The following is a 72,089-nucleotide window of genomic DNA, read 5'->3' as shown; positions in this document are numbered from 1 at the left end:
TAGGTGACAAAAATCCTCGGAACCCTGCATATTGAGAAGACCCTGCTCTTCCTACAAAAGCAGTAGGAAAGAGCCAACATTTGGCACCACTGTTGGGGAGACTAGCGTCTCAAGTAATGAGTAAACATACACAGGTATGTGTAAAAAAACAAAATACTTTGAACTTTCATGAACATAACACTCAAGGGCAAGGAGAGTAAATCTTTTTTCCATTTCTAGCCAAACTTTTCTACCCCAAGCATCAACCTTGGGTTACTACCTTAAGAAATTTTCTTTATTTCTTAAATAGAAGCCACTTGATAAACAATTAGGCTAGGTAGTGGACATGAATGCGTAGAGCTTGCAATTTTGACCATTTCACCTTTTTGTAGGAGAGCAAACCGAGCTATCCATAACAAGTTACGGCTCAGGAAGGGTTAGGGTTTAACCCTAAACCTAAACTCATTTCCTATAAAAACCCACTCCACCCCCTCATTCTTCATCTTTCACATTTTGCCTCCATCCTCTTCTTCATTCTGAGCCCTACGCAAGACACTCCTCCCTCTCCATCAACCACCACCTTACTCCCATCCTCACATTGTAAGTGACTTCAAGCCCATCTCGCAATGATACCCTTGCCATCCACCCCACCATCCATTGTTCCTCAACAATCCCGTTACATCGAGAAAGACTTGGAGAGTGTTCAGGTGACCACCTCTTCCTCCTTTGGATTTTCGTCTATCAAGTTTTTTTTTTCTTCTCTCTTTTTTTTCCCCCTCCCATTTCCACCACCCCCCCCCTTCCCCCTCCCCCTTCCATCTCCACCACCACCCCCCCTTCCCCCCTTCATCTCCACCACCCCGTCCCCCCTCCATCTCCATCTCCACCACCCCCTCCCCCCTCCGCCTTTTCCCCCCTCCATCTCCACCACCCCCTCCCCCTCCATCTCCACCACCCCCTCCCCCCTTCCCCCTCCATCTTCACCACCCCCCTTCCCCTCCCCCCCTCTTGCCTCCCCCCTCCATCTTCACCACCACCTCCCCCCTACCCCCCTCCATCTTCACCACCCCCTCCCCCCCTCTCCCCCTCCCCCCTCCATCTCCACCACCCCTTCCCCCGCTCCATCTCCACCACCCCCTTCCCCTCCCCCCCCTCCCCCTCCCCCCCTCCATCTCCACCACCCCCTCCCCTCTCCCCCCCTCCATCTCTACCTTCCCCCTCCCCCTTTCCCCCCCTATCTCCACCACTCCCTCCCCCCTTCCCCCCTCCATTTCCACCACCCCCTCCCCCCTCCCCCTTTCCCCCCTCCATCTCCCCCTCCCCCCTCCCCCCTCCATCTCCACCACCCCCTCCCCCCTCCATCTCCACCACTCCCTCCTCCTTTCCCCTTTCCCTCCTCCATTTCCCCCTCCCCCCTCCCCCCTCCATCTCCACCACCCCCTCCCCCCTACCCCTTTCCCCCCTCCATCTCCCCCTCCCCCCTCCATCTCCACCACCCCCTCCCCCTCTCCCCCTCTCCCCCCTCCATCTCCACCACCCCCTCCCCCCCTCCATCTTCACCACCCCCTTCCCCTTTCCCCCTCCACCACCACCCCCTCCCCCTTTCCCTATTTCTCTTTCTTTCTCTCTCTCTTTCCCTCCCCCTCTCTCTTTCTCTCTCTATCCCTCCCCCTCTCTCTTTCTTTCTCTCTCTCTTTCGCTCCCCCCCTCTCTCTCTTTCTCTCTCTTTCACTCCCCCTCTCTCTTTCTTTCTCTCTCTCTTTCCCTCCCTCTCTCTTTCTCTGTCTATCCCTCCCCCTCTCTCTTTCTTTCTCTCTCTCTTTCCCTCCCCCCCTCTCTCTCTCTCTTCCCTCTCTCTCTCTATCTCTCTCTATCTCTCCTTATCTCTCTCTATCTCTCTTTATCTTTCTCTCTCTATCCCTTCCCCTCTCTCTTTCTTTCTATCTCTTTCTCTCTCTCTATCCCTCCCCCTATCTCTCTCTCTCTCTCTCTCTCTCTCTCTCTCTCGCTCTCTCTCTCTCTCTCTCTCTCTCTCTCCCTATCTCTCTCTTTCCCTCCCCCTCTCTCTCTCCCTCTCTCTCTCTTTCCCTCCCCCTTTCTCTCTCTTTCTCTCTCTTTCCCTCCCCCTCTCTCTCTCTCTTTCTCTCTTTTTCCCTCCCCCTCTCTCTCTCTTTCTCTCTCTCTCTCTCTCTCTCTCTATCTATCTATCTCTCTCTATCTCTCTCTATCTCTCTCTCTCTCTTTATCTCTCTCTATCTCCCTCTCTTACTCTCTCTCTCTTTCTCTCTTCCTTTCTCTCTCTTTCTCTCTCTCTCTCTCTCTCTCTCACTCATTCTCTTCCCCCCTGAACTCTCTCTCTCTCTCTCTCTCTACCCCCCCCTTGTCGGCCACTCCCTACACTACTAACAAACAACTAACCTAAGCAAGGGCCTTAAGGCCCTTGCTGCTACGAGCCGAGGGCGCGTGTAGCGATGCCCACGGTGGTGCACCACCGCCCACCCTCCCCGACTGTGCCTCCCGTGCCCCACCCTGTGCCACCCCACCCATCGTGCCACCTCCTCCGTGCGCCCCCGCCACTGCACTCCCTTGCCTCCTCCTCCGCAATGCCACCTCTCTTCCTCCACAGCGCCGCCCTCCTCCCCCTCACCGCTCGTTTCACTCGCCCCTCCACACTCTCCTCCCCTCCACCTCCCTCACCTGCCACTGCACCCTCCCCTCCCCTCCACCTCCCTCCCCTCCCCTCCACCTCCCTCCCCTCCCCTCTATGCGAAACCCCCCCTATGCTGCCACTGCCGTGCGGTATTTTCCCCCCTTAACACAATTTTAAAAATAAAAAAAAAATTAATTTAAAAAAAAATTAGAAACTAACGACTAAACTAACCCTAGGCTAGATTAACCTAGGTTAGGTTAATCACACCTAAGTTAGGTTAGTATTAACTTAGGTTAGGTTAGTTTTAACTTTAGTTAGGTTAACTATGAGTTAGTTAGTACACTAACTAGACCATTAGGTTAGTTCATTGTACTAGGTTAGTCGAACTAACTATGGTCAGTCTAACCATAACGCTAATTTCAACATACGCCTTGCCAATGATTCACGAGCTAAACCCTTGGGAATAGTGAATGGCATGTCTACAAAGATCACAGGAGTCCACTTTTCCCTTCAATTCACAATCTTGGATCTCCCCAAAAAATCCTATCAAATCTTACTGGGACGTCCTTGGTTATGGGAAGCATCAGTCCTCCATGACTGGGGAACTAATAGATTGACAATCCAGAATCATGACACCGCAGTGAGGGTCAATGTGGGGAGAGGAGCTATTAAACCAATTGTGCCTAGAGCGTTGGATGACAAATCTTCAACAACAATCTCAAGCAAATCAGCTCCCTTGCAACAGCATGCCATAGCAGGTGACTCAAAGACCGTATTAGATAATTCAGGAAAAACCCAATTCCCAGAATGGCAGTTTTGGAAGAAATTGTAGCTCCCCTCAATGAAAGAACAGGAGAAATATGTGAAAATAGACTAGATAGCCATTCATGAAGTGTGAAATATCAACTACATTCTCAAATAATAAATAGAATATCAGTGTCTAAACTACGTTATCATCAACAAAATAATAAACTTTGAAACCCATTTGAGTTAGATTCATCTCGTGAGCCATAGTGATGTTCAAAAACACCTTCATAATAGTGAGTCTCTCTGGAATTTCCATTGATATTGAGACTCGCTTTTGTTGTGAGAATTCTCATTTGAAAATCTCCAAAACACCGTTTAAAAAATGTAGAGTGTAATTAATAACCATGAGTATTGCAATGAAAATGCACAGGCTCTTTAACTTAGTAAGATATGTAGTTGATGGAAAATCAAGATATGTAGTTGAGGAGAATGAATGCAAGATATGTAGTTGATGGAAAATCAATGGGCAATGACAAGCATTTGATGTAATTTAGGTGGCAATGACAATCATTTATTGTGCACTTTCAATGTTTAGACTGACTAGCATTATTGTAAAACGATAACTTTACATGTCATGTTGATTACTCATTGCAAAGTAAAAAAGTACACTTTAGGATGAAAACATCACAACTTGTTGATACACCATTGAAATCCCTGAAATAAATCATGATTCCAAAGAAACTCTCAATTTCTAGCCCCAAAGAAAATGGCACCGGAAAGAATGGCACGAGAGACACTCCTTCAAAATACATTATGAATGTAGTTATGAACATGTTTGCATATTATTCACACACAACAATTATGCACCAATTTACATAGTTGGCAAGAAAGTAGTAATTCCCATAAGTAATGATTGTATAAAGAAATACAATGTTATTATTCAAAACTCATAGTCTGCAAATAGCTCCTCTCCTGCATGTATATCATCTATGGATTCAATACAAATGTGACCATATTCTGCAATATCTATGTTCATCATGGGGTCATACCAAGGTGGAACATCAGGGGAAAATACATAACAAACATTTGGCTTTACATTGGTATTTCTATTGCTGTTAATAAATCCTGCCACATTGCCATATTGAACATCACCAACAATATGCACGATATCCTTCATAGGGACAGTAGGGTCCTCTTGGATAGAGTACTTCTTTAGCCTTGGATGAACTCTACATAATTCGTTCCAGTCTCTATAGGAGTACTTGTCACCTCCATGATGGAGAATAGTAGTCCCTCTCTTGATGGAGCCATGCACAAACAAGCCCAAGCCAGCACCTGTAATGGCTGACTCATGCACCTCGAAAGCCACATTTTTTATCCAGAACACTTGGTTGATAGGGACAGGTAGCTTTGGTGGTCCAAATGGATCTCGTTCTGGTATGTACCTACTCAAGCTTGATTTGAATGTATATCTATCTACATCACAAAAGACAAATTCAATTAGCTACAACAACAGTTATATAGATTGAGATAAAATCAAAAAACACTTTGACATATGTACCTTCATGAAAAATACGCATTCTGTAGTCGGTTCATGTAGCCCTTAGCAATGTATTTCTTGATATAGCGACCTTTGTACCCTAGGTCTATAGCCAATTGAGAAACTTGCATAGCATTCATGCTAGAGAGTTGCGGAGCATTCCTTAAAAGTCTTATTTGGGATGCATTGAGTTTAGGCACCTGGCCATCACCACCATGGGTTGCCCTACCACCTATATCCCTCTCTCTTAGTTGATCTGCAAGAGGAAGATTTCTTGTTTTATATTCCATTCTTGACCATGCATGATTTTCCTCCCTCCATTCATTAATTACTTTCTGGACAAGGTTGAAATCCTTATGCCCCTCCATCATAGGTAATTGTCCATACTGATTTGTCTCAATCATGCTGCGCACATCTTTAGTCTCATCGAGTTGTAGTAAGTATGGCATCAACTCTCTCAGTAGAATATTATCATCCTTGTCTTGTACATCAAACGTTGAAGGAAATATGCAATTTGATGGAGGGCTAATGCAAGCCTTGTATGGGGAGTCATCAACAAGGATTGTCCTTCTAGCATCACATCCAAATGCCTTTGAGATTTTTGCTAAGGGTTTGAACATTGCCTCAACACCAACCTTGTCAGGCCTATCTATCCTCGTCTTACTGTAAGTGTAGCATCCTTGCTGAGACCATATAACAAAGAAAGGGAGGCTCTCATTTGCATAATTTTGCAGCTTTCCTACCATATCAAGTATGTTATACTCCATCGCAGTTGACCAGATACCTACATTAAATCTTTGTAGCAAGATTTTAAGAAATTCTATGCACCCAGGACGAACAACCATATAACTATTTTTGCCATGCATAATAGACGGATGTATTGGAGACTTGAATAGGCAGCGACTTAATAACAGGCCATTCAAGTCTAATATGATTGTTAATCGTGGCATATCCAAAGAAATTGTATGTGGATATAGATCCAAATTCTCCTTGAAGTTGCGGGCTTCTGACTCATCCAAATTGTCAGGTGCTATGATTTCATACATGTTTGCAACAACAATAAGATTATCTAGTTTTGTCCCTAATGTTGAGACAGTATGTTCATCCATGTTCTCTTCTAAAAGTATAGGATTCGTGATATTCCTTGCAATTTTCACCATTTTTGGGGTTATGTTTTCTTCTATACCTCCTGTATCCATCGCGTAATTGATAGTCCCCATTTTGGGTGGTATGTTGTCCTCTACATTTGATGTCTCCATATCCTTCCGTGCATCATTGGTCCCTGTGGAAGTTGAGGAATATAGAAATATTTTGATTCTTTAGAGTGTAATCAACAATGTCGAAGCACAAAAGCATATGAAACTAATAAATAACAATAAAGTATGAAGATTATCCATCGTCGTTCACTGATTCCATTGTCTTTTTGGGGAATGGCAAAAGTGCCAATCTCTCTAAAGGTCAATTGAGAATGCAAATAGTGCAACCTTTCTCTCTGAACTCATAGAGAGAATGGCAATAGTGCCATTCTTCTCTTGGGGTGGTGCTAGTGCCATTTTACATATAAGGTTATGGAGAATGCCGCTAGTGCCTTTCTCTATACCCTCATTGGGAGGAGAGAATACTACTAGTGCCTCCCCCCATGTCCCAAAGGAAATGTACAATGCATGATCTGAAAGCATAGATACTATATTACTTTGGTCCAATAGATTTGTAGAAAGCACCCAAATCAAAACTTTGGTAGCATAGTTAATACTATACAATTTTTAATCTCTGTAATGCTTTCAACTAACATAGATTCAAGAAAGGAACATAACAGTATTACCATTTCTACATAACCACAAAGAGAGAATGGCACTAGTGCCATTCTCCATATGAGGTCACATAAAATGTTAATAGTACCTCTTACATATAACCCGACATAGGGAGAATGACACTAGTACCATTCCCCATGTCATTATGTCACACAATTTTATCATACCTAATGTTTAATCTCTTTAATATAATGAGAGTATGTGCAATCGAGAAAATCCATAAAAGTCATATTATTTTGAAACTGAATACACAAGGCATAAATGAGTAGCTAAAGACCTTGCTCCAAATCTTCCAGTGTAATCTTTGGGATAGCTTCAAGATCTGCTTCAGTTAAAGGTCGCAAGTCTTCAATGTGATGCTCACCCTCTTTAATTCCTTCATCGATAGGTAAATCAGCTCTATGTGTCTCAAGAGGCCTCTCAATGCTAGACCAAATCTTAATATGGGGATTATTTGATGCATGTGCCACACACATAGCCTCGACCTCTGTCACCTATTGGGATGTCTTCACCAGTGAGATCACTTTTCTTTTGCTTGACAATGCTTGTAATGCCACACATCCATTAGTAAAGACGTCAACAACAACTTCATGTTCCCTACTACAATAGCACCTGATGCACTCCTTGATGATGCCATGCTTCACAACCGCCTCTTTTTCATACTCATCGCCCTCATCAGAATAAAGAATATTGTCCTCAATTATTGTGTATGGCCTTTGTTTTCTAACATGTGCTCAAATCCATCAAACCCATCATGTGAGCTGACAAATGACAAAAAACAGAAGGTCTCAAAAAACCCTTTTGTGCACTATTCGATTCATGGATAACACCCACAAACCTTCTATGCCAAAATCGAGCCTCTATCATTGCTTCCTTGAGATTTACCATCTCTATCATTGTCATAAATGATAGCGATACATATTGTGACGGAGTGGCAACGGTCTCCATCAAGCCACAGAGCAACTTCTTGAACGCATCCTTATCCCAACACATGCCTTTGGCAGATCCCTCTGAGGTGTCAAGCACACACAAGCTGATTGGAAGTTGTCCCTTGGAGTGATGTGTTAGAAAGCTCTCCCCCTCCATCTCCATGTTCACTTGAATAATTGTCCAAGGAAAACAAGACTGCGATGTAGACTTGTTACCCTCTATTGAACTAATCACCCAATCAACATAGATTGACACGGCTTTTGGGAAATCAGGTGTGGACTTGCCAACTTGCAGCTTCTCTTTGACCCATGACTCACATGAACCCTTGAAGCTCTGATAAACAATTGAATCAATTTTGAAGTAAGTTGCAAGGGCATCCCATGTTTGATGTTGGGGCGAAGGGTGACGTGAGTTGAACTCCTTGATGAGTGCTTATTTCAGGGCTCTATCATGCTTAATCTCCATTGCCCGTTGAGACATTTCAATGGAGTCCTTGTCTTTGCTTGACTTGACCAAGACTATTTCTTTAGACTCAATCTTTGCTTGAAGTGCACGTACATCTTCGTCTTCCAATCCTAGCAGACACCTCATATATGTTATTGTGGGATTTCGACCCTCAAGATCACCCTGCTTCACCAATGTCAAAATCCTAATCCAATGTTCGTAGATGTCATCATCGTATGTGACCATGTGTGTGTCGTTGGTAGCAAAGTTTGCGCCCATCGATACGCTTGCAACTCCTACAAAATTCTATAAAAAAAAATCAAAATCTTCTTTGACATTCTTCTAATCCAAATCATGTAATAGAGATAATAATGACACTAGTGCGATTCTCCCATTACCATGTCAAAAGCATGACTTGGTAACTAGAAGAATGGCACTAGTGCCATTCTCACACCAGGGAATTGACACTACTATCATTTCTTTTATAAAGCCATAAACATTCTTGAAATAAAAAATGCATACAAAACAAAGTTTATTACTCACATCCCAACTTTGTCGATCTTTATGCCCTTTGACAAGGCCTTGGGCTGGTTTCTTTGGTCGTCCGAATGCAATCCACTGTGCCCTTAGGTGTTGTAAGATATCGATATATGGTTGATTTTTCAAAACAATCTGTGCCTCCATGTTGGCCATTGATGATATCTTACAACTTGCTTCAACTGGTGCATTGACAACAATTCTCGCCTTCCTCCGTGTATAGAAACCTTTTCGTTGATTCAAGGCTTCTCCATGTGCTTTAGTTATAAACATCCTTGCAACATAAATCGAATGCTGCCCTGCGAGAATCCAATAATTATACTCCTTTAAATTTTCCACCTTTATCTCTTCCTTGCACATCGGAGTATTTGTGCCTGTGTGGTAAGGCATAAGATATGCACATGTTGCAGGAGGTCGTGCATTCATTGCAAAACTCTTGACCAAGTCACTGACATAGCTGAGGGTCAATGTCCTGTACACATATTGGCTTGGTGCTCTAAAGCAATTCATCACTGCGATCAACACCTCAAACTCCAAACCAAATGGGAAGTACTCTATGTACTCCATCAAGCCTATCATACTTGTGTCCTTCCTTTCCAATTTCTTTTGTAGTGCCTTAAAGTCAACATCTGGCTGGATTTTCTTATATAGGATGATAGTTGCTTCAAATGATTTCTCACCATGTCCTATTATATGTGTCTCACCACTCCCCATTGCATCACCTCCACTTCCAGTTCCATCAGTGACTATTCCCATACCTCCCTGTTTTCCTCCTAAAGTTGTCTCTTTGTCTTTAGCCTCTAGTTTATCCCCAATGCTTGTTTTTCCATCTAACCTTATTTCCTTCTCACCTATTGTTTCCTCCTCACTGGTCTCTCTAGCCTTCTCTTTCAATGTGTTCTGAGACACTTGAGAGCTTGATCCCTCACCATCACTTTTCTTGGTTCTTTTCGAAATTTTTCTACTCTTTTTTATATCTTGCTCTATCCCTTTTGTTACCAAATCAAAGCTTTCTAATATCTGTTGATTAGTATAATTTTCTGGCTCATTAATCCAACCCCTAGATATCATCGTGTCCTCCCCAGTAGCATTCATCCTCGCATGATCAAAACAAGCAGGATCCAATTGATACACAATGCCTCCCAATGTATGAATTTTGAGACAAGAAACATTGTGTTTCTCGGTATCCTACATCTCTTTAACTTATCCAACATCTTCAAAAGTTGTTCCTTGGATGTTCACAAAACAATGCACTTTATGGAGTTTTTGGAGTTCGTTATTGTATGTATCCAAAAACCATCCTCTTCCAGAACTAACTCCATCATAAACTGACACCTCTCAAACCTTTCTCTTTCCCTTGCTAGCCATTCTTGCAATGTTCTGTTAACAAAAGAACCAAGGACACGATGAAATGTATAATAGAAAATCATAACTGTAGTAGGAAATATTACAACCACAAAATCATAACTGTAGTAGGAAATATTACAACCACAATGCAACTTCTATTAACAAAATAACCAAGGCGAAGCAACTTATATATGCATTATGAAAAACTACACCAACACAGTAAGCAAATATACACAATATCAAAGTTAAGATAATTATAATAAAGAATGGTATTCGTGCCATTCTCCAACATAATATGATGTTAGAAGAGTGTCACAAATGCCATTGAACACATGGATTGTGAGTTTGTTCAGAATGGCACAAGTGCCATCCTCCGTGAGAGTTTAAGGATAATGCCACTGGTGCCATCCTCCATGATGTTAAGGAGAATGGCAGAAGTTCGATTCATCACGTGGCACCACTACCATTCTCCACTAGTGGCATTCTACACAGAGATTGACACAATTCCATATGATCTCTACACAGCAAAGACAGTGATCACTACATAGAAGAATGCTCATTTGAGTTTAGGATTCCTTATGCATGTTTTCAGGTCATGGTATGAGATTGGCACCACTGCCATTCTCCACTGGTGGCATTCTCCACATAGATTGACACAATTCCATATGATCTCTACACAGCGGATCAGACAGTGAACACTACATAGAAGAATGCACATGTGAGTTTAGCATTCCTTGTGCATGTTTTCAGGTCATGGTATGAGATTGGCACCACTGCCATTCTCCACTGGTGGCATTCTCCACAGAGATTGACGCAATTCCATATGATCTCTGCACATGTGAGTTTAGGCTTCTCAATGCCATTTCTTAGGGCCTAATAAGAGATTGGCACCACTACCATTCTCCACTTGTATTGATGTTTACCCTACTATTCTAGGAGGGGTATTCCAGTGATCATAGGACAGTGGTGTCCTATTCCATTCCACATGTGAGTTTGATGATCTCAGTGTCATTATGTAGTTGCAAGCATGAGATTGGCACCACTGCCATTCTCTGCTAGTGGTAGTCTAGACAAACTAAACCTATAGATTGACATTCCACTAATTTTATTGGCTGCAGTAGGATAATGGCAAAAGTGCCAATGCACATGTGACTTTAGGATTCCTTGTGCATGTTTTCAAGTCATGGTATGAGATTGGCACCACTGCCATTCTCCACTGGTGGCATTCTCCACAGAGATTGACACAATTCCATATGATCTCTACACAGCGGAGATAGTGATCACTACATAGAAGAATGCACATGTCAGTTTAGGCTTCTCAATGCCATTTCTTAGGGCCTAATAAGAGATTGGCACCATTGCCATTCTCCACTTGTACAAATGTTTACCCTACTATTCTAGGAGGGGTATTCCAGTGATGATAGGAGAAAGGTGTCCGATTCCAATCCACATGTGAGTCTCATGATCTCAGTGACATTATGTAGGTGCCACCATGAGTTTGGCATCACTGCCATTCTCCACTAGTGGTAGTCTAGACAAACTAAACCTATAGATTGACATTCCAAGAAATAATAAGGCATTGACACAATTCCATATGATCTCTACATAGCGGAGACAGTGATCACTACATAGAAGAATGCACATGTGAGTTTAGGCTTCTAAATGCCATTTCTCAGGGCCTAATAAGAGATTGGCACCACTGCCATTCTCCACTTGTACAAATGTTTATCCTACTATTCTAGGAGGGGTACTCCAGTGATCATAGGAGAGTGGTGTCCGATTCCAATCCACATGTGAGTTTGATGATCTCAGTGTCATGATGTAGGTGCCACCATGAGTTTGGCATCACTGCCATTCTCCACTAGTGGTAGTCTAGACAAACTAAACCTATAGATTGACATTCCAATGCCTAATAAGGCATTTAAACAATTCCATATGATCTCTACACACCGGAGACAGTGATCACTACATAGAAGAATGCACATGTGAGTTTAGGATTCTCAATGCCATTTCTTAGGGCCATGTGAGTTTAGGATTCTCAATGCCATTCTCCACTGGTGGCATTCTCCACAGAGATTGACACAATTCCATATGATATCTACACAGCGGAGATAGTGATCACTACATAGAAGAATGCACATGTGAGTTTGATGGTCTCAGTGTCATTATGTATTTGCCAGCATGAGATTGGCATCACTGCCATTCTCCACTAGTGGTAATATAGACAAACTAAACCTGTAGATTGACATTCCACTATATTTATTGGCTGTAGTAGGATAATGGCAAAAGTTTCAATGCACATGTGAGTTTGATGATCTCATTGTCATTATGTAGTTGCCAGCATGAGATTGGCATCACTGCCATTCTCCACTAGTGGTAGTGCCAATGCACATGTGAGTTTAGGGTTCCTTGTGCATGTTTTGTGGTCATGGTATGAGATGGGCACCACTGCCATTCTCCACTGATGGCATTCTCCACAGAGATTGACACAAATCCATATGATCTCTACACAGCGGAGATAGTGATCACTACATAGAAGAATGCACATGTGAGTTTAGGCTTCTCAATGCCATTTATTAGGGCCTAATAAGAGATTGGCACCACTGCCATTCTCCACTTGTACAAATGTTTACCCTACTATTCTAGGAGGGGTATTCCAGTGATCATAGGAGAGTGGTGTCCTATTCAATTCCACATGTGAGTTTGATGATCTCAGAGATTGACACAATTCCATATGATCTCTACACAGCGGAGACAGATCACTACATAGAAGAATGCACATGTGAGTTTAAGATTCCTTTATATGTTTCTAGGTCATGGTATGAGATTGGCAGCACTTCCATTCTCCACTGGTGGCATTCTCCATAGAGATTGACACAATTCCAGATGATCTCTGCACATGTGAGTTTAGGCTTCTCAATGCCATTTCTTAGGGCCTAATAAAAGATTGGCACCACTGCCATTCTCCACTTGTACAAATGTTTACCCTACTATTCTAGGGGGTATTCTAGTGATCATAGGAGAGTGGTGTCCTATTCCATTCCACAGGTGAGTTTGATGATCTCAGTATCATAGTGTAGTTGCAAGCATGAGTTTGGCATCACTGCCATTCTCCGCTAGTGGTAATCTAGACAAACTAAACCTATAGATTGACATTCCACTACATAGAAGAATGCACATTACCACTAGCAGAGAATGGCAGTAGGATAATGGCAAAAGCTCCAATGCACATGTGAGTTTAGGATTCCTTGTGCATGTTTTTAGGTCATGGTATAAGTTTGGCACCACTGCCATTCTCCACTGGTGGCATTCTCCACAGAGATTGACACAAATCCATATGATCTCTACACAGCGGAGAGAGTGATCACTACATAGAAGAATGCACATTACCACTAGCGGAGAATGGCAGTAGGATAATGGCAAAAGTGCCAATGCACATGTGAGTTTAAGAATCCTTGTGCATGTTTTCAGGTCATGGTATGAGATTGGCACCACTACCATTCTCCACTGGTGGCATTCTCCACAGAGATTGGCACAATTCCATATGATCTCTGCACATGTGAGTTTAGGCTTCTCAATGCCATTTCTTAGGGCCTAATAAGAGATTGGCACCACTGCCATTTTTCACTTGTACAAATGTTTACCCTACTATTCTAGGAGGGGTATTCCAGTGATCATAGGAGAGTGGTGTCCGATTCCAATCCACATGTGAGTTTGATGATCTCAGAGATTGACACAATTCCATATGATCTCTACACAGCGGAGACAGTGATCACTGCATAAAAGAATGCACATGTGAGTTTAGGATTCCTTGTGCACCATTGCCATTCTCCACTAGTGGCATTCTATAATGGCAAAACTGCCAATCCACATGTGAGTTTATGATTCCTTGTGCATGTTTTCAGGTCATGGTATGAGATTGGCACCACTACCATTCTCCACTGTTGGCATTCTCCACAGAGATTGACACAATTCCATATGATCTCTACACAGCGGAGACAGTGACCACTACATAGAAGAATGGACATGTGAGTTTAGGCTTCTCAATGCCATTTCTTAGGGCCTAATAAGAGATTGGCACCACTACCATTCTCTTGTACAAATGTTTACCCTACTATTCTAGGAGGGGTATTCTAGTGATCATAGGAGAGTGGTGTCTGATTCCAATCCACATGTGAGTCTCATGATCTCAGTATCATTATGTAGGTTCCACCATGAGTTTGGCATCACTGCCATTCTCCACTAGTGGTTGTCTAGACAAACTAAACCTATAGATTGACATTCCAAGGCCTAATAAGAGATTGACACAATTCCATATGATCTCTACATAGCGGAGATAGTGATCACTACATAGAAGAATGAGCATGTGAGTTTAGGCTTCTCAATGCCATTTCTTAGGGCCTAATAAGAGATTGGCACCATTGCCATTCTCCACTTGTACAAATGTTCACCCTACTATTCTAGGAGGGGTATTCCAATGATCATAGGAGAGTGGTGCCCGATTCCAATCCACATGTGAGTTTGATGAACTCAGAGATTGTGACACAATTCCATATGATCTCTACACAGCGGAGACAGTGATCTCTACATAGAAGAATGCACATGTGAGTTTAGGATTCTTTGTGCATGTTTGCAGGTCATGTTATGAGATTGGTACCACTACCATTCTCCACTGGTGGCATTCTCCACAGAGATTGACACAATTCCATATGATCTCTACATAGCGGAGACAGTGATCACTACATAGAAGAATGCACATTACAACTAGCAGACAATGGTAGTAGGATAATGGCAAAAGTGCCCAAGCACATGTGAGTTTAGGATTCCTTGTGCATTTTTTCAGGTCATGGTATGAGATTGGCACCACTGCCATTCTCCACTGGTGGCATTCTCGACAGAGATTGACACAATTCCATATGATCTCTACACAGCGGAGACAGTGATCACTACATAGAAGAATACACATGTGAGTTGACGCTTCTCAATGCCATTTCTTAGGGCCTAATAAGAGATTGGCACCACTTCCATTCTCCAATTGTACAAATGTTCACCCAACTATTCTAGGAAGGGTATTCCAGTCATCATAAGAGAGTGGTGTCGGATTCTAATCCACATGTGAGTTTGATGATCTCAGAGATTGACACAATTCCCCTTCTTCTACATGTGAGTTTAGGATTCCATATGATCTCTACACAGTAGAGACAGTGATCACTACATAGAAGGATGCACATGTGAGTTTAGGATTCCTTGTCCATGTTTTCAGGTCATGGTATGAGATTGGCACCACTGCCATTCTCCACTGGTGGAATTCTCCATAGAGATTGACACAATTCCATATGATCTCTGCCCATGTGAGTTTAGGCTTCTCAATGCCATTTCTTAGGGCCTAATAAGAGATTGGCACCACTTGTACAAATGTTTACTCCATTGGTGGCATTCTCCACAGAGATTGACACAATTCCATATGATCTCTGCACAGCGGAGACAGTAATCACTACATAGAAGAATGCACATGTGAGTTTAGGCTTCTCAATGCCATTTCTTAGGGCCTAATAAGAGATTGGCACCACTGCCATTCTCCACTTGCACAAATGTTCACCCTACTATTCTCGAAGGGGTATTCCGGTGATCATAGGAGAGTGGTGTCCGATTCCAATCCACATGTGAGTTTGATGAACTCAGAGATTGACACAATGCCATATGATCTCTACACAGCGGAGACAGTGATCTCTACATAGAAGAATGCACATGTGAGTTTAGGATTCCTTGAGCATGTTTGCAGGTCATGGTATGAGATTGGCACCACTACCATTCTCCATTGGTGGCATTCTCCACAGAGATTGACACAATTCCATATGATCTTTGCACAGTGGAAACAGTGATCACTACATAGAAGAATGCACATGTGAGTTTAGGCTTCTCAATGACAAATGTTTACCCTACTATTCTAGGAGGGGTATTCCTGTGATCATAGGAGAGTGGGGTCCGATTCCATTCCACATGTGAGTTTGATGATCTCAGTGTCATTATGTAGGTCCTAGCATGAGTTTGGCATCATTGCCATTCTCCACTAGTGGTAGTCTAGCCAAACTAAACCTATAGATTGACATTCCAGGGCCTAATAAGATATTGACACAATTCCATATGATCTCTACACTGCGGAGACAGTGATCACTACATAGAAGAATGCACATGTGAGTTTAGGCTTCTCAATGCCATTTCTTAGGGCCTAATAAGAGATTGGCACCACTGCCATTCTCCACTAGTGGTAATCTAGACAAACTAAACCTATAGATTGACATTCCACTAATTTTATTGGCTGTAGTAGGATAATGGCAAAAGTGCCAATGCACATGTGAGTTTAGGATTCCTTGTGCATGTTATCTGGTCAAGGTATGAGATTGGCACCACTGCCATTCTCCACTGGTGGCATTCTCCACAGAGATTGACACAATTCCATATGATCTCTGCATAGCGGAGACAGTGATCACTACATATAAGAATGCACATGTGAGTTTAGGCTTCTCAATGCCATTTCTTAGGCCCTAATAAGAGATTGGCACCACTGCCATTCTCCACTTATAAGAGATTCACATTCCACTAATTTTATCGGCATCACTGCCATTATCCACTAGTGATAGTCTAGACAAACTAAACCTATAGATTGACATTCCAGGGCCTAATAAGAGATTGACACAATTCCATATGATCTCCACACAGCGGATACAGTGGTCACGACATAGAAGAATGCACATGTGAGTTTAGGCTTCTCAATGCCATTTCCTAGGGCCTAATAAGAGATTGGCACCACTGCCATTCTCCGCTAGTGGTAATCTAGACAAACTAAACCTATAGATTGACATTCCACTAATTTTATTTGCTGCAATAGGATAATGGCAAAAGTGCCAATGCAAATGTGAGTTTAGGATTCCTTGTGCATGTTTCCAGGTCATGGTATGAGATTGGCACCACTGCCATTCTCCACTGGTGGCATTCTCCACAGAGATTGACACAAATCCATATGATCTCTACACAGCGGAGACAATGATCACTACATAGAAGAATGCGTGAGTTTAGGCTTCTAAATGCCATTTATTAGGGCCTAATAAGAGATTGGCACCACTGCCATTCTCCACTTGTACAAATGTTTACCCTACTATTCTACGAGGGGTATTCCAGTGATCATAGGAGAGTGGTGTCCGATTCCAATCCAAATGTGAGTTTCGATTCCATATGATCTCTACACAGTGGAGACAGTGATCACTACATAGAAGAATGCACATGTGAGTTTAGGATTCCTTGTGCATCTTTTCAGGTCATGGTATGAGATTGGCACCACTGCCATTCTCCACAGATATTGACACAACTCCGTATGATCTCCGCACATGTGAGTTTAGGCTTCTCAATGCCATTTCTTAGGGCCTAATAAGAGATTGGCACCACTGCCATTCTCCACTTGTACAGATGTTTACCCTACTATTCTAGGAGGGTATTCCAGTGATCATAGGAGAGTGGTGTCCTATTCCATTCCACATGTGAGTTTGATGATCTCAGTGTCTTTATGTAGTTGCCATCATGAGATTGGCATCACTGCCATTCTCCGCTAGTGGTAATCTAGACAAACTGAACCTATAGATTGACATTCCACTAATTTTATTGACTGCAGTAGGATAAAGGCAAAAGTGTCAATGCACATGTGAGTTTAGGATTCCTTGTGCATGTTTTCAAGTCATGGTATGAGATTGGCACCACTGCCATTCTCCACTTGTACAAATGTTTACCCTGCTATTCTAGGAGGGGTATTCCAGTGATCATAGGAGAGTGGTGAACATTTGTACACAGCGGAGACAGTGATCACTACATAGAAGAATGCACATGTGAGTTTAGGCTTCTCCACTAGTGGTAATCTAGACAAACTAAACCTATAGATTGACATTCCACTAATTTTATTGGATGCACATGTGAGTTTAGGCTTCAGAGTGCCATTTCCTAGGGCCTAACAAGAGATTGGCACCACTGCCATTCTCCCTTGGTACAAATGTTTACCCTAATATTCTAGGAGGGGTATTCCAAGGATCATAGGAGAATGGTGCCCAATTCCAATCCACATGTGAGTCTGAGGATGTCAGTGTCATTATGTAGTTGCCTGCATGTGATTGGCATCAGTTCAATTCTCCACTGGTGGCAGTCTAGATAAACTAAACTTTTAGATTGACATTCACAAATTTTATTTGGTGCAGTAGTATAATGGCGAAAGTGCCAATGGACATGTGAGTTTAGGATTCCTTGTGCCATTTTTAAGGTCTTGGTATGAGATTGGCACCACTTCCATTCTCCACTGGTGGCATTCTCCACAAAGATTAACACAAATCCATTCTCCAGTGGTGCCAATCTCATACCATTTTCTCAATGCCATTTTCTAGGGCCTAATAATAGATTGGCACCCTGCCATTCTCCACTTGTACAAATGTTTACCCTACTATTCCAAGTGGGGTATTCCAGTGATCATAGGAGAATGGTGTCCGATTCCAATCCACATGTGAGTTTGTTGATCTTAGTGTCCTTATGTAGGTGCCTGCATGAGATTGGCATCACTGCCATTCTCCACTAGTGGTAATCTAGACAAACTAAACCTATAGATTGACATTCCACTAATTTTATTGGCTGCAGTAGGATAATGGCAAAAGTGTTAATGCACATGTGAGTTTAGGATTCCTTGTGCATGTTTAAGAGAATGGCACCACTGCCATTCTCCACCGGTGGAACATAGAAGAATGGCATGTGAGTTTAGGCTTCTCAGTGCACATAAATTTCAAACAACAAGAAAATGAGTTCCTAGGGGGCTCCTACAATCAAGCTCTAGAGCTCTCAAATATAAATGGGAACTATACTACTCAAAGAAATGGTGAAGATGGGCAATGTTGTAGAGGGAGGGCTTTGGAGCGTAACAAAACCAAGGGCTTATAAGAGAGAGACACTATAGGGGGGAGAAGAACACCATGGTCTGATATAAAGATAGGGGTGAGAGAGAGGGGACAAGATGACTAATTGTACACTACATTAGAAAATGAAGATGAGGGTAAATATACATCTTAGTGGATAACGACTATTCCTTATAATCCACATGTTGAGGATACAAGTGCAATTTAACACTTTTTAAACAATTTATGGCTAGGTTGCAATGAAAGGTTAGCTGTGTCAAGAGGGCAAATCTATTTGAAGGGCACTTATCGAGATTGTCAATGGCTTGACCATAAAATTTAAGCCGTTGCATTAGGACAATCTAGTTGGTTATGCACAAAGCCTTTCTATAAGCCTTGCGATGTTATGACTCATGTGCTACTATATTTCCAAATTCTTATTGAGGTGAACTTCCTCCTTTGACAAGACTACTATACACAACCTAACTAGTTTGCCACTTGATACAACTCCCATAAAGATACATGTTATGAAAACTTTATAATTATTTCTACTAAATGAAATGCAAGCATGACCACTTGTGAAGTTCACTAGTTACTTTGGCATAGTAGAGAGAGAATGAGAAGTGCTTGAGAAGGTGAACATAGAAGTCATCCACGGAATACAACAATGGCTTGAGGATGATTTCCTTAAAGAGTGCTTCTTAAGAAATTGATGGGCTAGGGGTTAAGGATGATAATTCTAAAACATTAAGCGTCTAGATCAAGTAGATTAAAGACATAATTCAAGTGCACCTTTATTCAAAAGGAGTTACTCTCACACATCATGGATGGGCAAGATTGCCCGCCCCATCCAACCCATGGCACAGATGCATTCAATGCACCATAGAGGGACTTAGGCAGCTCTAGTGTGAAAACAGCATAAGCATTCAAGCTACCAAGTTAAGGGCACTTCAGCCTACAGAGGGGCACGTCTGAGCTGAGGTCAAAGCCACAGAGAGAGAGAGAGAGAGCGCAACGAAATGTACCGGAGAATATTGTATTGGGCGGTAAGTTTACCTCTTGAGTCAAGGCAGCAAGGACAACGAGATATACGAAAAGAAAAATTTTACATTACTTGGACCTTGATCAAGAAAAACATACTCTAACATAAAAATTTGTAACTTAACCAACCTAGCATAACCAAACTAACGTGAATAAACTCACATAATGAGCTAGGTTTCATAAAGTAATATCGATCAACTTCACCACATATATGAATTAATGGAAGTAAAATAGTGTATGGTTTCAAATGAATACCACGTTCACACACACACAACACACACACAGCCATCCTCCAATCTCCCGATTTTACAAAGCTAAATTTTTTTTAATTTGCTCCACTTCCATTCTCCCATTGCAAAGGGGGAATGGCACCAGTGCCATTCTCCCATTGTGATTTCCTAATTCAAATCTTGGCTGTGCAAAGGGGAAGTGGCACTAGTGCCATTCTCCTAGATTCAAAGTTTTGGCTTCATAGAGTCAAAATGGCACATGTGAGTTTGATGATCTCAGTGTCATTATGTAGGTGCCAGCATGAGATTGGCATCACTGCCATTTTCCCCTAGTGGTAATCTAGACAAACTAAACCTATAGATTGACATTCCACTAATTTTATTGGCTACAGTAGGATAATGGCAAAAGTGCAAATGCACATGTGAGTTTAGGATTCCTTGTGCATGTTTTCAGTTCATGGTATGAGATTGGCACCACTGCCATTCTCCACAGAGATTGACACAAATCCATATGAACTCTACAGAGCAGAGACTATGATCATAGGAGAGTGGTCTCCGATTCCATTCCACATGTGAGTTTGATGATCTTAGTGTCATTATGTAGTTGCTAGCATGAGATTGGCATCACTGCCATTCTCCGCTAGTGGTAATCTAGACAAACTAAACCTATAGATTGACATTCCACTAATTCCAATAGGAGATGAAAAAGTGAAGGGAATGGAATAGCGAAGGCTTAAGTTTGTAGCCCGGTGGCAAGGAATTGTCAAGGTGAGAAGTAGCGGCAAAGCTCTGCTTGTACTTGCATAAGGCTAGGAATAATCTCTTAGGAATCCTCAACATGCAAGTTCTACTTGTGAATCCTACATGCAAGTCCTACATGCAATTCCTACATGCATGTTCTACATGTGAGTTCTACATGCAACTTCTATATGCAACTCCGACATGTAGAGAGAGAATGTCTTACAATTCTTACATGCAGAGAGAGAAGCTCTCCAACTTGTATAAATACCCAATAATGGAATGAATCCCACACTCTTTGGGGCATTGTGTTGGGAGTTTACTTTGGTATTCCAATCAATGTCTCAAGTCCATGCTTCCTTGCACTCGACATCCAAAGCATGTCCTAACTTGCAATTCTCTCCTCTCCTCCTTCCTCCTCCGCCTCTCCCTTCCTCCTCCTCCCTCTCTTCTCACTCCCTCCCCCTACTCTTCCCACTCCACTCCACCTCCCCTCTCTCTTTCTTTCTCTCTCTCTTTCCCTCCCCCCCTCTCTCTCTCTCTTCCCTCTCTCTCTCTATCTCTCTCTATCTCTCCTTATCTCTCTCTATCTCTCTTTATCTTTCTCTCTCTATCCCTTCCCCTCTCTCTTTCTTTCTATCTCTTTCTCTCTCTCTATCCCTCCCCCTATCTCTCTCTCTCTCTCTCTCTCTCTCTCTCTCTCGCTCTCTCTCTCTCTCTCTCTCTCTCTCCCTATCTCTCTCTTTCCCTCCCCCTCTCTCTCTCCCTCTCTCTCTCTTTCCCTCCCCCTTTCTCTCTCTTTCTCTCTCTTTCCCTCCCCCTCTCTCTCTCTCTTTCTCTCTTTTTCCCTCCCCCTCTCTCTCTCTTTCTCTCTCTCTCTCTCTCTCTCTCTATCTATCTATCTCTCTCTATCTCTCTCTATCTCTCTCTCTCTCTTTATCTCTCTCTATCTCCCTCTCTTACTCTCTCTCTCTTTCTCTCTTCCTTTCTCTCTCTTTCTCTCTCTCTCTCTCTCTCTCTCACTCATTCTCTTCCCCCCTGAACTCTCTCTCTCTCTCTCTCTCTCTACCCCCCCCTTGTCGGCCACTCCCTACACTACTAACAAACAACTAACCTAAGCAAGGGCCTTAAGGCCCTTGCTGCTACGAGCCGAGGGCGCGTGTAGCGATGCCCACGGTGGTGCACCACCGCCCACCCTCCCCGACTGTGCCTCCCGTGCCCCACCCTGTGCCACCCCACCCATCGTGCCACCTCCTCCGTGCGCCCCCGCCACTGCACTCCCTTGCCTCCTCCTCCGCAATGCCACCTCTCTTCCTCCACAGCGCCGCCCTCCTCCCCCTCACCGCTCGTTTCACTCGCCCCTCCACACTCTCCTCCCCTCCACCTCCCTCACCTGCCACTGCACCCTCCCCTCCCCTCCACCTCCCTCCCCTCCCCTCCACCTCCCTCCCCTCCCCTCTATGCGAAACCCCCCCTATGCTGCCACTGCCGTGCGGTATTTTCCCCCCTTAACACAATTTTAAAAATAAAAAAAAAATTAATTTAAAAAAAAATTAGAAACTAACGACTAAACTAACCCTAGGCTAGATTAACCTAGGTTAGGTTAATCACACCTAAGTTAGGTTAGTATTAACTTAGGTTAGGTTAGTTTTAACTTTAGTTAGGTTAACTATGAGTTAGTTAGTACACTAACTAGACCATTAGGTTAGTTCATTGTACTAGGTTAGTCGAACTAACTATGGTCAGTCTAACCATAACGCTAATTTCAACATACGCCTTGCCAATGATTCACGAGCTAAACCCTTGGGAATAGTGAATGGCATGTCTACAAAGATCACAGGAGTCCACTTTTCCCTTCAATTCACAATCTTGGATCTCCCCAAAAAATCCTATCAAATCTTACTGGGACGTCCTTGGTTATGGGAAGCATCAGTCCTCCATGACTGGGGAACTAATAGATTGACAATCCAGAATCATGACACCGCAGTGAGGGTCAATGTGGGGAGAGGAGCTATTAAACCAATTGTGCCTAGAGCGTTGGATGACAAATCTTCAACAACAATCTCAAGCAAATCAGCTCCCTTGCAACAGCATGCCATAGCAGGTGACTCAAAGACCGTATTAGATAATTCAGGAAAAACCCAATTCCCAGAATGGCAGTTTTGGAAGAAATTGTAGCTCCCCTCAATGAAAGAACAGGAGAAATATGTGAAAATAGACTAGATAGCCATTCATGAAGTGTGAAATATCAACTACATTCTCAAATAATAAATAGAATATCAGTGTCTAAACTACGTTATCATCAACAAAATAATAAACTTTGAAACCCATTTGAGTTAGATTCATCTCGTGAGCCATAGTGATGTTCAAAAACACCTTCATAATAGTGAGTCTCTGACTTTGAAACCCATTTGAGTTAGATTCATCTCGTGAGCCATAGTGATGTTCAAAAACACCTTCATAATAGTGAGTCTCTGGAATTTCCATTGATATTGAGACTCGCTTTTGTTGTGAGAATTCTCATTTGAAAATCTCCAAAACACCGTTTAAAAAATGTAGAGTGTAATTAATAACCATGAGTATTGCAATGAAAATGCACAGGCTCTTTAACTTAGTAAGATATGTAGTTGATGGAAAATCAAGATATGTAGTTGAGGAGAATGAATGCAAGATATGTAGTTGATGGAAAATCAATGGGCAATGACAAGCATTTGATGTAATTTAGGTGGCAATGACAATCATTTATTGTGCACTTTCAATGTTTAGACTGACTAGCATTATTGTAAAACGATAACTTTACATGTCATGTTGATTACTCATTGCAAAGTAAAAAAGTACACTTTAGGATGAAAACATCACAACTTGTTGATACACCATTGAAATCCCTGAAATAAATCATGATTCCAAAGAAACTCTCAATTTCTAGCCCCAAAGAAAATGGCACCGGAAAGAATGGCACGAGAGACACTCCTTCAAAATACATTATGAATGTAGTTATGAACATGTTTGCATATTATTCACACACAACAATTATGCACCAATTTACATAGTTGGCAAGAAAGTAGTAATTCCCATAAGTAATGATTGTATAAAGAAATACAATGTTATTATTCAAAACTCATAGTCTGCAAATAGCTCCTCTCCTGCATGTATATCATCTATGGATTCAATACAAATGTGACCATATTCTGCAATATCTATGTTCATCATGGGGTCATACCAAGGTGGAACATCAGGGGAAAATACATAACAAACATTTGGCTTTACATTGGTATTTCTATTGCTGTTAATAAATCCTGCCACATTGCCATATTGAACATCACCAACAATATGCACGATATCCTTCATAGGGACAGTAGGGTCCTCTTGGATAGAGTACTTCTTTAGCCTTGGATGAACTCTACATAATTCGTTCCAGTCTCTATAGGAGTACTTGTCACCTCCATAATGGAGAATAGTAGTCCCTCTCTTGATGGAGCCATGCACAAACAAGCCCAAGCCAGCACCTGTAATGGCTGACTCATGCACCTCGAAAGCCACATTTTTTATCCAGAACACTTGGTTGATAGGGACAGGTAGCTTTGGTGGTCCAAATGGATCTCGTTCTGGTATGTACCTACTCAAGCTTGATTTGAATGTATATCTATCTACATCACAAAAGACAAATTCAATTAGCTACAACAACAGTTATATAGATTGAGATAAAATCAAAAAACACTTTGACATATGTACCTTCATGAAAAATACGCATTCTGTAGTCGGTTCATGTAGCCCTTAGCAATGTATTTCTTGATATAGCGACCTTTGTACCCTAGGTCTATAGCCAATTGAGAAACTTGCATAGCATTCATGCTAGAGAGTTGCGGAGCATTCCTTAAAAGTCTTATTTGGGATGCATTGAGTTTAGGCACCTGGCCATCACCACCATGGGTTGCCCTACCACCTATATCCCTCTCTCTTAGTTGATCTGCAAGAGGAAGATTTCTTGTTTTATATTCCATTCTTGACCATGCATGATTTTCCTCCCTCCATTCATTAATTACTTTCTGGACAAGGTTGAAATCCTTATGCCCCTCCATCATAGGTAATTGTCCATACTGATTTGTCTCAATCATGCTGCGCACATCTTTAGTCTCATCGAGTTGTAGTAAGTATGGCATCAACTCTCTCAGTAGAATATTATCATCCTTGTCTTGTACATCAAACGTTGAAGGAAATATGCAATTTGATGGAGGGCTAATGCAAGCCTTGTATGGGGAGTCATCAACAAGGATTGTCCTTCTAGCATCACATCCAAATGCCTTTGAGATTTTTGCTAAGGGTTTGAACATTGCCTCAACACCAACCTTGTCAGGCCTATCTATCCTCGTCTTACTGTAAGTGTAGCATCCTTGCTGAGACCATATAACAAAGAAAGGGAGGCTCTCATTTGCATAATTTTGCAGCTTTCCTACCATATCAAGTATGTTATACTCCATCGCAGTTGACCAGATACCTACATTAAATCTTTGTAGCAAGATTTTAAGAAATTCTATGCACCCAGGACGAACAACCATATAACTATTTTTGCCATGCATAATAGACGGATGTATTGGAGACTTGAATAGGCAGCGACTTAATAACAGGCCATTCAAGTCTAATATGATTGTTAATCGTGGCATATCCAAAGAAATTGTATGTGGATATAGATCCAAATTCTCCTTGAAGTTGCGGGCTTCTGACTCATCCAAATTGTCAGGTGCTATGATTTCATACATGTTTGCAACAACAATAAGATTATCTAGTTTTGTCCCTAATGTTGAGACAGTATGTTCATCCATGTTCTCTTCTAAAAGTATAGGATTCGTGATATTCCTTGCAATTTTCACCATTTTTGGGGTTATGTTTTCTTCTATACCTCCTGTATCCATCGCGTAATTGATAGTCCCCATTTTGGGTGGTATGTTGTCCTCTACATTTGATGTCTCCATATCCTTCCGTGCATCATTGGTCCCTGTGGAAGTTGAGGAATATAGAAATATTTTGATTCTTTAGAGTGTAATCAACAATGTCGAAGCACAAAAGCATATGAAACTAATAAATAACAATAAAGTATGAAGATTATCCATCGTCGTTCACTGATTCCATTGTCTTTTTGGGGAATGGCAAAAGTGCCAATCTCTCTAAAGGTCAATTGAGAATGCAAATAGTGCAACCTTTCTCTCTGAACTCATAGAGAGAATGGCAATAGTGCCATTCTTCTCTTGGGGTGGTGCTAGTGCCATTTTACATATAAGGTTATGGAGAATGCCGCTAGTGCCTTTCTCTATACCCTCATTGGGAGGAGAGAATACTACTAGTGCCTCCCCCCATGTCCCAAAGGAAATGTACAATGCATGATCTGAAAGCATAGATACTATATTACTTTGGTCCAATAGATTTGTAGAAAGCACCCAAATCAAAACTTTGGTAGCATAGTTAATACTATACAATTTTTAATCTCTGTAATGCTTTCAACTAACATAGATTCAAGAAAGGAACATAACAGTATTACCATTTCTACATAACCACAAAGAGAGAATGGCACTAGTGCCATTCTCCATATGAGGTCACATAAAATGTTAATAGTACCTCTTACATATAACCCGACATAGGGAGAATGACACTAGTACCATTCCCCATGTCATTATGTCACACAATTTTATCATACCTAATGTTTAATCTCTTTAATATAATGAGAGTATGTGCAATCGAGAAAATCCATAAAAGTCATATTATTTTGAAACTGAATACACAAGGCATAAATGAGTAGCTAAAGACCTTGCTCCAAATCTTCCAGTGTAATCTTTGGGATAGCTTCAAGATCTGCTTCAGTTAAAGGTCGCAAGTCTTCAATGTGATGCTCACCCTCTTTAATTCCTTCATCGATAGGTAAATCAGCTCTATGTGTCTCAAGAGGCCTCTCAATGCTAGACCAAATCTTAATATGGGGATTATTTGATGCATGTGCCACACACATAGCCTCGACCTCTGTCACCTATTGGGATGTCTTCACCAGTGAGATCACTTTTCTTTTGCTTGACAATGCTTGTAATGCCACACATCCATTAGTAAAGACGTCAACAACAACTTCATGTTCCCTACTACAATAGCACCTGATGCACTCCTTGATGATGCCATGCTTCACAACCGCCTCTTTTTCATACTCATCGCCCTCATCAGAATAAAGAATATTGTCCTCAATTATTGTGTATGGCCTTTGTTTTCTAACATGTGCTCAAATCCATCAAACCCATCATGTGAGCTGACAAATGACAAAAAACAGAAGGTCTCAAAAAACCCTTTTGTGCACTATTCGATTCATGGATAACACCCACAAACCTTCTATGCCAAAATCGAGCCTCTATCATTGCTTCCTTGAGATTTACCATCTCTATCATTGTCATAAATGATAGCGATACATATTGTGACGGAGTGGCAACGGTCTCCATCAAGCCACAGAGCAACTTCTTGAACGCATCCTTATCCCAACACATGCCTTTGGCAGATCCCTCTGAGGTGTCAAGCACACACAAGCTGATTGGAAGTTGTCCCTTGGAGTGATGTGTTAGAAAGCTCTCCCCCTCCATCTCCATGTTCACTTGAATAATTGTCCAAGGAAAACAAGACTGCGATGTAGACTTGTTACCCTCTATTGAACTAATCACCCAATCAACATAGATTGACACGGCTTTTGGGAAATCAGGTGTGGACTTGCCAACTTGCAGCTTCTCTTTGACCCATGACTCACATGAACCCTTGAAGCTCTGATAAACAATTGAATCAATTTTGAAGTAAGTTGCAAGGGCATCCCATGTTTGATGTTGGGGCGAAGGGTGACGTGAGTTGAACTCCTTGATGAGTGCTTATTTCAGGGCTCTATCATGCTTAATCTCCATTGCCCGTTGAGACATTTCAATGGAGTCCTTGTCTTTGCTTGACTTGACCAAGACTATTTCTTTAGACTCAATCTTTGCTTGAAGTGCACGTACATCTTCGTCTTCCAATCCTAGCAGACACCTCATATATGTTATTGTGGGATTTCGACCCTCAAGATCACCCTGCTTCACCAATGTCAAAATCCTAATCCAATGTTCGTAGATGTCATCATCGTATGTGACCATGTGTGTGTCGTTGGTAGCAAAGTTTGCGCCCATCGATACGCTTGCAACTCCTACAAAATTCTATAAAAAAAAATCAAAATCTTCTTTGACATTCTTCTAATCCAAATCATGTAATAGAGATAATAATGACACTAGTGCGATTCTCCCATTACCATGTCAAAAGCATGACTTGGTAACTAGAAGAATGGCACTAGTGCCATTCTCACACCAGGGAATTGACACTACTATCATTTCTTTTATAAAGCCATAAACATTCTTGAAATAAAAAATGCATACAAAACAAAGTTTATTACTCACATCCCAACTTTGTCGATCTTTATGCCCTTTGACAAGGCCTTGGGCTGGTTTCTTTGGTCGTCCGAATGCAATCCACTGTGCCCTTAGGTGTTGTAAGATATCGATATATGGTTGATTTTTCAAAACAATCTGTGCCTCCATGTTGGCCATTGATGATATCTTACAACTTGCTTCAACTGGTGCATTGACAACAATTCTCGCCTTCCTCCGTGTATAGAAACCTTTTCGTTGATTCAAGGCTTCTCCATGTGCTTTAGTTATAAACATCCTTGCAACATAAATCGAATGCTGCCCTGCGAGAATCCAATAATTATACTCCTTTAAATTTTCCACCTTTATCTCTTCCTTGCACATCGGAGTATTTGTGCCTGTGTGGTAAGGCATAAGATATGCACATGTTGCAGGAGGTCGTGCATTCATTGCAAAACTCTTGACCAAGTCACTGACATAGCTGAGGGTCAATGTCCTGTACACATATTGGCTTGGTGCTCTAAAGCAATTCATCACTGCGATCAACACCTCAAACTCCAAACCAAATGGGAAGTACTCTATGTACTCCATCAAGCCTATCATACTTGTGTCCTTCCTTTCCAATTTCTTTTGTAGTGCCTTAAAGTCAACATCTGGCTGGATTTTCTTATATAGGATGATAGTTGCTTCAAATGATTTCTCACCATGTCCTATTATATGTGTCTCACCACTCCCCATTGCATCACCTCCACTTCCAGTTCCATCAGTGACTATTCCCATACCTCCCTGTTTTCCTCCTAAAGTTGTCTCTTTGTCTTTAGCCTCTAGTTTATCCCCAATGCTTGTTTTTCCATCTAACCTTATTTCCTTCTCACCTATTGTTTCCTCCTCACTGGTCTCTCTAGCCTTCTCTTTCAATGTGTTCTGAGACACTTGAGAGCTTGATCCCTCACCATCACTTTTCTTGGTTCTTTTCGAAATTTTTCTACTCTTTTTTATATCTTGCTCTATCCCTTTTGTTACCAAATCAAAGCTTTCTAATATCTGTTGATTAGTATAATTTTCTGGCTCATTAATCCAACCCCTAGATATCATCGTGTCCTCCCCAGTAGCATTCATCCTCGCATGATCAAAACAAGCAGGATCCAATTGATACACAATGCCTCCCAATGTATGAATTTTGAGACAAGAAACATTGTGTTTCTCGGTATCCTACATCTCTTTAACTTATCCAACATCTTCAAAAGTTGTTCCTTGGATGTTCACAAAACAATGCACTTTATGGAGTTTTTGGAGTTCGTTATTGTATGTATCCAAAAACCATCCTCTTCCAGAACTAACTCCATCATAAACTGACACCTCTCAAACCTTTCTCTTTCCCTTGCTAGCCATTCTTGCAATGTTCTGTTAACAAAAGAACCAAGGACACGATGAAATGTATAATAGAAAATCATAACTGTAGTAGGAAATATTACAACCACAAAATCATAACTGTAGTAGGAAATATTACAACCACAATGCAACTTCTATTAACAAAATAACCAAGGCGAAGCAACTTATATATGCATTATGAAAAACTACACCAACACAGTAAGCAAATATACACAATATCAAAGTTAAGATAATTATAATAAAGAATGGTATTCGTGCCATTCTCCAACATAATATGATGTTAGAAGAGTGTCACAAATGCCATTGAACACATGGATTGTGAGTTTGTTCAGAATGGCACAAGTGCCATCCTCCGTGAGAGTTTAAGGATAATGCCACTGGTGCCATCCTCCATGATGTTAAGGAGAATGGCAGAAGTTCGATTCATCACGTGGCACCACTACCATTCTCCACTAGTGGCATTCTACACAGAGATTGACACAATTCCATATGATCTCTACACAGCAAAGACAGTGATCACTACATAGAAGAATGCTCATTTGAGTTTAGGATTCCTTATGCATGTTTTCAGGTCATGGTATGAGATTGGCACCACTGCCATTCTCCACTGGTGGCATTCTCCACATAGATTGACACAATTCCATATGATCTCTACACAGCGGATCAGACAGTGAACACTACATAGAAGAATGCACATGTGAGTTTAGCATTCCTTGTGCATGTTTTCAGGTCATGGTATGAGATTGGCACCACTGCCATTCTCCACTGGTGGCATTCTCCACAGAGATTGACGCAATTCCATATGATCTCTGCACATGTGAGTTTAGGCTTCTCAATGCCATTTCTTAGGGCCTAATAAGAGATTGGCACCACTACCATTCTCCACTTGTATTGATGTTTACCCTACTATTCTAGGAGGGGTATTCCAGTGATCATAGGACAGTGGTGTCCTATTCCATTCCACATGTGAGTTTGATGATCTCAGTGTCATTATGTAGTTGCAAGCATGAGATTGGCACCACTGCCATTCTCTGCTAGTGGTAGTCTAGACAAACTAAACCTATAGATTGACATTCCACTAATTTTATTGGCTGCAGTAGGATAATGGCAAAAGTGCCAATGCACATGTGACTTTAGGATTCCTTGTGCATGTTTTCAAGTCATGGTATGAGATTGGCACCACTGCCATTCTCCACTGGTGGCATTCTCCACAGAGATTGACACAATTCCATATGATCTCTACACAGCGGAGATAGTGATCACTACATAGAAGAATGCACATGTCAGTTTAGGCTTCTCAATGCCATTTCTTAGGGCCTAATAAGAGATTGGCACCATTGCCATTCTCCACTTGTACAAATGTTTACCCTACTATTCTAGGAGGGGTATTCCAGTGATGATAGGAGAAAGGTGTCCGATTCCAATCCACATGTGAGTCTCATGATCTCAGTGACATTATGTAGGTGCCACCATGAGTTTGGCATCACTGCCATTCTCCACTAGTGGTAGTCTAGACAAACTAAACCTATAGATTGACATTCCAAGAAATAATAAGGCATTGACACAATTCCATATGATCTCTACATAGCGGAGACAGTGATCACTACATAGAAGAATGCACATGTGAGTTTAGGCTTCTAAATGCCATTTCTCAGGGCCTAATAAGAGATTGGCACCACTGCCATTCTCCACTTGTACAAATGTTTATCCTACTATTCTAGGAGGGGTACTCCAGTGATCATAGGAGAGTGGTGTCCGATTCCAATCCACATGTGAGTTTGATGATCTCAGTGTCATGATGTAGGTGCCACCATGAGTTTGGCATCACTGCCATTCTCCACTAGTGGTAGTCTAGACAAACTAAACCTATAGATTGACATTCCAATGCCTAATAAGGCATTTAAACAATTCCATATGATCTCTACACACCGGAGACAGTGATCACTACATAGAAGAATGCACATGTGAGTTTAGGATTCTCAATGCCATTTCTTAGGGCCATGTGAGTTTAGGATTCTCAATGCCATTCTCCACTGGTGGCATTCTCCACAGAGATTGACACAATTCCATATGATATCTACACAGCGGAGATAGTGATCACTACATAGAAGAATGCACATGTGAGTTTGATGGTCTCAGTGTCATTATGTATTTGCCAGCATGAGATTGGCATCACTGCCATTCTCCACTAGTGGTAATATAGACAAACTAAACCTGTAGATTGACATTCCACTATATTTATTGGCTGTAGTAGGATAATGGCAAAAGTTTCAATGCACATGTGAGTTTGATGATCTCATTGTCATTATGTAGTTGCCAGCATGAGATTGGCATCACTGCCATTCTCCACTAGTGGTAGTGCCAATGCACATGTGAGTTTAGGGTTCCTTGTGCATGTTTTGTGGTCATGGTATGAGATGGGCACCACTGCCATTCTCCACTGATGGCATTCTCCACAGAGATTGACACAAATCCATATGATCTCTACACAGCGGAGATAGTGATCACTACATAGAAGAATGCACATGTGAGTTTAGGCTTCTCAATGCCATTTATTAGGGCCTAATAAGAGATTGGCACCACTGCCATTCTCCACTTGTACAAATGTTTACCCTACTATTCTAGGAGGGGTATTCCAGTGATCATAGGAGAGTGGTGTCCTATTCAATTCCACATGTGAGTTTGATGATCTCAGAGATTGACACAATTCCATATGATCTCTACACAGCGGAGACAGATCACTACATAGAAGAATGCACATGTGAGTTTAAGATTCCTTTATATGTTTCTAGGTCATGGTATGAGATTGGCAGCACTTCCATTCTCCACTGGTGGCATTCTCCATAGAGATTGACACAATTCCAGATGATCTCTGCACATGTGAGTTTAGGCTTCTCAATGCCATTTCTTAGGGCCTAATAAAAGATTGGCACCACTGCCATTCTCCACTTGTACAAATGTTTACCCTACTATTCTAGGGGGTATTCTAGTGATCATAGGAGAGTGGTGTCCTATTCCATTCCACAGGTGAGTTTGATGATCTCAGTATCATAGTGTAGTTGCAAGCATGAGTTTGGCATCACTGCCATTCTCCGCTAGTGGTAATCTAGACAAACTAAACCTATAGATTGACATTCCACTACATAGAAGAATGCACATTACCACTAGCAGAGAATGGCAGTAGGATAATGGCAAAAGCTCCAATGCACATGTGAGTTTAGGATTCCTTGTGCATGTTTTTAGGTCATGGTATAAGTTTGGCACCACTGCCATTCTCCACTGGTGGCATTCTCCACAGAGATTGACACAAATCCATATGATCTCTACACAGCGGAGAGAGTGATCACTACATAGAAGAATGCACATTACCACTAGCGGAGAATGGCAGTAGGATAATGGCAAAAGTGCCAATGCACATGTGAGTTTAAGAATCCTTGTGCATGTTTTCAGGTCATGGTATGAGATTGGCACCACTACCATTCTCCACTGGTGGCATTCTCCACAGAGATTGGCACAATTCCATATGATCTCTGCACATGTGAGTTTAGGCTTCTCAATGCCATTTCTTAGGGCCTAATAAGAGATTGGCACCACTGCCATTTTTCACTTGTACAAATGTTTACCCTACTATTCTAGGAGGGGTATTCCAGTGATCATAGGAGAGTGGTGTCCGATTCCAATCCACATGTGAGTTTGATGATCTCAGAGATTGACACAATTCCATATGATCTCTACACAGCGGAGACAGTGATCACTGCATAAAAGAATGCACATGTGAGTTTAGGATTCCTTGTGCACCATTGCCATTCTCCACTAGTGGCATTCTATAATGGCAAAACTGCCAATCCACATGTGAGTTTATGATTCCTTGTGCATGTTTTCAGGTCATGGTATGAGATTGGCACCACTACCATTCTCCACTGTTGGCATTCTCCACAGAGATTGACACAATTCCATATGATCTCTACACAGCGGAGACAGTGACCACTACATAGAAGAATGGACATGTGAGTTTAGGCTTCTCAATGCCATTTCTTAGGGCCTAATAAGAGATTGGCACCACTACCATTCTCTTGTACAAATGTTTACCCTACTATTCTAGGAGGGGTATTCTAGTGATCATAGGAGAGTGGTGTCTGATTCCAATCCACATGTGAGTCTCATGATCTCAGTATCATTATGTAGGTTCCACCATGAGTTTGGCATCACTGCCATTCTCCACTAGTGGTTGTCTAGACAAACTAAACCTATAGATTGACATTCCAAGGCCTAATAAGAGATTGACACAATTCCATATGATCTCTACATAGCGGAGATAGTGATCACTACATAGAAGAATGAGCATGTGAGTTTAGGCTTCTCAATGCCATTTCTTAGGGCCTAATAAGAGATTGGCACCATTGCCATTCTCCACTTGTACAAATGTTCACCCTACTATTCTAGGAGGGGTATTCCAATGATCATAGGAGAGTGGTGCCCGATTCCAATCCACATGTGAGTTTGATGAACTCAGAGATTGTGACACAATTCCATATGATCTCTACACAGCGGAGACAGTGATCTCTACATAGAAGAATGCACATGTGAGTTTAGGATTCTTTGTGCATGTTTGCAGGTCATGTTATGAGATTGGTACCACTACCATTCTCCACTGGTGGCATTCTCCACAGAGATTGACACAATTCCATATGATCTCTACATAGCGGAGACAGTGATCACTACATAGAAGAATGCACATTACAACTAGCAGACAATGGTAGTAGGATAATGGCAAAAGTGCCCAAGCACATGTGAGTTTAGGATTCCTTGTGCATTTTTTCAGGTCATGGTATGAGATTGGCACCACTGCCATTCTCCACTGGTGGCATTCTCGACAGAGATTGACACAATTCCATATGATCTCTACACAGCGGAGACAGTGATCACTACATAGAAGAATACACATGTGAGTTGACGCTTCTCAATGCCATTTCTTAGGGCCTAATAAGAGATTGGCACCACTTCCATTCTCCAATTGTACAAATGTTCACCCAACTATTCTAGGAAGGGTATTCCAGTCATCATAAGAGAGTGGTGTCGGATTCTAATCCACATGTGAGTTTGATGATCTCAGAGATTGACACAATTCCCCTTCTTCTACATGTGAGTTTAGGATTCCATATGATCTCTACACAGTAGAGACAGTGATCACTACATAGAAGGATGCACATGTGAGTTTAGGATTCCTTGTCCATGTTTTCAGGTCATGGTATGAGATTGGCACCACTGCCATTCTCCACTGGTGGAATTCTCCATAGAGATTGACACAATTCCATATGATCTCTGCCCATGTGAGTTTAGGCTTCTCAATGCCATTTCTTAGGGCCTAATAAGAGATTGGCACCACTTGTACAAATGTTTACTCCATTGGTGGCATTCTCCACAGAGATTGACACAATTCCATATGATCTCTGCACAGCGGAGACAGTAATCACTACATAGAAGAATGCACATGTGAGTTTAGGCTTCTCAATGCCATTTCTTAGGGCCTAATAAGAGATTGGCACCACTGCCATTCTCCACTTGCACAAATGTTCACCCTACTATTCTCGAAGGGGTATTCCGGTGATCATAGGAGAGTGGTGTCCGATTCCAATCCACATGTGAGTTTGATGAACTCAGAGATTGACACAATGCCATATGATCTCTACACAGCGGAGACAGTGATCTCTACATAGAAGAATGCACATGTGAGTTTAGGATTCCTTGAGCATGTTTGCAGGTCATGGTATGAGATTGGCACCACTACCATTCTCCATTGGTGGCATTCTCCACAGAGATTGACACAATTCCATATGATCTTTGCACAGTGGAAACAGTGATCACTACATAGAAGAATGCACATGTGAGTTTAGGCTTCTCAATGACAAATGTTTACCCTACTATTCTAGGAGGGGTATTCCTGTGATCATAGGAGAGTGGGGTCCGATTCCATTCCACATGTGAGTTTGATGATCTCAGTGTCATTATGTAGGTCCTAGCATGAGTTTGGCATCATTGCCATTCTCCACTAGTGGTAGTCTAGCCAAACTAAACCTATAGATTGACATTCCAGGGCCTAATAAGATATTGACACAATTCCATATGATCTCTACACTGCGGAGACAGTGATCACTACATAGAAGAATGCACATGTGAGTTTAGGCTTCTCAATGCCATTTCTTAGGGCCTAATAAGAGATTGGCACCACTGCCATTCTCCACTAGTGGTAATCTAGACAAACTAAACCTATAGATTGACATTCCACTAATTTTATTGGCTGTAGTAGGATAATGGCAAAAGTGCCAATGCACATGTGAGTTTAGGATTCCTTGTGCATGTTATCTGGTCAAGGTATGAGATTGGCACCACTGCCATTCTCCACTGGTGGCATTCTCCACAGAGATTGACACAATTCCATATGATCTCTGCATAGCGGAGACAGTGATCACTACATATAAGAATGCACATGTGAGTTTAGGCTTCTCAATGCCATTTCTTAGGCCCTAATAAGAGATTGGCACCACTGCCATTCTCCACTTATAAGAGATTCACATTCCACTAATTTTATCGGCATCACTGCCATTATCCACTAATGATAGTCTAGACAAACTAAACCTATAGATTGACATTCCAGGCCCTAATAAGAGATTGACACAATTCCATATGATCTCCACACAGCGGATACAGTGGTCACGACATAGAAGAATGCACATGTGAGTTTAGGCTTCTCAATGCCATTTCCTAGGGCCTAATAAGAGATTGGCACCACTGCCATTCTCCGCTAGTGGTAATCTAGACAAACTAAACCTATAGATTGACATTCCACTAATTTTATTTGCTGCAATAGGATAATGGCAAAAGTGCCAATGCAAATGTGAGTTTAGGATTCCTTGTGCATGTTTCCAGGTCATGGTATGAGATTGGCACCACTGCCATTCTCCACTGGTGGCATTCTCCACAGAGATTGACACAAATCCATATGATCTCTACACAGCGGAGACAATGATCACTACATAGAAGAATGCGTGAGTTTAGGCTTCTAAATGCCATTTATTAGGGCCTAATAAGAGATTGGCACCACTGCCATTCTCCACTTGTACAAATGTTTACCCTACTATTCTACGAGGGGTATTCCAGTGATCATAGGAGAGTGGTGTCCGATTCCAATCCAAATGTGAGTTTCGATTCCATATGATCTCTACACAGTGGAGACAGTGATCACTACATAGAAGAATGCACATGTGAGTTTAGGATTCCTTGTGCATCTTTTCAGGTCATGGTATGAGATTGGCACCACTGCCATTCTCCACAGATATTGACACAACTCCGTATGATCTCCGCACATGTGAGTTTAGGCTTCTCAATGCCATTTCTTAGGGCCTAATAAGAGATTGGCACCACTGCCATTCTCCACTTGTACAGATGTTTACCCTACTATTCTAGGAGGGTATTCCAGTGATCATAGGAGAGTGGTGTCCTATTCCATTCCACATGTGAGTTTGATGATCTCAGTGTCTTTATGTAGTTGCCATCATGAGATTGGCATCACTGCCATTCTCCGCTAGTGGTAATCTAGACAAACTGAACCTATAGATTGACATTCCACTAATTTTATTGACTGCAGTAGGATAAAGGCAAAAGTGTCAATGCACATGTGAGTTTAGGATTCCTTGTGCATGTTTTCAAGTCATGGTATGAGATTGGCACCACTGCCATTCTCCACTTGTACAAATGTTTACCCTGCTATTCTAGGAGGGGTATTCCAGTGATCATAGGAGAGTGGTGAACATTTGTACACAGCGGAGACAGTGATCACTACATAGAAGAATGCACATGTGAGTTTAGGCTTCTCCACTAGTGGTAATCTAGACAAACTAAACCTATAGATTGACATTCCACTAATTTTATTGGATGCACATGTGAGTTTAGGCTTCAGAGTGCCATTTCCTAGGGCCTAACAAGAGATTGGCACCACTGCCATTCTCCCTTGGTACAAATGTTTACCCTAATATTCTAGGAGGGGTATTCCAAGGATCATAGGAGAATGGTGCCCAATTCCAATCCACATGTGAGTCTGAGGATGTCAGTGTCATTATGTAGTTGCCTGCATGTGATTGGCATCAGTTCAATTCTCCACTGGTGGCAGTCTAGATAAACTAAACTTTTAGATTGACATTCACAAATTTTATTTGGTGCAGTAGTATAATGGCGAAAGTGCCAATGGACATGTGAGTTTAGGATTCCTTGTGCCATTTTTAAGGTCTTGGTATGAGATTGGCACCACTGCCATTCTCCACTGGTGGCATTCTCCACAAAGATTAACACAAATCCATTCTCCAGTGGTGCCAATCTCATACCATTTTCTCAATGCCATTTTCTAGGGCCTAATAATAGATTGGCACCCTGCCATTCTCCACTTGTACAAATGTTTACCCTACTATTCCAAGTGGGGTATTCCAGTGATCATAGGAGAATGGTGTCCGATTCCAATCCACATGTGAGTTTGTTGATCTTAGTGTCCTTATGTAGGTGCCTGCATGAGATTGGCATCACTGCCATTCTCCACTAGTGGTAATCTAGACAAACTAAACCTATAGATTGACATTCCACTAATTTTATTGGCTGCAGTAGGATAATGGCAAAAGTGTTAATGCACATGTGAGTTTAGGATTCCTTGTGCATGTTTAAGAGAATGGCACCACTGCCATTCTCCACCGGTGGAACATAGAAGAATGGCATGTGAGTTTAGGCTTCTCAGTGCACATAAATTTCAAACAACAAGAAAATGAGTTCCTAGGGGGCTCCTACAATCAAGCTCTAGAGCTCTCAAATATAAATGGGAACTATACTACTCAAAGAAATGGTGAAGATGGGCAATGTTGTAGAGGGAGGGCTTTGGAGCGTAACAAAACCAAGGGCTTATAAGAGAGAGACACTATAGGGGGGAGAAGAACACCATGGTCTGATATAAAGATAGGGGTGAGAGAGAGGGGACAAGATGACTAATTGTACACTACATTAGAAAATGAAGATGAGGGTAAATATACATCTTAGTGGATAACGACTATTCCTTATAATCCACATGTTGAGGATACAAGTGCAATTTAACACTTTTTAAACAATTTATGGCTAGGTTGCAATGAAAGGTTAGCTGTGTCAAGAGGGCAAATCTATTTGAAGGGCACTTATCGAGATTGTCAATGGCTTGACCATAAAATTTAAGCCGTTGCATTAGGACAATCTAGTTGGTTATGCACAAAGCCTTTCTATAAGCCTTGCGATGTTATGACTCATGTGCTACTATATTTCCAAATTCTTATTGAGGTGAACTTCCTCCTTTGACAAGACTACTATACACAACCTAACTAGTTTGCCACTTGATACAACTCCCATAAAGATACATGTTATGAAAACTTTATAATTATTTCTACTAAATGAAATGCAAGCATGACCACTTGTGAAGTTCACTAGTTACTTTGGCATAGTAGAGAGAGAATGAGAAGTGCTTGAGAAGGTGAACATAGAAGTCATCCACGGAATACAACAATGGCTTGAGGATGATTTCCTTAAAGAGTGCTTCTTAAGAAATTGATGGGCTAGGGGTTAAGGATGATAATTCTAAAACATTAAGCGTCTAGATCAAGTAGATTAAAGACATAATTCAAGTGCACCTTTATTCAAAAGGAGTTACTCTCACACATCATGGATGGGCAAGATTGCCCGCCCCATCCAACCCATGGCACAGATGCATTCAATGCACCATAGAGGGACTTAGGCAGCTCTAGTGTGAAAACAGCATAAGCATTCAAGCTACCAAGTTAAGGGCACTTCAGCCTACAGAGGGGCACGTCTGAGCTGAGGTCAAAGCCACAGAGAGAGAGAGAGAGAGCGCAACGAAATGTACCGGAGAATATTGTATTGGGCGGTAAGTTTACCTCTTGAGTCAAGGCAGCAAGGACAACGAGATATACGAAAAGAAAAATTTTACATTACTTGGACCTTGATCAAGAAAAACATACTCTAACATAAAAATTTGTAACTTAACCAACCTAGCATAACCAAACTAACGTGAATAAACTCACATAATGAGCTAGGTTTCATAAAGTAATATCGATCAACTTCACCACATATATGAATTAATGGAAGTAAAATAGTGTATGGTTTCAAATGAATACCACGTTCACACACACACAACACACACACAGCCATCCTCCAATCTCCCGATTTTACAAAGCTAAATTTTTTTTAATTTGCTCCACTTCCATTCTCCCATTGCAAAGGGGGAATGGCACCAGTGCCATTCTCCCATTGTGATTTCCTAATTCAAATCTTGGCTGTGCAAAGGGGAAGTGGCACTAGTGCCATTCTCCTAGATTCAAAGTTTTGGCTTCATAGAGTCAAAATGGCACATGTGAGTTTGATGATCTCAGTGTCATTATGTAGGTGCCAGCATGAGATTGGCATCACTGCCATTTTCCCCTAGTGGTAATCTAGACAAACTAAACCTATAGATTGACATTCCACTAATTTTATTGGCTACAGTAGGATAATGGCAAAAGTGCAAATGCACATGTGAGTTTAGGATTCCTTGTGCATGTTTTCAGTTCATGGTATGAGATTGGCACCACTGCCATTCTCCACAGAGATTGACACAAATCCATATGAACTCTACAGAGCAGAGACTATGATCATAGGAGAGTGGTCTCCGATTCCATTCCACATGTGAGTTTGATGATCTTAGTGTCATTATGTAGTTGCTAGCATGAGATTGGCATCACTGCCATTCTCCGCTAGTGGTAATCTAGACAAACTAAACCTATAGATTGACATTCCACTAATTCCAATAGGAGATGAAAAAGTGAAGGGAATGGAATAGCGAAGGCTTAAGTTTGTAGCCCGGTGGCAAGGAATTGTCAAGGTGAGAAGTAGCGGCAAAGCTCTGCTTGTACTTGCATAAGGCTAGGAATAATCTCTTAGGAATCCTCAACATGCAAGTTCTACTTGTGAATCCTACATGCAAGTCCTACATGCAATTCCTACATGCATGTTCTACATGTGAGTTCTACATGCAACTTCTATATGCAACTCCGACATGTAGAGAGAGAATGTCTTACAATTCTTACATGCAGAGAGAGAAGCTCTCCAACTTGTATAAATACCCAATAATGGAATGAATCCCACACTCTTTGGGGCATTGTGTTGAGTTCTACTTTGGTATTCCAATCAATTGTCTCAAGTGTCCATGCTTCCTTGCACTCGACATCCAAAAGCATGTCCTAACCTTGCAATTCCTCCTCCCCTCTCCTCCACCACCTCCTCCTCCTCCTCCTTCCTCCTCCTCCTCCTCCTCCTCCTCCTCCGCCCTTCTCCCCCTCCTCCTCCCTCCTCCTCCTCTCTTCTTCTCTCACTCCCTTCCCCCCATACTCTTACACCTTCTTCCTCTCCCACTCCTATGCTCCACCTAAACCCTTAAACACCTATTTCATTAATTTTGGACTCTTGCACTGTCCAAATTCATTTTGTGAGATAATTCTGGATAAAACATTTCAAAAAAAGAGGCTCTTATAAAACAAAACATTGAGTCAAAAAAGAAGATTTAGTAAAAACAAATTAGAAAAAATGACGTGAGATGTTAAAAATAGAGTACATCACATTGTTAAAAGAGACAAAAAAGTAAGATTTTAAAAAATCAAATTAGAAAAAATGGCGTGACATGTTATGAAAACTAGAGTACATTTCAAAAAGAGCACATCACATTTGTAAAGAAGTAGATCATATTACTCAAAGCCATATGGTGCCAAAAAACACCTTAATACAGTCTCTCTTAACATCATCTTAACATCACATTTGTACAAGAAGTACTAGATCATATTACTCAAAGCCATATGGTGTCAAAAAACACCTTAATACAAGGCCATATGGTGTCAAAAAACACCTTAATACAAAGCCATATGGTGTCAAAAAACACCTTAATACAGTCTCTCTTATCTAAGTCTAGAAGATCTCATCATTGGTCTCTCTTATCTTCTCAACAACCCAATCCTTCACTGCCTCCACAGCTGTATCCTCAACATAATTACATGAGAAGAAGAAGTTTAAGCAATCACAAATTGTTTCTTTATAATTTCTCTGAGAGGCTCTTATTGTTCTCTCAGCATCCGCATCAAATCGCCCATGACGAGAGCTACGATAACGCAGGTTACTTAAGAAATCTAATAGATCTTGTCGTGCTTTTATCATACGTCTTAGAAGTCTTTCACTGTCTGCTATCTTGAGAGTCTCCTCCCTCTCTGCGTGCCTTTGTGCAGCAAATTCCTCTCTCTCCATGTGTGTCAAAGGAGAACCTTGTCGAATTCTGGCCTCTCTCTGTGCTCCTTGGTCAGCAATCCATTCTTTGAGATTGTTAATTCCGAACTCCACGTCTTCGACAGTGCCAAGGACATCCATGGGTGGGGAGATGATAAAGAAAGGGAGATGGACTACAATGCAAAGAAAGAAGAGAGTGTCTGCGGAGGAAGAACTAGGATAGAAGATTACTTGGTTATCAAGATGGATAAGAAGACTCTGAGAGTGTTTGCGGAAGGACTAGGATAGAAGAATACAAGTTAATGAGAAGCACTAGGATGCAAGAAAGAAGAGAGTGTCTGCAAAAGAACTATGATAGAAGAATACTTGGTTATCAGGATGGATGAAAGAAGACTCTGAGAGTGTTTGCGGAAGGACTAGGATAGAAGAATACAAGAAGAATACAAGTTAATGTGAGAAGCACTAGGATGGATGAAAGAAGAGAGTGTTTGTGGAAGAACTAGGATAGAAGAATACTTGGTTATCAAGATGGATGAAAGAAGACTCTGAGAGTGTTTGGGGAAGGACTAGGATAGAAGAATACAAGTTACTCAGAAGGATACTTGGTTATCAGGATGGATGAAAGAAGACTCTGAGAGTGTTTGCGGAAGGACTAGGATAGAAGAATACAAGTTACTCAGAAGGACTAGGATGTAAGAAATAAGAGAGTGTTTGTGGAAAGACTAGGATGGAAGAATACAAGTGCACTAAGGCACGATGTGTTCACTACGATAAGGATAAGGGTTGGAATAAAGTGAGTGGCATGATGTGTTCACTATGATAAGGGTTGGAATAAAGCGAGTGGAGATTGAATGCTCTACTTTAAGTGAGTGGAGATGATAAGGATAAGGGTTGGAATAAAGTGAGAGAAGCATTGCGAATGCTCTACTTTAAGTGAGTGGAGACTGTCCAACTGAATAAAATTCTCATTACACAAGGATTTATTTCCAAATAATCACATCATCACACATTCATATCATAAAATTGTGTGCATGAAGAAATATATTACAAATATTACATCATCACATATTCATATCAAAATTCTCATCACACAAGGATTTATTTTCAAATAATCACATCATCACACATTCATATCATAAAATTGTGTGCATGAAGAAATATATTACAAATATTACATCATCACATATTCATATCAAAATTCTCATCACACAAGGATTTATTTTCAAATAATCACATCATCACACATTCATATCATAAAATTGTGTGCATGAAATAAATATATTACAAATATTACATCATCAAATATTCATATCAGAATTCCCATCACACAAGGATTTATTTCCAAATAATCACATCATCACACATTCATATCATAAAATTGTGTGCATAAAGAAATTATATAAATATCATGATTATGCCACTTAAGTAATAAGTCACAAATTGGTGTATAATCAACAAAAACTACAAACACAACATCATACATGCATCACAACTCTTGTGATGCTTCTAGTGGAGACTCTGGCAACTCTTCGGACGCTTCCAATGGAGGCTGTGGTACTGTAGATGTACACTCGGTCTCTACTTCTTTTGTAGTATGTAGTGCTTTCGGAGTAGACTCAGTATCCTCTTCCTTAAATGCAAGCGGAGGCGGTGGCAACTCTTCTGATGCTTCCAGTGGAGGCTGTGGTGCTGTAGGTGTACATTGGGTCTCTACTTCTTCTGTAGTATGCAGTGCTTTCATAGTAGACTCAGTCTCCTCTTCCTTAAAGGAAAGCTCTGGTATTGCTTCAGTTGCACGTTGTATTCTAATGGTAGCAATTAGGTCTCGAATGATTTCAGCCCTAAACAATTGTATATCCTCCTCTGAATATTTGAGCTCCAAAGAGTCTTCCGATGAGATCTGTGGCATAAGTGAGAAAATTTCTTTGAAAATCAACATGCAGTTGTAGGCAACTCTCCACCCACAACTATGCCCATCTTCCTGCTCTACTACTAAACGCTTTTGGAAGTCTACCGAGTCTTTGTACTGTCCTGTTTCTCTGATAGCAGATACCAACTTCTCAATCGACCTGCTCATCGTGACATATTAAAAAAACTTAGTGTATCTATCACATAAGGTACATAATATAGAAGTAACAACAGATTAATAGAATACTTACGTTTGCACTGAGCCATGAAAGCCTGCAATGGAGTTAACAAACCAACAATAGTTGTCTTCAAGGTTCCAAACCACCAGACTCCAATGTTCCCTACACGAATAATTAAGAACCATTATTATTTAACACAATGTTGCTAGTATAAGATGAAAATAAAGGTTGCCATGATACTTACATCTCATGATATGCCATAAATAGGACTCGCACGCCATGTAAATGTAAAGGCTGTAACAATTTACAAACATCGGCTATCGTCTTTCTGCTATCGCTAAGTATAGGAGAAAGGAGGGAATCCAACATATACGCACGATTTTGTACGACTCTACCAAATCGTGAGATAACTATACTGCACCAACAAATAAATGAATATTAGCTTATTAGATTTAATCAAAATAAATGAATATTAGCTTATTAGCTTATTAGATTAAATCAAAATATTGAATTATCAAGTAGAGAAAAAGTTTGTATCAAACCTGAGAATGGCCATCATAACGTTGTTATTGACCTCATTTGAAGCTCTAGAGAGAATTGAAATCTCTTCTCCCCCAAATTCAAGATACTGAGGTCTATGTTGAATCATAACCCTAACATTAAAAGAGCTTCCCAATTCTTTTAATGAGGCCATGTTTGTAGAGTTGAGGTCATCTATCCTCTTTGACTCTTTGATGGCATTCATTTCGCAATCAATGATTGCTCGAATGGTACATGTTATAAATGCATAGAGATGCAAATCCGTATATGTTGATAGTGTGGTGTCATTTTGCATCTCAAAAATTTGACCAAGTACCAAAAAGCAATTGTAGCCCACCCTCCATCCACAATTATAGATGTGGCTATTATCTTGATGTGACACCTGACATGTTATATACTCTATTTGTTGTGCCAAGTCACATTGCCGCATTACTATGTCGATAGCATCTACTAATTTTCGAGCTGATCTGCATATCAAAACATATAACAACAGTGAATATGTGCATTGCATATCAATCTACATGTCAAGAAGTGACAACAAGTGTAGTCTATACTTACTCTAACACATTGCCATGGACGGATGTCATTGAGTTTGCAAAGAAGCACTTCTTCGCAAGGATGTCCACGACTACCAGACTCCAATGTGAGCTGCATTATCAATAAAGAATAATTACTGTGTTTGAGACAATTCTAGCAAATGCAATAGGAAAAACAAGTAGGGTTTGATGCTTACTTCTCATAATATGCTGTAAAAATAACTCGTGCGTCATTCATAGGAATGTGCTTCAACCACTTGCAAACATTCTCTATGGTTTCTTCTTTGTTGATAAGCACTTCCGAAATACGAGGATCGAGCATATATGAAACGCTTTGTATATTTTGCGGAAAATTTGCTATAACATTGCTATATTTAAAAAAAAAGTATTAGCTTCTTGGGTTTAATCAAAATAAGCAAAGTATAAAGCCAAGGAAAAGGCTGCATCAAACCTGAGGATGGTTGTAATGACTTTGACATTAACCTCATTCTTAGGATTCAAGAGGATTGAAATCTCTTCTTCACCAAATTCAAAAAAATGAGGTTGTTGTCGAATTAACAACATAGCAGTGAATGAACTTCCAATCTGCTCCAATAGATTCATATTTTTATGACTCATCTTATTGAGGGAGTAGTCTACATCGTATTCTTCTTCACTTGCTATGTCCTCCACATCCTCCTTCTGCCATAAAAATATAAAAAAGTTATGCGATGTACACATCCCAAATAAAGGCTTAAACAAGCAGATAAGGTTTCATATATGCTTTCATTAGTGTAAGTCTCTCCTCTGCTTGGAGCAAAAATTTAAAAAGGTTTCATACACGCTTTCATTAGAGTGAGTCTCTCCTTCTCTTGGATGAAAAATTTTTTACACATCCCAAATAAAAATAATGGTTTAAATAATCATAGAAGTATAAAGATAGCATGCTTTCATTAGACAAGTTATGAGATTTATACATCCCAAATAAAATTAATGGTTTAAATAATTATAAAAGTATAAAGATAGTATGCTTTCATTAAACTCATTCTCTTCTCCTTTTGAGGAAAATATAAAAAAGTCATGAGATTTATACATCCCACTTAAAGGCTGGAACAAGTATACAAGTATAAAGATAAGGTTTTATACATGCTGCAATGTAGTCATATTTTCATGTTGTTTCCCAATGGTAGTAATTAGATGCTGAATACTCTCAGCCCGAAATGCTAGCAGATCAGCTTCTGTATATGATTCCATTTTGACTGGTAACTCCAGATCAAAAATCTCTCTAAGAAACAACATGCAGTTGTAGGCGACTCTCCACCCACAACTGTGTCCATCTTTTTGCTCCACTGGCAGACGTCTTTTGAATTCTACTTGATCTTGTTGCTCCGTGGTTGTTCTGACAGCAGATACTAGCCGATATGCAGCACTGTCCAGCATGACATATGAAATATATTAATATGTCATGATCATAAGATACAAAATAAGAAAGTATCAAAAATATTAAGAGAATAATTACCTTGGGGAGTTGGCATGATAGCCTTCTATTGAATTCACAAACCATAAATGGTTGAGTTCAAGGTCCCAGAAGATCAGACTCCAATGTGAGCTACACGACCAGAATAAAAATGATTATTGTTTTACACAAACTTGCCAAAGAAATAGTAAAAATAAGGTTAGAGTTGATACTTACGCCTCATGATAAGGCATTAAGATGACTCGCACCCCATCTAAATTCAAAGGGCTTAACCAGGTACAGACATCTTCTATAGTCTTTTGAGGAGAGCTAAGAATAGAAGAAAGGAGAGCATCGAGCATGTAGACACGATGCTGCACTGTACTAGGAAGTTGAGAAATAACTACACTGCACCAAGAAATAAACAAACATTAGCTCATAGAATTGATTTGCATTCTGCACTAGGAAACTGATATATAACTGAACTGTGAATAAATAAACAAATGTTAGCTTATTGAAGTAGCAATAAATAAATAAACATTACCTGAGAATGGCCAAGATAACATTGTCATTAACCTCTTTTAAAGGATTGGAGAGGATTGAAACCTCCTCTCTACCAAAGCTTAAATACTGAGGTTCTCGTTTCAAAACGATCTTAACTTGAAATGAGCTCTCCATTTTATCTAATGCAGCTAAATTTGATTTTTCAATCAAATTTAGAGGTGGTTGCATTGTTGAAGTGGAAGGGAGTGCCTCCATATTGACTTCATCCATTTCTTCTCCCTCTATTGCCTGTAAATAAATATGAGAGATTAGAGTCATTATCTTTAAATTTAAATCTTATTTAAAAAATTGTATTTAGTTGAGAAATAGAGAGTTCATACCGCTAAGTATTGTCGTAGTGGCCTTTTTTCATAACCCTGAGAGCCATAATTATCAAAGAGGGCATCATCATATTTGTCTTCATCCACCAACCTCTCTGTGAATGGGTCATGTAAGTCCATCTTTTCATCATTAACAACTGGGACATTATGATCTTCAAGGTAATCATCCATGTCATCGGTGTCCTTGAGGTCTATCTCTTTTTCATAGCCTGTGGTTAGATCTGCTTGAAGCTGGAAATAGGCCATGAAATGCTTATTTTCAATAATATTGGTGGAGTTGCCTTTTCTTAGGAGATCCTCAAATAAATATCCCATCCTGCACAAGGTGACCTCCCAACCTGCCGGCAGCAAATTCTCCATCATGGTAAGCAAGAGACTCCCACTTTTTGCAGGACTTCCGTAGTTGTTTTTCTGATAATGTATGGACCTGGGAATATCTTGCTCTTCTAGCATCAATCTCAAATTATTTGAATTCCCTCTTATGTTCTTTTGTAAAGAGTGATCAGGGTTGGGACTCCGCATACATAGAAAGAATGATTCAAGAGTTTGAATCGCTATGCCACATTCTCTCTTGCCTCTCTTTGCTGCATAAACACCACTATAGATCTTCAAATCTGATGAATATGCTCGCTCTAGAGTAACCTGCATGGCTTCTTTGTCTTTTTTATCAACAAATATGACAATGTTACAAATCGCCACTTTGCTAATGGTGGTATATACTATTCTATCAATGAAGTTATGGATATCATCGCTAGAAACTTCATTGATAAAGAATAGTTGTGGCTTATCCCATGCTGACTCATTCTTAAAGAAGTCATCTTCTGAGACTCCCCTGAAGTTGACAAGCTTTCCAGACTCTGCCGTAACCTCTACATTGAATTGAAAGCTTTGGTGCATATCTGTTGGCATTCTTATCTCGCTGATTAATCTTTCCACATATGCAACCACCTGTTGTGGGATCTCTTTTCTCATATAAGAGGTTACTATTTCCGACCCATCTTCATCCTTTTTAATCCACCTGTTGGCCCATAGCTTTACCTTGGGTGTTGACAAAGAAGCTATATGCTTCACCACATTATAGTCAATGTTGCAATGAGTAAGTGGAATTTGTTTCTCTGACAGCAAATACTTGATGGCACTATGCACTGCATCACGCCTCACCTGTACATTGATGCATTCTTCCATGCAGTGGTCTTTGTCTTTTTTTCCAAAAAACCATTCTTTCTTTAAAATTCTTTGTGCTGCCATGGATGCATACTTATCAGGTAAGTACTTTACAGGCCTCCACATCCTTGCCGTCAACTCCTTCTTATCCATTACCTTTGACTTGCCGGAGATAAACAAAGGAGCTTCATAGGTCAGCTGTCCACGCTCACAAGCAATGCACGTTTCAAGCATCTCATTGAACACTTCAACAGGACGAAAGATGATAGAAGTATAGTCGGCATATCTGTCCCTCACCACCTTGAGGCTTGTCATACTTTCTTCCCGCTCTTGGGTTCCCCTAGGCACAACTGCACTCAAAGAAGTATAAAAGTTTGTGAGTGTGTCGGCGTCTGCTTTTGTGACCTTTCGCTTCAAATCAGGATTTGGGGAACCAAATGTTGTCCATATCACCCTTGCCTTCTGTAAGACCTCTGATATTGAGGATATCTTACGCTTTCCATGGACATAATGATTAAGTCTTTCGGACTCAATCAAATATTTAATCTCATGCTTGAATATACAGATCGTTGCAGGATAATAATGGAATGAGCTTATCTTTACAAATTGTTCTGGAGTGAGTCTTTTGCCCTCCTTTGCTTCCCTTGCGATCTGATTACAAGCATAAGCCCAATGTTGACCATCAATGGGCTGGAATCTGCAATGAAGGAGAAATTCCTTCTTGACTTCCTTTAGCATATTCTCTCCTTGTGCCTCTTCGCCTCGTTCATGTGGAATATTTTTTAGAGTGTTTTTAAAGAATTGACTGAAGATCTCCTCGAAATGTGTAGGCCCTGTAAATGTTATTTGATCCAGAAAACTATTTTTGGTTGGACAAAACATTATTGGGCGCAAGACCACATTACTTGCCACAGGTTTCTTGCCATCTCTCAAAGCCTCGTATATTTGCATTGCATAGGATATATCAAGGCTTCGGCTATTAGTAAACAGAGCTGCAGCTTCCACATCTTTGGCATTCACAAACCATGTCCTTTGACCCCAGATATATCCCACATCATCATCTGTAACTGCTTCATTAAGACGCAGATTAAGATTTTTAATTGATGTGAGTTCATCTTGATCATCTTCAGCCTCAGATTCTGAGTCTTCTTCATCTTTCTCTTTTTTTGACCGTTTTTCATCCACATTATCTTTCTCTACAGTGGGACGATGTCTTTTCTTACTGCTTGGAACCGTGGCTCTTGCAGTACTAGCCTTTTGCATTTCACGTCGTGGCTTGCTAGCAAGAGCTTCTAGCATAACTGCAGTGGATCGACCTTGATCTTCTTCAATTTTTGCTAATTCCCGTGCACTCAAGGCTTGTTTTTCATCATCCTTAGTTACATTCACCATTTCTGGCTCTACAAGTTTGCGCTCATCTTCTACAGGTTTGTGACAGTGTGCCTGTTCTTCTTGTCCCTGCATTGAAGTCTGAGCTTTTTGATCTCCTTCATGTGATGATTCTTGCATATGGAGAGCATATTCTGCATCCTGAAAGTATTCAAGCATTATCTTTGCATGCATCCTTTTTGCCACCACACTAGGAAATTGCTCCCAAGTATATGAAAGAGTCTCCAATGCCCTTTGCAACTCTGGAAACTTTGATGGTTGAGGAGGAGGCATCACAAAGGTCTTTGCGTCTCTCCTTGACACAATAAAATGCATACCGCCAACTTCAGGATCTGAACTCTTTGTTAAAATATCCACAAAGGTGTCTTTTCGCTGAATTATTATGCCTACTACAAGGCTTGAAGTCATATCTTTTTTGAAGAAAGTAGCATCCCATGGATCTTCAACACCATTGAACTCCCTTTTTGACATAAGTAGAAAGAGTCTCTTTTCCTTTTGATGAAGAAACCAGGCTCTTCTACCCATGTGATATCGAGTCCACCTACCAAAGCCATTGGGGCTATATTCCTTTCCTTTGAAATTCAAAGTGACATCAGAAACCCATTCTCTGATCTCAGCTCGATCTCAGAGTCATCTAGCATAGCCATCACATTAGCTGATTGCTCCATAATCCTACAAGAAAAGATAATGAAGAATTTAGATACATACAAGTAAAGTACAATATACAACCCTTGATACAATAAATGTGGAAAATAGCCCAAAAGGCTTTACAAGGCTTCATATGGCAATAAATGTGGGAAATAGCCTAAAAGGCTTTACAAGGCTTAAATATTTGTACAAATGTAAAAGAATTAGCCAATAAAGCTTTACAAGTAATATAAAATGTCATCTAGTGATAAAGCTTCAATCTTCGTGAAGATTCATGTAATCTGTCCATCCATTGATATCTGAGCACTGATACCCAACTGTTGCAATCTATCCACTAAAAACTGTTCCACTGATATCCACTTATGCAGCCCACATGATATCCACTTATGCATCCCACTGATACTCGTTAATTAGTGAATGGTCGGGATGGTCGGGTTTATTACAAGGCACTTCATATGACAATAAATGTAAAAAATAGCATAAAAGGCTTTACAAGGATTTTAATGACAATAAATGAGCTTAAATATTTATACAAATGCAATAAAAATAACCAATAATCATCAAGCTCCAATATGTCCCATGACATGTAATCTGTCCACTGATATATGCAATCTGTCCACTGATATCTGCTCATGCAATCTGTCCACTGATATTTGCTCATGCAATCTGCCCACTGATAAACTTCTTGGTAAATGGTAAAAGGTCTTATTTAATAGCATGTTATGAGTGTTAAACCGCATGTGAGCGAAGGGACTGACAACGAATAGGAACTAGTTAGAAAAATTTGAGCATGGCTTCGATTGGCAACTTGGAGAATTGTCTCTCCTCTAAGGCAATCTAATCTATGCTAAACTATGCTAAACCAACCGTCAAAGCGAAGAAAAGCAATAAATAGTTTCTTTTTCTGTGTTCATTTTAATGTGCTGGGGTTTAAGAGGCTTAAATATGCAAAAGAAGGGGTTGTGATGTAGAGGCTAAACCTGCATGTGATATAAATAAAGAACAAGTATCTAAAGAAAAGTTAACATTTTTCAATTTAAAAGATGAATATATATAAAAACATTATCTCACTTTCAAAATAAACCATAAATTCACTCTTTTATAATTTTTTAAAAGTATAATATAAAGTATGTAAATATATAAAACTCTCTTTACTTTCTCTCTCTCTCTACTCCTAAATCTCTTTGCAGCCATAGTCAAGACACCTCATTCTCTCTCTTAATCTCTCTCTCTCTCTCTATAACTCTTAAACCCTAAACCCTAAACCGGCTTCTCTCTCTTAATCTCTCTCCCTCTCTCTCCTCTCTCTTTCTTTCTCTCCCTACTCTTCTCTCTCATTTAAAAATATAATATAAAAGATGTAAATATATAAAACTCTCTTTACTTTCTCTCTCTCTCTCTCTCTCTCTCTCCTCCTAAATCTCCTTGTAGTCATAGTCAAGACACCTCATTCTCTCTCTTAATCTCTCTCTCTCTCTCTTTGACAACTCTTAAGTATTTTTCTCTCTATCCTCATCCCACTTATTCTCTCTCTCCCTCTCTCTCCCTCTAGCACAGAAGTTTCATTCCTCTCTCTCTCTCTCTCTCTCTCTCTCCCTCTCTCTCCCTAAGTCTCCCTCTTCTCTTCTCTCTCTCTCTCTCTTTTCCTCTCTCCTCTCGCCACGTTTCATTCCTATAAACTTTCTCTCTCTCTCCCTCTCTCTCTTTCTCTCTCTCCCTCTCTCTCTTTCTCTCTCCCTCTCTCTCCCTACTCTCTCCCTCCCTCAAGTAGCCACGGCCCCCAAGAGACCCGCTTCTCTCTCTTAATCTCTCTCCCCCTCTCTCCTCACTCCTTACCAGCTTCTCTCTCTTAATCTCTCTCCGCCTCTCTCCTCTCTCTTTCTTTCCCTCCCTACTCTTCTCTCTCTTAATCTCTCTCCGCCTCTCTCCTCTCTCTTTCTTTCCCTCCCTACTCTTCTCTCTCTTAATCTCTCTCCGCCTCTCTCCTCTCTCTTTCTTTCCCTCCCTACTCTTCTCTCTCTTAATCTCTCTCCGCCTCTCTCCTCTCTCTTTCTTTCCCTCCCTACTCTTCTCTCTCATTTAAGGAGCCCCTATTCTCTGTGTGAATCTCTCTCTCTCTCTCTCCCTCTCTTAAGGAGCCCCTCTTCTCTCTCTTAATTTCTCTCTTTCCCTCCCTCCCTATTCTCCCATTTCTCAAATTTACAAACTCGAATATAAATAAAAAACTAATTAAAATAGAACTCAAAAACTCAAATAAGAAACTAATCCCTATTCTCCCATTTCTCAAATTTACAAACTCGAATATAAATAAAAAACTAATTAAAATAGAACTCAAAAACTCAAATAAGAAACTAATTTAAAAAGAATTGTAATGCCTTCTAAGAAACTAATTGAAAAGAATTGTAAGTAAAGAAATAGAATTACAAGACGAATAAAAAAGAATGCAAGTACCTGGAAAAAGTGGAAAAAGTGAAAAAAGTAAGGCTCGGCTTATCCTTTCTCTTCCGCTCTTGGTTGCTTCAATGAAACGAGGAGAGAGTTAAAACTAGTCCACTCCTACACATAAATTTGAATTTTCAAAAAAGAGAGGGAAATTTGAATTCATTATAAATTTGAATTCAAATTTGTGTTCAACATTCTTCTTATACTTTCTTCTTATACGTTCCTTTTGAATTCAAATTTATGTTCAACATTCTTCTTGATACTTTCTTCAACATTCTTCTCGATTCTTGTAAGTCCTTTTCATTCTCGTAAGTCCTTTTCATGTAAGTCCTTTTCATTCTCGTACGTCCTTTTCATTCTTCTCGTAAGTCAAATCCTCCTCTCCCATCTCTCTCTCCTTCTCTCTCTCTCCTCTCTCTCCTCTCCTTCCCTCCATCCATCCCTCGACCCAATCCTCTCCTCCAACCTCCTTCCCTCCCCTCCCCTTCCTCCGCTCTCCCTCCTTCCCCAAAATCCCTCTCCCCTCTTGCTACCCTTCCCCTCTCCCGTCGCCTAACCTCTTCCTCCCCTACCCCTTTTTCCCCCTACCCCTTTTAACCTTCCTAAATTTTCCCCACCCCCCTTGACGACCCCCCCAACCTTTCCACCCTCTTCCTCACTCTCCCTTTGGCCCCCCCTCCCTCCTTCCTTGGCGACCCCCCCCTCCTCTCACCCAGCTCCCCCTCCGCCCTCCCTGGGGCTGGCCGCCAGCCCCCCCCTCTCCTCACTCCCTGGGCTGGCTGCCGCGGCCGCCAGCCCCCCCCCTCCTCTCACCCCCCCCCCCTTCGCAACCCACCCATCCCTCCCTTCACCCTCCCAGCTGGCGGCCGGGGCCGCCAGCCCCCCCCCCTCTAGCCCCCCCCCCCCTCCTCTCTCCCAGCCCCCCCCCCTCTCCTCTCTCCCTGGCTGGCGGCCGCGGCCGCCAGCCCCCCCCCCTCTCCTCTCTCCCAGCCCCCCCCCCCTCTCCTCTCTCCCTGGCTGGCGGCCGCGGCCGCCAGCCCCCCCTCCTCCTCTCACCCACCCCCCACCCCTCCCCACCCATCCCGCTCCCTGGCTGGCGGCCGCGGCCGCCAGCCCCCCCCCCTCTCCTCTCTCCCCCCTCCTCTCACCCAGCCCGCCCCCCTCTCCTCTCTCCCTGGCTGGCGGCCGCGGCCGCCAGCCCCCCCCCCTCTCCTCTCTCCCCCTCCTCTCACCCAGCCCCCCCTCTCCTCTCTCCCTGGGTTGGCGGCCGCGGCCGCCAGCCCCCCCCCCCCCTCTCCTCTCTCCCAGCCCCCCCCCTCTCCTCTCTCCCTGGCTGGCGGCCGCGGCCGCCAGCCCCCCCCCCTCCTCTCACCCACCCCCCACCCCTCCCCCCCTCTCCTCTCTCCCTGGCTGGCGGCCGCGGCCGCCAGCCCCCCCCCCCCTCTCCTCTCTCCCCCCTCCTCGCACCCACCCCCCCGACCCCTCCCCCCTCTCCTCTCTCCCTGGCTGGCGGCCGCGGCCGCCAGCCCCCCCCCCCCCTCTCCTCTCTCCCCCTCCTCGCACCCAGCCCGCCCCCCCCTTCTCCCTGGCTGGCGGCCGCGGCCGCCAGCCCCCCCCCTCTCTCCTCTCTCCCCCCTCCTCGCACCCAGCCCCCCCCCCTCCTCTCACCCACCCCCCACCCCTCCCCCCCTCTCCTCTCTCCCTGGCTGGCGGCCGCGGCCGCCAGCCCCCCCCCCCTCTCCTCTCTCCCCCCTCCTCTCACCCGGCTGGCGGCCGCGGCCGCCAGCCCCCCCCCCCTCTCCTCTCTCCCCCCTCCTCTCACCCGGGCTGGCGGCCGCGGCCGCCAGCCCCCCCCCCTCTCCTCTCTCCCCCTCCTCTCACCCGGGCTGGCGGCCGCGGCCGCCAGCCCCCCCCCCTTCTCACCCACCCCGCACCCCCCCCTCCTCTCACCCAGCCCTCCCCCTCTTCACCCTCCCCCCCGCTTCCCAACCCACCCCCCCCCCTTCCCTGGGCTGGCGGCCGCGGCCGCCAGCCCCCCCCCCCTCTCACCCAGCCCCCCCCCCCCCTCCTCTTCACCCGCCCCCCCCCCCCCCTTTCGCAACCCCCCCCCACCCCCCTTCCCCCCTTAGCCGCTCCCCCACCCTCCCGGGCTGGCGGCCGCGGCCGCCAGCCCCCCCTCTTCACGGCGCCCCCCCCTCCCCCTCCTCCCCCCTCCCCCCCCTCTTCACCCTCCCCCCTCAGCCGCGGCCCCCTCCCCTCCCCCTCTCAGCCGCTCCCCCCTCCTCTCACTGCGCCCCCCCCTCCCCCTCTCAGCCGCTCTCCCCTCCTCCTCCCAGCCTCCCCTCTGCACCCACCCGCTTCCCTCCCACCCGCCGCGCCAGCCTCCCCTCCCACCCTCACACCCACCTCCCTCTTCGCCCCTTCTTCCCCTCCCTTCCTCCTCCCTCCCGTCCCACCCTCTTCCTCCCCTCCCTTCCTCCTCCCTCCCCTCCCCTGAACCTTTCTCTCTCTAATTTCTCTCTCTTTAAATTTTAAAAAAGAAACTAGAAAAAAAAGTTTGCAAGTACCTGGAAACAGTTTGTAAGTTTGCTCTTTCTTGCTTTCTTGCTCTTCCTTCCTTGCTCTCTTGATCGTCCTTGCTTTCTTGCTTGAATGAAATGAGGGGAGAAAGAATGAATGAAGGAAGACTATATATAAGAAAAATTAGGTTTTCCTCCTCCTCTCCTATTGGCTTTCCATTCCTCCCCTCTCTCCTATTGGCTTTTCATTTATCTCCTCTCCCATTGGCTCCCATTACTCCCCCTCTCCTATTGAACCCCCATCCCTCATCCATTAGCCCTCCTCCCATCCATCCATTTCTTCTTCCTCCCCATTGCCACCACTCCCATCCCACATTTCCACCACGTCCCATTTTCCAAAATCCCATATTTCCCCATCTCACCCTTCTCTTCTTCATCCCCTATTAACTTCCTCACTCATTTCACTCCCTTATTAGCCTACTCCCCTATTACTTTCCCCTCTCCCATTCCATTCTTCCCTCCCCACTCTCACTTCCACTTCCCATTACTCACTTGCCATTTAAAAACTATTAATATATTATTATACTATTTTTTATACTAATTATCATACACCCTTATTACTTCCCTATCCTATTCCACTCCTCCCTCCTCATTCCCACTTCCACTTCCCATTACTCACTTGCTATACACATTTGCAAACTATTAATATATTATTACATGATTTTTTATACTATTTGTAAACTTACATATGGGCAAAATCACAGGTGTCAAAGCGATCCTATTGTGGTCATACAACAACTGTGCTTTTATTCAAGGGTATATTTATCCTCATCAACAAGCTTATTTACTCAAGGTATGAAGTGCATAATTTGTGCACTAGGTGTTTACTTTGTGCCAAAATTGTTTGCCACACACACACACACATATACATATACCGAGAATTTTCTAATATTATCGCATCTACATTTCTCCAATGGGCATAAAACTTTGTACACTCCTCAACCTAGGTCTTATTGACTTGCATTCAAAGTGGTGCACCCATCTCATAAGTACTTGTTCGGATAACACACCTCCTATGTATTTTATGACGATTGTGCATAACACTAGGAACAAAATGGTGTATCATGTGAGACAGACTATGCAAAGCATATCCAATGGACACAAGACTTTACACGTTCCTCAACCTAGGCAGTATTGACTTGTGTGCAAAGTGACATCCCCATCCGATAAGTACTTGTTCGAAAAATACACCTACGATCGTGTTTTTTGACGATTATGCATGACACTAAGGCAATAATGGTGTTTTATGCTTGATCGACAATGCAAAGCATATCCGATGGGCACAATACTTTGCACACACCTTCAACTAGGTAGAATCGACTTACATGCAAAGTGGCATGCCCATCCCATAAGTGCTTGATCCTATAACATACCTAGAAACGTGTTTTTTGACGGATGTGCATGACACTAGAGTAAAAATAGTATTTAATGCTCGATAGACCATGCAAAGGATATCCGATGGGCACAAAACTTTTCGTACGCCTCAACCTAGGTGGTATTGAAATGTTCTCAATGAGGCACACCCATCCGATAAGTACTTGGTCAGATAACACACCTAATGGCGTGTTTTTTTGTGAATGTGCATGTCATTAGGAAAAAAATGATGTATAATGCGTGATCGACCATGCAAATCATATCCGATGGTGACAATACTTTGCACGCACCTCAACGTAGTTAAAACGGACTTGCGTGCAAAGTGGAGCCCCCATTTGATAAGTATTTATTTGAATAACACACCTATGGCCGTGTTTTTATATGGTTGTGCATGACACTAAGGCAAAAACGGTGTGTTATGCTTGATCGACAATGCAAAGCATATCCGATGGGCACGATACTTTGCACACACCTTCAACTAGGTGTAATTGACTTACATGCAAAGTGGCACGCCCATCGCATAAGTGCTTGATCAGATAACACACCTAGCAGTGTGTTTTTTTACGAATGTGCATGGCACTAAGGCAAAAATGGAATTTAATGCTCGATCGACCATGCAAAGCATATCCGATGGGCACGATACTTTGCACACACCTTCAACTAGGTGGAATTGACTTACATGCAAAGTGGCATTCCCATCGCATAAGTGCTTGATCGGATAACACACCTAGCAGCGTGTTTTGTTACGGATGTGCGTGGCACTAAGGCAAAAATGGTATTTAATGCTCGATCGACCATGCAAAGCATATCCGATGGGCATAATACTTTTCCTATACCTCAACCTAATTGTTATTAAAATGTTGTCAAAGAGGCACATCCATCCGATAAGTACTTGGTCAGATAACATACCCAAGGGCGTGTTTTTTTGTGGATGTGCATACCACTAGGGAAAAAATGGTGTATAATGCGTGATCGACCATGCAAATCATATCCGATGGTGACAATACTTTGCATGCACCTCAATGTACTTAAAACGGACTTGCGTTCAAAGTGGAGCCCCCATCTGATAAGTACTTATTTAAATAACACACCTATGGCCGTGTTTTTATATGATTGTGCATGACACTAAGGCAAAAACGGTGTGTTATGCTTGATCAACCATGCAAATCATATCCGAAGGTGACAATACTTTGCACACATCTCAAACTAGTTGAAACGGACTTGCGTGCAAACTAGAGCCTCCATCCGATAAGTACTAGTTTGAATAACACATCTAGGACTGCGTTTTTTTACGAATGTGCATGACACTAAGATAAAAACGGTGTTTTATGCTTGATCGACAATGCAAATCATATCCGATGGGCACAATACTTTGCACACACCTTCAACTAGGTAGAATCGACTTACATGCAAAGTGGCATGCCCGTCCCATAAGTGCTTAATCCTATAACATACCTAGAAACGTGTTTTTTGACGGATGTGCATGACACTAGAGTAAAAATAGAATTTAATGCTCGATAGACCATGCAAAGGATATCCGATGGGCACAAAACTTTTCGTACGCCTCAACCTAGGTGGTATTGAAATGTTCTCAATGAGGCACACCCATCCGATAAGTACTTGGTCAAATAACACACCTAATGGCATGTTTTTTTGTGAATGTGCATGTCATTAGGAAAAAAATGATGTATAATGCGTGATCGACCATGCAAATCATATCTGATGGTGACAATACTTTGCACGCACCTCAACGTAGTTAAAACGGACTTGCGTGCAAAGTGGAGGCCCCATCTGATAAGTATTTATTTGAATAACACACCTATGGCCGTGTTTTTATATGGTTGTGCATGACACTAAGGCAAAAACAGTGTGTTATGCTTGATCGACAATGCAAAGCATATCCGATGGGCACAATACTTTGCACACACCTTCAACTAGGTGGAATTAACTTACATGCAAAGTGGCACGCCCATCGCATAAGTGCTTGATCAGATAACACACCTAGCAGCGTGTTTTTTTACGGATGTGCATGGCACTAAGGTAAAAATGGTATTTAATGCTTGATCCACCATGCAAAGCATATCCGATGGGCACAATACTTTGCACATACCTTTAACTAGGTGGAATTGACTTACATGCAAAGTGGCACGCCCATCGCATAAGTGCTTGATCAGATAACACACCTAGCAGCGTGTTTTTTTACGGATGTGCATGGCACTAAGGCAAAAATGGAATTTAATGCTCGATCGACCATGCAAAGCATATTCGATGGGCACAATACTTTGCACACACCTTCAACTAAGTGGAATTGACTTACATGCAAAGTGGCATTCCCATCGCATAAGTGCTTGATCGGATAACACACCTAGCAGCGTGTTTTTTTACGGATGTGCATGGCACTAAGGCAAAAATGGAATTTAATGCTCGATCGACCATGCAAAGCATATCTGATGGGCATAATACTTTACCTATACCTCAACTTAGGTTGTGTTAAAATGTTGTCAAAGAGGCACACCCATCTGATAAGTACTTGGTCAGATAACATACCTAAGGGCGTGTTTTTTTGCGAATGTGCATGCCACTAGGGAAAAAACGGTGTATAATGCATGATCGACCATGTAAATCATATCCGATGGTGACAATACTTTGCACGCACCTCAACGTAGTTAAAACGGACTTGCGTGCAAAGTGGAGGCCTCATCTGATAAGTATTTATTTGAATAACACACCTATGGCCGTGTTTTTATATGGTTGTGCATGACACTAAGGCAAAAACAGTGTGTTATGCTTGATCGACAATGCAAAGCATATCCGATGGGCACAATACTTTGCACACACCTTCAACTAGGTGGAATTAACTTACATGCAAAGTGGCACGCCCATCGCATAAGTGCTTGATCAGATAACACACCTAGCATCGTATTTTTTTACGGATGTGCATGGCACTAAGGCAAAAATGGTATTTAATGCTCGATCAACCATGCAAAGCATATCCGATGGGCACAATACTTTGCACATACCTTTAACTAGGTGGAATTGACTTACATGCAAAGTGGCACGCCCATCCCGTAAGTGCTTGATTGGATAACATACCTATCAGCGTGTTTTTTTACGGATGTGCATGAAACTAGAGCAAAAATAGTATTTAATGGTCGATCGACCATGCAAAGCATATCCGATGGGCACAATACTTTGCACACACCTTCAACTAGGTGGAATTGACTTACATGAAAAGTGGCACGCCCATCGCATAAGTGCTTGATCAGATAACAAACGTAGAAGTGTGTTTTTTAACGGATGTGCATGGCACTAAGGCAAAAATGGTATTTAATGCTCGATCGACCATGCAAAGCATATCCGCGATTGGCACGATCCTTCAACTAGGTGGAATTGACTTACATGCAAAGTGGCATTCCCATCGCATAAGTGCTTGATCGGATAACACACCTAGCAGCGTGTTTTTTTACGGATGTGCATGGCACTAAGGCAAAAATGGTATTTACTGCTCGATCGACCATGCAAAGCATATCCGATGGGCATAATACTTTTCTCATACCTCAACCTAGGTGGTATTAAAATGTTGTCAAAGAGGCACACCCATCCGATAAGTACTTGGTCAGATAACATACCTAAGGGCGTGTTTTTTTGCGGATGTGCATACCACTAGGAAAAAAACGGTGTATAATGCGTGATCAACCATGCAAATCATATCCGATGGTGACAATACTTTGCACACACCTCAACCTAGTGGAAACGGACTTGCATGCAAATTGGAGCCCTTATCCGATAAGTACTAGTTTGAATAACACATCTAGGACTGCGTTTTTTGACGAATGTGCATGACACTAAGATAAAAACGGTGTTTTATGCTTGATCGACAATGCAAAGCATATCCGATGGGCACAATACTTTGCACACAACTTCAACTAGGTGGAATCGACTTACATGCAAAGTGGCACGCCCATCCCATAAGTTCTTGATCGGATAACATACCTAGAAGCGTGTTTTTTGACGGATGTGCATGACACTAGAGCAAAAATAGTATTTAATGCTCGATCGACCATGCAAAGCATATCCGATGGGCACAAAACTTTTCGTATGCCTCAACCTAGGTGGTATTGAAATGTTCGCAATGAGGCACACCCATCCGATATGCAATTGGTCAGATAACACACCTAGTAGCATGTTTTTTTACGGATGTGCATGGCACTAAGGCAAAAATGGTATTTAATGCTCGATCCACCATGCAAAGCATATCCGATGGGCACGATACTTTGCACACACCTTCAACTAGGTGGAATAGACTTATATACAAAGCGGCACGCGCATCCCATAAGTGCTTGATTGGATTACATACCTAGAAACGTGTTTTTTGACGGATGTGCATGACACTAGAGCAAAAATAGTATTTAATGCTCGATCGACCATGCAAAGCATATCCGATGGACACAAAACGTTTCTTACGCCTTAACATAGGTGGTATTGAAATGTTCTCAATGAGGCACACCCATTCGATAAGTACTTGGTCAGATAACACACCTAATGGCGTGTATTTTTGCGGATGTGCATATCATTAGGAAAAAAATGGTGTATAATGCGTGATCGACCATGCAAATCATATCCGATGGTGACAATACTTTGCACGCACCTCAATGTAGTTAAAACGGACTTGCGTGCAAAGTGGAGCCCCCATCTGATAAGTACTTATTTGAATAACACACCTATGGCCGTGTTTTTATATGGTTGTGCATGACACTAAGGCAAAAACGGTGTGTTATGCTTGATCGACAATGCAAAGCATATCCGATGAATACAATACTTTGCACACACCTTCAACTAGGTGTAATTGACTTACATGCAAAGTGGCACGCCCATCGCATAAGTGCTTGATCAGATAACACACCTAGCAGCGTGTTTTTTTACGGATGTGCATGGCACTAAGGCAAAAATGGTATTTAATGCTCAATCGACCATGCAAAGCATATCCGATGGGCACGATACTTTGCACACACCTTCAACTAGCTAGAATCGACTTACATGCAAAGTGGCATGCCCATCCCATAAGTGCTTGATCCTATAACATACCTAGAAACGTGTTTTTTGACGGATGTGCATGACACTAGAGTAAAAATAGTATTTAATGCTCGATAGACCATGCAAAGGATATCCGATGGGCACAAAACTTTTTGTACGCCTCAACCTAGGTGGTATTGAAATGTTCTCAATGAGGCACACCCATCCGATAAGTACTTGGTCAAATAACACACCTAATGGCGTGTTTTTTTGCGGATGTGCATATCATTAGGAAAAAAATAGTATATAATGCGTGATCGACCATGCAAATCATATTTGACGGTGACAATACGTTGCATGCACCTCAACGTAGTTGAAACGAACTTGCGTGCAAAGTGGATCCCCCATCTGATAAGTACTTATTTGAATATCACACCTATGGCCGTATTTTTATATGGTTGTGCATGACACTAAGGCAGAAACGATGTGTTATGCTCGATCGACAATACAAAGCATATCCGATGAACACAATACTTTGCACACACCTTCAACTAGGTGTAATTGACTTACATGCAAAGTGGCACGCCCATCGCATAAGTGCTTGATCAGATAACACACCTAGCAGCGTGTTTTTTTACGGATGTGCATGGCACTAAGGCAAAAATGGTATTTAATGCTCAATCAGCCATGCAAATCATATTGGATGGCCACGATAATTTGCACACATCTTCAACTAGGTGTAATTGACTCACATGCAAAGTGGCATTCCCATTGCATAAGTTCTTGATCGGATAACACACCTAGCAGCGTGTTTTTTTACGAATGTGCATGGCACTAAGGCAAAAATGGTATTTAATGCTCGATCGACCATGCAAAGCATATCCGATGGGCATAATACTTTTCTTATACCTCAACCTAGGTGGTATTAAAATGTTGTCAAAGAGGTACACCCATCCGATAAGTACTTGGTCAGATAACATACCTAAGGGCGTGTTTTTTTGCGGATGTGCATACCACTAGGGAAAAACGGTGTATAATGCGTGATCGACCATGCAAATCATATCTGATGGTGACAATACTTTGCACACACCTCAACCTAGTTGAAACAGACTTGCGTGCAAACTGGAGCCCCCATCCGATAAGTACTAGTCTGAATAACACATCTAGGACTGCGTTTTTTGACGAATGTGCATGGCACTAAGGCAAAAATGGTATTTAATGCTCGATCGACCATGCAAAGGATATCCAATGGGCACAAAACTTTTTTTACGCCTCAACCTAGGTGGTATTGAAATGTTCTCAATGAGGCACACCCATCCGATAAGTACTTGGTCAGATAACACACCTAATGGCGTGTTTTTGTGCGAATGTGCATATCATTAGGGAAAAAATGGTGTATAATGCGTGATCGACCATGCAAATCATATCCGATGGTGACAATACTTTGCATGCACCTCAATGTAGTTAAAACGGACTTGGGTGCAAAGTGGAGCCCCCATCTGATAAGTACTTATTTGAATAACACACCTATGGCCATGTTTTTATATGGTTGTGCATGACAGTAAGGCAGAAATAGTGTGTTATGCTTGATCGACAATGCAAAGCATATTGGATGGGCACAATACTTTGCACACACCTTCAACTAGGTGGAATTGACTTACATGCAAAGTGGCATTCCCATCGCATAAGTACTTAATCGGATAACACACCTAGCAGCGTGTTTTTTTTATGGATGTGCATGATAGGAGCAAAAATAGTATTTAATGCTCGATGGACCATGCAAAGCATATCCGATGGGCACAACACTTTTTGTACACCTCAACTAGGTGGAATTGACTTACATGCAAAGTGGCACCCGCATCCGTACCTAGTGTTTGATTGGATAACGTACCTAGTAGGCTCATGTTTTTTTACGGATGTGCATGACACTAGAGCAAAAATAGTATTTAATGCTAGATTGACCATGCAAAGGATAACTTGGCATGTCCATCTGATGAGTATTTGATCGCATAACTTCTCCCACTAATAAATTAAGTACTAATTAAAAATTATAATAAATAAGTAGATTATTAAAAAGAGACTAATATTTATGTAATTGTTGCCACTGCAGCTTGCTTGCGAAGGACTCTCACAAAGGAGATGGCTATAGATTTTGTTCCAGGGATGGATGTGATTTTATGTAGCAAAAGAGAAGTAGTTGCATTTGCTACAATCCATGATAGTGATCCCAATTCTCTTTGCCACTTTCGAAGACTTGGCGAAGATAAGGTAGCAGTTACTGTATCAAAGATTCTTAGCGCACATGTTGAGCTAAAGTATAAATGTGGAGATATGGAAACACTTGGAGATGTTATGCCCTACAATACATCCAACAAATCATTTATAGCATGGGACAAAGATGAGACTTATGCAACAGACATTATCAAGAATACAAAGTGCACCACCTTGGATTTTACTATAGGGGACATTCTACAAATGAGATCATTTGCAAATAAGATTGTAGCAGAAGGTGAAGTATTGGGATTTGAACAAGTGGAGCAATGGTCATTTGCGCAGATGAGGATTCTAAAAGTCACTGATGATGGTATGGTTGATAACATAACATCCTTATGTGATCCTTACTATGAGGTAGGCAAGAATATGAGATGGAGCATGCAATTTTTAAACATGAGAAAGAGGCACGTGGTTTTCAATGATAAAGACAACGCATACTACAATATCAAAGCACCTAAAAAGCGTGCCCATGTGCCAGGCTCTATCACTTCAAATGTGGATGATTTCAATATACTCAATTATAGAAGTGACATCTTATCTGGAGTGGATGAGTTCATTGGTTCCAAGAAACAAAATGATTTTAGAAGCGAAGCCTTATCTGGGGTGGATGAATTCTTGCACAGTGAGAAGGGCAAAGGTTTCAATAGCGATGTCTTGTCAAGTGTGGATGAGTTCATGCATATTAACAAACCTGGTGTCAATCAAGGTTGTGGATTTGTGAAATCCATGCAAGATGTCCCAATGAGTGATGTTCTCTCAGGAGTGGAAGAGTTTCAAGGTTCTCAATACTCTCGTAGAATATTGAATTCATTGAATGGTCCTAAGAGTATGTTAAAAATGAGGATGAGATCAACAGAGGATTATTCAGTATTTAACTTTGATTGTGATATGAACAAGGATGCAACGACCAATCATGGATGCTTGGTTACAAACAAATGTGAGGAGAAGAAGTGCATAAATACAGATAACAATGTGTACGAGGAACGAAAACGGTCATACATATGCATGAAGAGAAAGAGAATCCAGGCAGATCCACAAAAGCAACCAAAGAGGAAGAGAGTAATGAAGGAGGAGAACATGTTAAATGCATTGGGATATCTATGTTGCAAGCGAAGATGTATGCGCTTCATTGATCTTGCAGACATCAGGGAATGTAGAGGACACGTGTGGCAAAGAAGGGGAAGCGAAAGAAATGAATACCTTCTCACAAGTCTCTCTTGCTTTCTTCAGAATGGCAATAAACGGCTAAGTTCAAGACAAAAGGTAAAACCTCTCGTAAATGGAAAAAGGATTTGCAATAAGGCATATCGCAATATTACTGGATTATCCCATGGTACATATTGGGACTTAGTCACCAAGGCAAAGGGCGGCAACAAATTTAGCATTCACGGTAATAGAGGAAGGTCCAAATCAAGAATCTCAACTGTCAGGGCAGCAGCAATTTTACAAGACTTCATACATGAAAATGCTTTGCCTCAACCCCATATATCTACCAAACTCCCTAACGGTGACGCGATCACTGAAATGCACCTTCCAATGGGCTTGACAAAGCTCGAAGTATTTGACTCTATTGCAGAAAAGCAAAGGCAAAGAGGGGATGCTGTAGCTTCTTCTCATACTTTGTATACTCTTTGGAAGAAGAACTTTGGATATGTTAAAATCCCAAGGAGGCAAAAAATGTCAAAGTGCAATGTCTGTGATGATTTAAAGCGAGCGATTGAGAGTGCAACATGTCCAAATCAAAGGGAATTATACAAAAAAAACCAAAAATCTCATCATGACCTTATTCGACATTCCAGACAAAAATATGCATTTTGGAAGGAGCAAGCTATTTCGCATCCTGATGACTACATGTGTCTTATTGTAGATAGCATGGATCAGAATACAACAACATTGCCTCGTTTTGTTGCCACTCCACCTAAATTACAAGGAAAGCACTTTCTAAAGACACATCTATGTGGAGTGTTAGTGCATGGAATTAAGTTCTTTGCAGATATATGGATTGATTCCTTGCATCTACATGATAGCAATCAGGTTGTAACATCTATTATGAAGGCAATTCGCAATGTACATGCAGAAAAAGGTCGCTTGCCACCGACTTTGAGAATACAAGCTGATAATTGCTGGCGAGAAAATAAGAATGTACTTATGTTTGCCTTCTGCTCCATGCTAGTTGCTCATCGAATCTTCAATGAGGTCGAATGTGGATTTTTGTATGTTGGGCATACACATGAGGATATCGATCAAGTTTTTAGCACAGTCTCAAGGGAGCTTAAATGCAAGGATGTGGAGACAATAGATGACTTGGTAAGAAGATGTGGTAGGCAAGTTGGTGGTCGTAAGGAAAGTACAGTATGTGAGAGGCTCGAAAGAATGTATGATTGGAAGAGCTTCATTCTACCTTTCATACAAACAGGTGGTGATGCATTGACAGGTCATACCAATCCACACTACTTTCGTTTTTTTTTAAAAGATGAAAAACCCGTAATGCAATGGCAACAGTATTCTCATGATACAAAATGGGAACCTGAAGAACCTTACAGTCTCTTAACTTCAATTCCCAGCAAGGAAAGGTATCCAACATGGGCTCCTATACAAGAATTTAATGAGAGGTCTAATTGTGAAATAGATGGATTAAAAGCATTTATTACATACAAAGAGGAAATGCTCCAGAGATATCCTGATTCGAAGCCTGCTTGGAGAGAACACACTACCACTGTAATTAACAAGACACAAAATTTAATAAAGGACCTTGAGAGAATGCGAGGCTCAAAGGATGTCAAGGAAGAATGCAATATGTTTTGGCCAAATGTTCATAACGATTTGCGCCCAGCTCCAGTCTTTGAAAATGATTTTGTATCATTACTCCCACGTCCATATTGTGGACCGAAGAAGAGAGAGTTTATGCCACAAGTAGATATAGAGGTTGATTGTTTTGTTGTGGTTCGGCCATCGGATGATGAATATGAGAATGTGAAGTTTTGGGTTGCAAAAGTAGTTGATGTGCAAAGAGATGACCAAGGGAGAGCTACAACATTTACAGCGGTATGGTATGAGCCAAAGGGCAGGAAGGAGAATATGGATAACAACACATTATATACTAATTGTATAATGAAGGAGTGGGTCCCAAATGATGAAGCAGTCTCTCAAGTTTCGACAGAGACAATCATAGTGTCTTGGCATTCAAGGGCAAAGAAATCAAAGAAGCACATGGGATATGAGGTAGAAGGAAAAATAAAAATACCACAACAAACTATTTTGCATATACACGAATTTTTAAGGATGCTCGCCATGGAGGAAGTAGAAGGAGATAGCGCAAATGAAGAATGTCCATGATTAAAGCTTTGTATTGAAGTCCATTGATTCAGAAGGATTTTATTTGGGTACTAGGCAAGGAGCCAATCCAAGACAATTATAATCAGAGTCATCACCTCGTATGTCAAATAAGAGTCAAAATATGCACTGGATGTCACCCAAGGGTCAAGGCTTGCCAAGACACAATAGGGAGTTAATGCAGATGGCACCTGGCAAGGGACTATCACATTGAGCAATAAGACAATGGGGAGTCAATGCACCCAAGGGGCAAGGGTAGGCAAGATAACTTGTGGGAGTTAATGCAGATGGCACCTGTATTTTGCATTGGATGTCACCCAAGGGTCATACACGAATTTTTAAGGATGCTCGCCATGGAGGAAGTAGAAGGAGATAGCGCAAATGAAGAATGTCCATGATTAAAGCTTTGTATTGAAGTCCATTGATTCAGAAGGATTTTATTTGGGTACTAGGCAAGGAGCCAATCCAAGACAATTATAATCAGAGTCATCACCTCGTATGTCAAATAAGAGTCAAAATATGCACTGGATGTCACCCAAGGGTCAAGGCTTGCCAAGACAATAGGGAGTTAATGCAGATGGCACCTGGCAAGGGACTATCACATTGAGCAATAAGACAATGGGGAGTCAATGCACCCAAGGGGCAAGGCTTGGCAAGATAACTTGTGGGAGTTAATGCAGATGGCACCTGTATTTTGCACTGGATGTCACCCAAGGGTCAAGGCTTGGCAAGACAACAGGGAGTTAATGCAGATGGCACCTGGCAAGGGACTATCGCATTGAGCAATAAGACAATGGGGAGTCAATGCACCCAAGGGGCAAGGCTTGGCAAGACAAGCCTAGGTCAAATTATGCAGATGGCAACTGGCAAGGGACTGTCGTGACATTGAGCAATAAGACAATGGGGTGTCAAATTATGCAGATGGCACGAATTGAGGCTCTTTAAGAGCAACAATTTAAATTGTAAACATATGTTCAATCTATATCATTTTGGATATAAAGACTGTAGCTAAGAGCAACGTCTCTCAATGTAATCATATACATAATTTAGCTACAATTGCTATTATCCCTCTTTGGTCTTATGGCATCATGTCTTCTTTCTATTTATTAAAAGTTTTGTTAAATTTTGTGCATATTGCCGAGTGACAATGTTATTTTCATGAAATATTTAAGTCTCCTTTCATGGATTTATAAATTTATCATGTCAATGAAAAACGTCAAGGAAAAATATTTAAAATAATTAAATTAACAAATAACTTAGATATAGCTAGAATTTCTAATATAGGATTATTTCAAATTCTTGCATGTTGGTGTAAAAGTATAGATTGAAAAAACAATATTTGTATGTGAATATGATAGAGCCACAAAGTGAACTTTTGATTTGGGAAGGAAAAACGTCAAGGAAAAATATTAAAAATAATTAAATTAACAAATAACTTAGATATAGCTAGAATTTCTAATATAGGATTATTTCAAATTCTTGCATGTTGGTGCAAAAGTATAGATTGAAAAAACAATATTTTTATGTGAATATGACAGTGCCACAAAGTGAACTTTTGATTTGGGAAGAAACTTTTTAGAAAGTAAAATTTTGATTTGGAAAGGATATTTTCATAAAGTAAAGTTTTCATTTGGGAAGGATTTTTGGGCTTCGTCCAAAAACAACACAAAAAGTCCAAAATTAATGAAATAGGTGTTCTTAGTTCCTCAACCCTTAACCTCCATGATCTACGAGGGAGATGAGTTCTCCACCATGTATTCTACCCTGAACTTTGGAACCTCCTTCTAACCCTTGAACCTCTTCTAAACTCTAGAACCTCTCTCTGAACCTTGGAACCTCCTTCTAAACCTTGAACCTCCCCCTAACCCTTAAAATCCTCCTAAACCCTTCAACCCCCAATGAAGGCAAAAACCTTCATTACCTCAACCATGATGATGCACGTTCCTTTCACACATGCATGCACTATGTTTGCTTACCACACTTAAGCCTATGTCTCTCACTGGAATATGACTCGAGGTCCTAAGCTACAATTATACTACAAACAACAACACCGATATATATGTAGGTGACAAAAAGCCTCGGAACCCTGCATATTGAGAAAACCCTGCTCTTCCTACAAAATCCATGGGAAAGAGAACATTTGGTGCCATTGCCGAGGAGACTAGCATCTCAAGTAACGAGTAAACATACACAAGTATGTGTAAAACACGAGCTACTACAAATTTTCACGAACATAACACTCAAGGGCAAGGAGAGTAAATTTTTTTCCAACTCTAGCCAAATATATGAACCCCAAGCATCAACCTTGGGTTACTACCTTAATAATTTTTTTGTATTTCTTTAAAAGAAGCTGCTTATAAACAAATCAGGCTAGTTAGTGGACACAAATGCATAGACCTTGTAATTTTGATCATTTCACCTTTTTTCAAAAGAGCGATCTGAGCTAACCACGAAAAATTATGGCTCGGGAAGAGTTTAGTGTTTAACCCTAAAACCTATACCCATTCCTATAAAAACCCACTCCACCCCCTCATTCTTCTTCTTTCACATCTTGCCTCCATCCTCTTCCCCATTTTGAGCCTACACAAGATACTCCTCCCTCTCCATCAACCACCACCCTACTCCCATCCTCACATGGTGAGTTATTTTGAGCCCTTATCGTAGCAATAACCTAGCCATCCACCCACCGTCCATTCGCCCTCAACAATCCCGTTACATTAAGAAAGACTTGGAGAGTGTTCAAGTGACCATCTCTTGGACCTCCCTTTGGATTTCTGTCAAATTTTTCCATCTGTCAAGTTTCCTCCACCCCCTTCCCCCTCCACCCCCCTCCACCTCCCCCCTCCCTCCATCCCCTCCATCCCCCCCCCCCTTCCTCTCCCTCCACCCCCACCCACCCCTCCCCACCCCCCCTCCCTCCCTCTCCACCCCCTCCATCCTTACCCCTTCCACCCTCCACCACTCCCCCACCCCATCCACCCCTCCCCCCCCTCCACCCCCACCCCCCCTCACACCCCCCCTCACACCCCCCCTTCCATCTGTTAGATATCAATGCTCCACTCTCCTGTAACTACACAAGAACCAGCTAACTCTACTTGTAAGCCCCTCATATGAGGAGAAGGCATTTAAGTAGCTTGGTTATCCCCGGTAGGTCCCGGTTTGGACACCAGATGGGGACCATGTGTGGCCTGATGGCTGGACGACTTCAGATAGAGTTGGCACACTGCCAACTAGGCTACATGCAAGTGTGGGAAGGCATCCCATGATTGACTGCACTAAGGGTAGATGGAGCATTTCTCGAGGCAGCCCACTCTTGGGCTGCGGGGCCCATTTGGAGCCCCAAATGATCCCAAATGCTGAACGGTAATCGTAGGTCATTTGCTCTATTTTGCACCACGGTTCTAATGTGTGGTTGGTGGCCTATTTTGGGACCGACCTCCAGTCGGCTGTTTTGGGCTATATAAGAGCAAGCCTATGAAGCCCATTATCATCACTGGCTATAGCAACCCTGATTCCTTAGCATCTAGCCTCCATCCTCTATTGTTTCTAGCATGCCATAGAAGCTTCTCACACAGGAGCGCACGGCTAGGAGGCAGCGCCATCTATTGTATCAGTTTTACACCTCTTCTCTCTCTCTCTCTCTCCCCCCCTCCTAACATTGGCAACCATCGACAACTGCCATTCATTAGACCCCATCTTCTCACAGATAGATTCTAAGGTGATACAGGTAGATCCTTAACTCACACATGAAGAATCAATCGATCTAGAGGTGCCATTCTTTATGGCTGACCTTGAGTGGGACAATGAACATGAAGAAGGTACCCATACCAATGATGATGCAGATTTTTCTTGGGACCTTGAAAATGAGGCAGAGAATGCTGAAATTGAAGATCAAGTCTTTGATAATGACTTAGGCATTTTGCATGCCCAAAATTGCAGTCGAGCTCCCAAATTTGAACCTCCAAATTTGAATAACAGCAGAAGATCCCACAAGAAAGCTACAAGAGGAAATCGTAGAAGAGCCAAGGCCAAACACTTCAATGAATTCAAGCAAGTCCAAACAAGGATCGTCGAATTGTATCTTGCAAAGCTAGCTCCCTCAAAATCTAAACCACCTCCTCTTGAACAGTCCCCTGACTTAGAGGGACTGGACGAATTATGCATAGCAAATGAACCCTTACTTGGGAACACCATACTAGTGGAAAAGTTACCCCACATTTCCCAACATAAGAAGTTTTGGAAGTATAAACCACGTGTGGATGAAACTCGATCAAGAGACTTTAGAATGGCACCATGGTTTATGAAGACGAGCTGAAAAAACTTCTAGATGCCGGGATTCATCTACAAG

This window comes from Dipteris shenzhenensis, chromosome 8, assembly GCF_047967505.1.
Source record: "Dipteris shenzhenensis isolate YYH24624 ecotype China chromosome 8, Dip_SZ_1.0, whole genome shotgun sequence".
Classification (NCBI taxonomy): domain Eukaryota; kingdom Viridiplantae; phylum Streptophyta; class Polypodiopsida; order Gleicheniales; family Dipteridaceae; genus Dipteris; species Dipteris shenzhenensis.
Note: the sequence above shows the minus strand (reverse complement) of the source record.